Consider the following 65,869-nt stretch of genomic DNA (forward strand, 5'->3'; position numbering starts at 1 on the left):
ATGTGGAAAGAAACAGAAGCACTGTTGGTATCACAATATATTGGTCCAACCGCTTTGGAGATAAGAATTATAAATCAAGGGCTTTTTGACCCAGCAAGCCTATTTATGAGTATAAAGTCTAAGGTAGTCAACAAAAGCTCCTTAATACAATAGAATATTCACAATTGCATCTGGTGTTTGCAAGAACTATTCACCCACAAACTTACGGCAAAAATGGGCATGCATCAATTGGGAAATGGCTAAATGATTGCCTATGAACATAATGGAATATTATTGCACTGTAACAAATGATAAACCAGAAAAGTTCAAAATAACCTGGGAAGGCTTGTATGTAATGATAGAGTGAAAGAAAATTTATCTAATTACAAATATATGAGTAACACTAAAAAGCAGCTGAAGTCTTAATGAATGGTAATCTTAATACTGAAGAAATTTATGGTGAAACTTTTAAAATCATACATTTGGAATAGGTTTGTTTTTTTTTTTTTTTCAGATAAAGTTATGATGTGTGGGTTTTGCTTAAATGTTTTTCTTTGCCAGAATGTAGCACCTTTGTTATAGGACTAGTTCCAATTCCCACCCACACAAACAGATTAGGTCTTGGAAGGAATTCCTATGCAAATTAAGACAACTCTGAGAAACCACTACACACCTGTCAGATTGGCTAGAATGACAGGGAAAGATAATGCGAAATACTGGAAGGGATGTGGGAAAACAGGGACACTGGGAAAACAGGGATACATTGTTGGTGGAATTGTGAACACATCCAGCCATTCTGGAGAGCAATTTGGAACTATGCTCAAAAAGTTATCAAACTGTGCATACCCTTTGATCCAGCAGTGTTTCTACTGGGCTTATACCCCAAAGAGATACTAAAGAAAGGAAAGGGACCTGGATGTGCCAAAATGTTTGTGGCAGCCCTGTTTGTAGTGGCTAGAAGCTGGAAAATGAAAGGATGTCCATCAACTGGAGAATGGTTGAGTAAATTGTGGTATATGAATATTATGGAATATTATTGTTCTGTAAGGAATGACCAGCAGGATGAATACAGAGAGGACTAGCGAGACTTACATGAACTGATGCTGAGTGAAATGAGCAGAACCAGGAGATCATTATATACCTCAACAATGATACTGTTTGAGGATGTATTCTGATGGAAGTGGATCTCTTCGAATATAAAGAGAGCCTTAATTGATCAAAGATGGACAGAAGCAGCTACATCCAGAGAAAGAACACTGGGAAATGAATATAAACTGCTTGCATTTTTGTTTTTCTTCCCGGGTTATTTATACCTTCTGAATTCAATTCTCCCTGTGCAACAAGAACTGTTCGGTTCTGCACACATATATTGTATCTAGGATATACTGCAACCCATTCAACATGTAAAGGACTGCTTGCCATCTGGGGGAAGGGGTGGAGGGAGGGAGGGGAAAAATCGGAACAGAAGTGAATGCAAGGGATAATGCTGTAAAAAATTACCCTGGCATGCGTTCTATCAATAAAAAGTTATTTAAAAAAAAAAAAAAAAAAGGAATTCCTTCAGGGTGCTGGGAGGGGAGGCCCGTAGTTGTTTATCAAGCACCAGAGGGGCCTCCCCCCCATTAATTATCAGCCAGATTTTATTAGCTTTTAGAAACTAGAAACTATAACAAGGATAATTACTGCCTCAGGAAGTGGAAACTGATAGATGCCCATCAGTTGGAGAATGGATGAATAAGTATAAGAATGTAATGGAATATTATTGTTCTGTAAGAAACAATCAGCAGGATAAGGCCTAGAGAGACTTACAGAAACTGATGCTAAGTGAAATGAGCAGAACCAGAAGAAAACCTGTTCCCAGGCACAAGATTATATGACAATCAGCCGATGGACTTTGCTCTTTTCAATGAGATGATTCAGGCCAATTCCAATAACTTGTGATGGAGAGAGCCATCTACATTCAGAGAGGGGACTGTGAGGACTGAATTTGGATCAAAGCATAGTATTTTCACCTTTATTGTTGTTGCTTTCTCTTTTTTTCCCCTTTTTGATCTGATTTTTCGTGTGCAGCATGACAAATGTGGAAGGAAGTATGTTTAGAAGTACTGCATGTTTAACATATATTGGATTACTTGCTCTCTAGGGGAAAGAGTGAAAATTTTGGAAAACAAGGTTTACAAGGGTGAATGTTGAAAACTATCTTTGCATGTATTTTGGAAATAAAAAGCCATTATTAAATTTTTTTTTTAATTATTACTTCCATTTCTAATTCTGAGTAGTCTCAGACTATTCAGAGAAAAATGTGGCACACAGGGATAATTCACATTCCCTGGCTATTGTGAGTCTTTTCTTCTGTAGATATAAGGTTCCCCTTAAGTGTAGGGATCTTCTGGACTCCAAGGGCCAGTCCCTTTTTAAGTCCATAACCTGAATCCCTCAAACTCCAAACAAATCATGACCTTTAAAATTGTCCTTCCTCAGTGTGCCTAAGACTGTTCCTCAGTGTTTCTCAAAGAATTTCCTAGTCCACAGTGCCATTAGTCACTGCACTCCATGGATATTGCTACTGATGCCAATGAACTTTTTCAAGCTTTCAAAAGCTAGATTTTCATGTGATCAATAGGCTCCCCCTAAGAGCAATTCATTTCTCAAGAGTCCTGCCCCACTGGATTCAACTGTCACTCAAATGATTGGCTTTAAATTAGCATATCATTTTCATATGCAGCCCCACAAAACATGGAGGAGCACATTTTCTTCAACAAGGCACAAGGGTAGTTTCTATATGGCATCACCTATCATCCAAATGACTCAAAATCCTATGATCCTTTATAATTGGTTAAAGACTTAATTACATGTAATTTATTTTTGACAGGAATTTACTTTTGACAGATTGGCTCAATCAACATATCTGGACCTTTAGTGATTAACTGGAGTGGAGTTAGATTCTTCCTATGACATAAGTAAAGGTTCATGGTAAGGAGGAGATGCAATTTAATGAGAAATAACTAATGAAAAAACAAAAAAAATTTAAAGAAAAGAGGACCCTTTGTGAAATATTTCTTGAGAGACACAAATTCCTGGCTTTGCCAAATCTTCCAACAAGCCAGAATATAGTACACTGGTGACTCCTTGTTACACTCAATTAGCAAATTTGAAACTTATCTACAGAACTTTCAATATTACACATTCATCAATTAATTTTATTTGTGAAATTAAATTAAGCCTACATTAAAAGGTTGTATTTCATGAGGTACAATATTTGAGGTACAGTTATAACAATTCCCTCACATTTGACTTTCTTCACAGACTTAAGTTAAATCTTTTTCACAGTTAAATCAAATCTTTAATATCTCGGCTCTCAAAGTTGATTATGATTTGTTTACTAATTCAGAAAATAATGATAAAAGGTATGAATAGAGAAATATGTAGATTATGTAGATTAAATATAATTCTTATAACCACATACAAGCTATGAAAGAGAACCATACAAATGTAAAGTATATAGAACCAATTTCCCTGTAAAATAAATCTTTAAAGAATTGTTTCAATAAAAGAAATTGCTATTGGCCTATGATATGAGCTCCTACACCTTTCAAACAACCCTCATTTAAACCTAAAAGAATAGTTATTTGTGGATTAAAATCCAATCTAAATGACTGATTTCACAAACCATTTGTAAACGTTACTGGAAGTTGGTCAACTATGAAAGAATACCCAGTGGGGATGGGAAAAGGTATCATAAAATAGGTTAAATGTTAAAATAAAATAGATCTACTCATACTGACATTTGAAAGTCCCTATATCTATTTCAAAAAAGAATTAGCTGCAAATCATGTTTATATTTTAAACAAACTCATTTTTTATCTAATGGTAAAAGAGCTGTTAGAAAATAACAAGTCTTAAATCTAAGGGCTTAAATTAAAATGGCTAATTTGATATAGTTGGTTATCAATTCTTATCAGAATTTTCCTGAGTCTCATCTCTGCTTCCCTATCCTCCAAATGTTTCTTTTAGATCATCTAAAAGTAATAGCATACCAACACAATTATTAGGAAATGGCTCAATATATTGTTGCACATGAACAAAATGCATTACTACTGTACCACCAAAAAAAAGAGAAACGTAGGAAGACTTATGAGTGAAGGCAAATGAATCAGCAAAGTACACATTATGACAGCAATGTCAATTCAAGCTTAGCCCCAGAAAGGAGTTCAGAAAATGTACCTCCCTCCCTTCATAGAAGGGGTTGGAGATAATAGATGTGAAATGTTGCATCTATTGTCAGATTCAGTCAATGTGTTGGTTGCTGGACTGTTATTGTTTTTTAATCTTTTTTTTTTTTTTAAATAAGGGAATGTTATGAAAAGGAGAAAATTGGAGGGATAGCTGGAAATGAAGATAATTTTTATCATAATAAGTAAAAGGCCTTATACAAGTGCTAAATTTCATCAAATTTCAACAATTACCATTAATTGTGATGAACTCAGCAAAAGCAATATTACCAGGAAGAATAGTAAATTAGTTTATTTCCCATTGTGTATATAAACTAAGTATTACGGGAAAACTTATTAATAGGCATACCATAATTTACACAAATAAAATAAATACACACATTTTATGGTGCCCCTGTGATGGATTATACCCTTACAGATCTTGATCATTTGTTCTACCCAATGAATAAAATTCTTTGTTGGGTATCAGGTCAATAAAATGAGCAATACGATTAGACATAGAAAAGAAAGCAGAAATGGAAGCTATGTCCCAGGCATCTTCTCGATCAAAGCCCTGCAATTCCAGCTTTTTAAAATGTTCTTCTGTTATTTCATCAGCCCGACTAACAGCAAGAGCAAATTCTAGCATAGCTAACTCTCGAGGTGATAAATCGGCCTTTTTCCAATTAACGATGACCTGTAGGAAAATAAGCACAGAAAAAATTTGGTATACTGGCATTACTATATGCCTGTTATGCTTACTAAATGAACTTGACATAAGAATAAAATACTGAGGTTTTTTTTAAAAGTCAGAGGAAATAAACTAAAAGTATATACTTAGAAAGCTAAGCGATAAACTGCTCCAAATTTTGTATAGTGATACTTTCCTTACACATTATCTTTTTTTTTTTTTTTAACAAACACACTTCCACACTTAATAAAATAATCTATGATTTCCTTAGCTAATTTTTCTAAGAAAATTCAAAACAAAGAAATTTCAAAATGTATATGTATAAATGTAACATACACAGATAAAAATCTTTTCTTATTTTCATGAAAGGCAGTATGGTACAATGAATAGTGGGCTAGCCTTAGAACAAAGAAAACCTGAGGTTCAGTTCTAACCTCCTATATGCAGACATACTGGCCTATATAATGACCTTAAGCAAATTTCTTTGTGGTGGCAACAACTTTTGAAGACTATAAGTTGAAAAGAAATTGCTGACCTGTACTGGTTGAAGCTAGAAGTCAAAGTTCTAGTCCCATATCCTATAATTCTTAAAACTAACAATAATGATCACAAAAATTATTATTAAAATAATGTATGGGCTTGAGATAATTTGACAAAAAATTTCTCAATTCATCATTAATCGTACTGCCACAAATTCTTTAGAGAATTGCACTAATGGAGATATAATTTTTCTAGGATAGCTAGAGTAAAAAGAAAAAATCATGTTTCACCTGAAAATGATGGTATAAAAAGTAAGAAATTCTATCATTTTTGTTTAGTAAACCATAAAACGTTTTCTTCACCCATAACCAAAAATTTCCAACATATTTTTCAATGTACTATCATAAGAAAAGTCTATTAACTTTTCTTATTTAGATGGAACGAGATGAAACTAGTATTTGTCCATGGCAAACAAGTTCCTTAAATATCTTTTATTAGTGTAGTGCTATTCCTCATAATCACATTTTGGGTTTTCTTTCAGGAGTGTGGTTTGCCATTTCCTTCTCCCTCTCATTTCACAGATAAGGAACTTCAGTAAACAGGGTTAAAATGACCTAGTTGGGGTCACATAACTAGTGTCTGTTTTAAACTCAGGAAGTCTTCTTGCCTTCAGGAAAAGTAGTCTTCCTGCTTCTAAGCCCTGTTCTATCCATGGGAACATCTAGCTGCATTAAAGAATCTATCAAATATGCAAATTTCAAGAAAATGTGCTATAAAATAAAATTATTTCATCTTTATTATTAAACCAAGAAAAAATGATATTTTCTTCTTTAACATATTTCAAGAAAACAACATATTTCAAAACTAGGTATGCATATAAGGTATAGCTCACTTTTTTCTCCTGTATTTTGTCTCTCATTTAAAAGTTTAGTTAAATGGTCTCAAACTCAGAAAGAAGGGTCATTAAATTATAAATAAGGATCCTTGCTGACTACATATTGACTTAAAAACCACATATTATCTATATTCGAGTGTATTTTTATTTTATTAAATATTTGATTGTGATGCACAATGAACTTCGTGTGTTTAATCCCTTAGTTTAGTTGTTAATTTTAAAAATTAAATTAATCTTTAGGATATTTAGTATATTTGTTTTGGTGTTTTTGTCAAATTATCTCAAGCCCATACATTATTTTAATAATAATTTTTGTGATCATTATTGTTAGTTTTGAGAATTATAGGATATGGGACTAGAACTTTGACTTCTAGCTTCAACCAGTACAGGTCAGCAATTTCTTTTCAACTTATAGTCTTCAAAAGTTGTTGCTACCACAAAGAAATTTGCTTAAGGTCATTATATAGGCCAGTATGTCTGCATATAGGAGGTTAGAACTGAACCTCAAGTCTTCTTTGTTCTAAGACTACTTTTCCTGAAGGCAAGAAGACTTCCTGAGTTTAAAACAGACACTAGTTATGTAAACTAGGTCCCTCTTTACTGAAGTTCCTTATCTGTGAAATGAGAGGGAGAAGGAAATGGCAAACCACACTCCTGTATGTTTGCCAAGAAAACCCAAAATGTGATTATGAGGAATAGCACTACACTAATAAAAGATACTTAAGGAACTTGTTTGCCATGGACAAATACTAGTTTCATCTCGTTCCATCTAAATAAGAAAAGTTAATAGACTTTTCTTATGATAGTACATTGAAAAATATGTTTGAAATTTTTGGCTATGGGTGAAGAAAACGTTTTATAGTTTACTAAACAAAAATGACTGGAGTTAAGTGTCTTGTCCAGGGTCATACAGCTAGTAAATATGTGAGGCCAAATTTGAATTCAGGTCTTCCAGTCTCCAGGACTAGTGCTCTATCCACTGTACCACTTAGCTGACTTTTCTTAAGTATTTGAAAAATAAAGATAATCTTGTTACCAATTATTCTATAAGTGTTTGCCTTAAACTTTTTTTAATTTCTTGTACCGTAGCCTACTAAATGTGATATATGCTTATGATTTAATAATAATGTAGAAGTACCCTGTATTTTGCCCTTATAACCATATACTTTTATCCTTTCTCTTTAATGGATCACATTTCCATCAAGCTAATGGAAAGCTCTTCTCACAACTAAGAAAAAAGCAAAAATTTGGCTCCTCATACAAATGATTGTGAAGCACTCAAATGTATCCAAATTGCAGATGGGGCCACTTTATTAGTTGTAAGACCTGTTTCATCCTAATTTTGATTGTGTTCCTCTAATAGTGCAATAGATCCAATGTGGTTTTCCTACATTATAGCATTTTCATGAAAAATCTGAAATTTCTTTTTTGTGTGGATGTACAGAGACAAGTTCCTAATCTAAATTCCAACCAAGTATAGTATATAAATAAATACCTTTAACTATACTTGTGGCTTCATCTACTTAAAATAAAAGGTAGTTTTCCAATTTGTTTTCAGATGATTTTCCTACCATCATTTGTTTTCCTACATTATAACATTTTCATGAAAAATCTGAAATTTCTTTTTTGTGTGGATGTACAGAGAGAAGTTCCTAATCTAAATTCCAACCAAGTATAGTATATAAATAAATACCTTTAACTATACTTGTGGCTTCATCTACTTATAATAAAAGGTAGTTTTCCAATTTGTTTTCAGATGATTTTCCTACCATCATTTCAAATACATCAAAACAGGAAAAAGGTATCACATTTTTTTTTTTACATGAAGCAATTTTTTTTTGGCTGAGGCAATTGGGACTAAGTGACTTGCCCAGCGTCACACAACTAGGAAGTGTTAAGTGTCTGAAACCGGATTTGTACTCAGGTCCTCCTGACTTCAGAGCTAGTGCTCTATCCACTGCACCACCTAGCTGTCCTGGCACAGAGAAATTAAATGATTTGTCCAAAGCTACACAACTAGTGTCAAATCTAAAACCTGTGAAGGGCAATTCATGAATAAGGTAGATAAATGCTTGAAATTCTCCATCATGCAACCTTCTGTGATTAATTTTTCCTAACTCTAGTCATTCCAATTTTGCATGAAGCCGTTCTGTAAGTAATTTTGTAAGATGGAATTAATCCTTTTGATGTTGTAGCCATGTTTTTTTTTTTTTTTTTTAAGTTTGGTTTTGCTTATTAAAAGTATCTCCTTTTAGCTGGAAAATTTTGTCTCATCAATGTATTCTGTACTTTTAACAAATTGTTCAACTTAATAGGTCTCATCCTGTTGGTAGCTTAATCATGTGTACAAAAAAAATTTCAAGTCTTTCCTCATCATCAGTAATAGTTCTTTTTGAGTTCCAATGCTAGTATTTTCTAAAATTTAAGGCTTTTTACTTAATGTTCCTATATTTCTGATACTTAACTGGTATCTTCTGTCTGTGAAAATACTAGCTTTGGTATTACAGTTGGCTTCTTCCTCAAACTGATTATGTACTTATTCATCATGAATTGATATTTCACTTTTTAAAAATTAGAGATTTAAGACAGCAAAATTTACTTGCTGAACATTTCAGATGATTATAATTATATTATATATATTATATTATAGTTATAAAGTTATTTCAGTTTTCCTTTTTTTTTTTTAACAAAATGAAAGTCACTGAGAAATAGATATTATGAAACTTCCATACAAAAATTGTTTAATTTCAAGTTTGTACATATTACTATGTCCTAAAAAGTATGACAAAGCCATAACTAGAAATATTTTCACATTAGAACAAAAACTCTTGTGCAAAGAAGACAGGGTTGTTGTGGCCAACAGCTGCAAAAAGGGACACAGTCTGACTATTGCTGCAAGTTAAAGTAATGAGAAGCACAGTTATGTCACAGAGAAGCAAATGGCCATTATTTTAGCTCCAAGAAACCCCACCTTACAAAACAAAGCAAAAACTGTCAAGAGTACTACAACAAAACCCTTATCTTTAATTATGGCTCTAGCCAAGATTTTAAAATATTTGAAGATCAAAGATTGAAGAAGAAAATACAGAAGAAAGAAGCAAGTGTGAGCTATGTGAATGTAAACTTGATATATCAAAGATTACGTAAACATAAATTTAGGAATAGAATTATGCAAACAAAAAAATGGTTGCTAACCAAAAGACTATTTTAAACTATCTGCATAAATGAAATATTCACATCAAAGCATATGATCATCATTCTCTCATTTTACACATAAAATAGTAGGCTAAAGTAGGCTAAAAGATTGTCAGTCAACATAGCTACTACCAACTTTAGAAAATTAATAGTTAAAAGATGCCAAACTCAGAGTATAGCATGAACTGCCACGTGCAAAGAAAAAAATTAGCCATAAAATAAGAACTAAACCCCGAAGTACCAAACCTTACTGACACACAATCAAAAATCATTTATAAGTTCATAGCGTAACAGTTGTGATGCTTTTTTATCCCATTAATTCCTTTAAGCAAGGATCAAATGAGATCAAATGGAGCTTTTATCCATAAAACAGACTTAGTAGGAAGAGATTTTGGTTTTTTTTCGGTTTAAATACTAACCTGATCAGCCAGAATGGCATTTTTGGAATATATTCTGTGTAGAGCACTATGGGCAATTACACAGTAGGGACACCTATTACTAACGCTTGTAGCTACGATGATGAGTTCTTTATCAGCCTTGCTGAGATGTCCTATTTAAAAAAAAAACACAACAACAGGAAGATTTGTACACAAATCACTGACATGGAAAATTAGTGCATACAAATTACAGAAATAAGTGAATGGAACTAAGAGCCTTGCCTTAAATAAAGAATAAAGTTTAAATAGAGACTATCACTACCAAAGCTAAGTGTCAGAATTTCACAGTGAATTGACATGTGGAAAATTAAGCAATTTTGCAACACTGAATTTTATTGATGAAAACCACCTAAATGAATCATTTATAAGTCAACTAAGTTAAAAAAATCCTTTTCCCTTCTTTTAGGAAAGTCTTTTTTTAGGGTAAATAATTCTATAAACTGTGCTAGGTAGCTGATATTATATTCTGACCACTAAATTAGCATGAAGATCATTTTTCCTCACTTTCAATGGTACCTGGAATGGTGGGTCTTACTCTTTCTATATGTTTAGATAACATCAATCCTTAAGAGCCCTATCTCCTCTGGAATGCCTTCTTTCCCTCACCACTCCAACTGGAAATTTAAAGGGGGCTATTCTCAAAGAAAAAAAAAAAAAAAAAAGACCACTGAAGGTAAAAGAGGAAAGTGCAGAAAATGGAGTAGAAATAAACTAAATGTCAGAGAAGTCAGGCAATTAAAAAAAGAGAGGATGGTAGAAAGAAAGAAGGGTTGTTTTATTTTTTTCCAAGCAAAGACTTTTTTCCAAGATGGAGGAGACATTAAGATCTAGGAAAGAGTCAGCAAAAAGGGAGACATTCAAGATGTAGAAGAAAGTGAAAAGAGAGAAAAAAAACCAATTCTGGTTTCCTCTGGAAATCATTAGGCTAAGGGAATAATGTATCAGCCTTGGCTTAATAGCCTTAGACTATGCTTGGACATTAAGAACTAGAAAATACAACTTACATTTGGTTCCTTAATTGAATTTTTAGTTATGACCACTACATTCTTTTTTTTAAGCGATCCATGAAATAGGTTTTGCATGGCTTAATATGTATAATTGATATCATATTGCTTGCCTTTTGAAGGTTTGGGGGAAGGAGAGAATTTGGAATTTAATTTTTACTTTTAAAATATAATTTGTAAATATTTTAATAAAATAAAAATATATTTTAAAATAAAATTGTCCAATAATTGTGTTGACTTTTACTTTACCTGTTTCTTTGTTGATAATGGCATTATAGTAAGCAAAAAATGCTCTGAATTCCCCAGGTCGATGTGCTAACACCTTAAAGACATTCGGTAAAAATCCAGTCTGTTTTTAAAAAGAGAAATCAATAAAGATTAATAGTTACTTAGTAATCACTACATGGAATTAGAATCTATGTCAGAAATTGACACAAAAATTGTCAGTATTCTCTACTAATGTCTTGATCCTGTTAACTCCCATCTTCAGAAGTCTTGCCTACTAGCAACTCTGATTTTCTAATTTTTCTCTAATTTTCAATTTCACTATATACTAGAGTGCTACACACAAATCCAAAACAAAAAAAAGATCCTACCATCTCTCCTAGTAGTTGTCATGTGTCTTCTCCCCTACCCCTTCCTTTAAACTCATTGAAGAAATCATCCGCACTGGTCCCACTCACTATCTTCATTCACCTCTCACACTGGAAGCACTCTCCCAGCAGTCTTTGTCTGATTGGCTGGTTCCTCCTAAAACCTCCATTTTGAAGACTTCTAGGCTAAGTGGAAGGAGTTAGAGAATTAGAGAAAAGGAGACTTTAAGCCACCCTAATCCCACCCCCCACCCCCACACACACTCACACACACTCTCTCCCCCTGCCACCCCTAGTTTTATGTATTGCTCCGTTCCTTGAGGGTAGAGACTGTATTTCTTCTCATGTTTATTCTCACTCCTTAATACAGTGCCTGGCACATAGTAAAATTTAAATGCTTATTCATTTGACTTGATAATCTGATATCCAACCTTATCATTCAATTGAAACTTTGCTCTAAAGTTAACTTGCGACAAATAATGGCCTTTTCTCACACCTCCTCCTTTCTGACCTTTCTGCAGCATTTCAGACTTCTGATCACTTCTCTCCTTTTCATGATACTCAGCTCCCTTGGTTCTCCTACCTGGGTTCAATTACCATCTCCTTCTAGTCTCAAACTCCACGTTACCCTCACCTTATACAGAAGGCATATTATGATTAAGGCAAATGTTAAAGAGTGAAGTTTGTTAGCAGCAGTCTTACCCTAACAGCATCCCCTTCTCCCACTTGGAGTCCAGCCTTCTTTCCCCAAAAACCATGGCTCCTTTTCAAGATCCTCACTGAAGATAATTACTCAGTGTTTTACCTGAAATATGTCACTTTTTGAGTTGAGAACAAAAAAGAGAAAGGAAAGAATACCTCATGGTGGAATTTCAGGCCATGGCAGGCTGATGGGACATGGAACCTTCACAATGACCCTCAAATCACAGAAAGGCAACCAATAACTTTTCTGTACCAATGGTCCAGATTATTTTTAGAGGTCCTGTAGCAAGGGGAAATGAGATGGACAAGCCAGATGGACAATGGGAGCAAGGAGAGGCATTTGCTTTTGGATGATATTTCTTCCCAGGAAGATCTTGCTCTTCTTTCTGATCACTTTAATACTGATATCTTCCCTCAGTGCTATCTGCAGTCTGACCTGCTTGTGCACAGTAGTTTGCATGTTGTTGTCTCCCCCATTAGACTTGAGTCTCTTGAGGAAAGAGACTGAATTTTTGGCTTTCATTTCATCTCTAGTGCTCAGCACAGTGCTTTGTGCATCGAAAGCTCTTTTATAAAGTTTTTATAAAACTTCTTGACTTGATGTGGCTTCTTTCACTTTTTTTCTTTAGGCAAAATCCTTCCATTGAAATCTTCCTTCTTCCTCCAATGCCTGATTGCCTCTACCAAAGAGGCTTTTGAGTATAGTCCCGTTGATAAATTGTATCTATTGTCCAATGAACAGCCTAAATTCGGAAATTCATCGCTAAAATGTGATTGGCCAGTAGGTGATAAGATTTTTTTTTTTTACCACAACCAATGAAGATATTATTAAGGGTGCCATGGAAGAGTTAACATATTGTTTTTCTGAAGAAATGAAGCATGCATCTACTTATCCCAAATATTTTAATATTCACATAAATGATAATAAAGACAGAAAAATATAGCTCATAAGAGACTTAAAAGATAATTTTTTTTTGGAGTTTTGGAGTAACTGGGTTTTTAACACTGCAATCCTGAAAGCAATTTTCTTACAATAAGGACTGTCTTGAATTTCTTTTATCCTATTTTTATAGATTTTAAAGTTGTAATTGAACTCTTAAATAAATGAAAATGTAAAATTCCTATTTTGGGTGAGGGAGAAATTACCAAAGAGAAACCATTGGCTATTAAAACCCACTGACTATAATACTTTGTTTCACAGTCTTGCATTGTGTTTGAATTGGGAGTATACTTAACATGAGTAGTAGACTAATTAAACCAGATTTGGGGTATGCTTGCAGTTCATCTCCTTACAACTCTGCCAGAACTGGCCACAGCTGTAGTTGACAGAAACTGGATAGGTGCAGGGGTCCTCAAACTATGGCCTGCCAGCCAGATGTGGCAATTGAGGACGTTTATCCCCTTTACCCAGGGCTATGAAGTTTCTTTATTTAAAGGCCCACAAAACAAAGTTTTTGTTTTTACTATAGTCCGGCCCTCCAACAGTCTGAGGGACAGTGAACTGGTCCCCTACTTAAAAAGTTTGAGGACCCCTGTGTTAGAATATTTAAAAAACAAAAACACACCTCAATGAATTGACTGGGAGGATTAGAGCAGCCCTTACAAAGTTTTTACATGTTGCTTAAATAATAGCTCTATGCTTATTTATGTATTTGACTTATGTATCGTTATGTATGTATTTTACTGTCCCTTAAAACACAACCATGGATGGAACCATAACTGAAATCTAAATTGTAGATGAAAATAGCCAACACCACACCGGATTTGGACCTAGGCCCTAATTCTAGAGCCAGTGCTTGTTAGAACCATACTTATAAATTTTCTTAGTCTATATCTGCACCTTAAGGATCGCAGGAAGCAAATCTGGATGCATAACACAGAAAGACTAGCCCTTACCTGGTTAGAACATAAAAAATTAAAATAAGAATGGAAATGTTAAGCACTTTTGTCCAAGGCCAATATAAGAATTCATTTTGTTAAACTGCATATTGTCAAGATTTTTAGGTTTCTTTTTTTCCTTTTAAATGGGAGGGACAAAAGGGAGAAAAAATAAATACGTATTGGTTGAAAAATAGAAGAATAAAAAAAGGAAAGCTACTTTCAAATTTCTATATGATTGATTTAGGAAGGCAAATCTCAAAGGAAACAATAATTTGTATCAGTCAGCAAGTACATCAGGACCTGATAGCTTGGTGCCTCAAACATACATAGGCCCGCCCTATTACATGGGTCTCAATAAATACTTGATTTGATTTGCAAAAAGGAAGTATAAAAATCCATGTGATACTGGGAAATGAATATAAACTGCTTGCATTTTTGTTTTTCTTCCCGGGTTATTTCTACCTTCTGAATTCAATTCTCCCTGTGCAACAAGAAAACTTCGGTTCTGCACACATATATTGTATCTAGGGTATACTGTAACCTATTCAACATGTAAAGGACTGTTTGCCATCTGGGGGAGGGGGTGGAGGGAGGGAGGGGAAAAATCGGAACAGAAGTGAATGCAAGGGATAATGCTGTAAAAAATTACCCTGGCATGTGTTCTATCAATAAAAAGTTATTTAAAAAAAATCCATGTGATATAATAATATAAATATCACTAAAAAGAAAACCATTTCTGAGTAAGTGAAAAACCAATAATGAGCGTGGAGAACACAATGCAAAATACCTTTCCTATTCTTGGTACTAAAGATTAAAAGAACAGAATGTTGAGTACAGTTTACAATGGTTTTTCCATTGTCCTTTTTTTTTTGTTTGCAAAGAAGAGCTAGGGAAAGGAAGGAAGAAGAGAGATGTTAAGAAACTGCCCTATAAAAACAAAAGGCATTAACAAGACTTGTAAAGTGATAGACTGATATGCAGAAATACAGTTTTGTAAGTGGTCAGTATAGGAATTTTGTTTGACTATACTTGTGTGATAATAAAGGTTCTTTTTCAGTGAGTAGGATAGATGAGAAAGAAAACAATTTTTAAAAAATGTTTAATCTTTGGAAGACTTTTCAGAATAACTCCAAGTTGAAGGAAGAAGAAAACAAGCATTAAATGAGTGCCTATTATGTGCCAGAAAATGTACTCGTGCTTTACAAATATTATTTGTATAGAATACATAATGAGTTCCAGAAAGAAGCATCTAGGTATTTCGTCTATTGCTTGCTGATTTCACTACACAGGAATCATTTTTGTCTTTTCAAAAAATTGTTTTTGTTTAAGCAAAATTGTTTTAAGCCCACCTAAAATATAGCAATTTTCTAGTGTATTTTGCCTGTGGTTCACTGCTCTTCATTATGTAACACAGCTGGTAAAATTTTCCGTCAAGGAGATTTCTTGATTGAAGCATTCTTTGTGCTTATCACTGATAACAAAGTTTTCCAGTAAAAAGTCCAAATGTGAACCTAAAAAACAGCTTGAGAGATGTATTACATTCCATAACTTTGTAGGTTTTGAAATCAATTTTTTGATAATTTTCTGACTTATTTTCCAAAAGTTTTTGTCACTTTTAAAAATAATTTCCATTCAGCTAATCTCATTTACTTCTTTGTCCAAATGTTTCTTTCAAAAAGTTCAGCTTTGAAACTATTGTGTTGATTTTACTATAATTATTTTAATGTAAGTTTCAAATAATAAAGATTTGTGATTTCATGTCCAACCTTCTCTTTTTCTGCATATGCATATTTGATGGTGTTTATCAAATGAACAATGAAACAAAAATTTTCATCACTTCTTTTATGAGTCAAACTTTTTTCTTCCATTACTTTTGAAGTTAAAATAAAATCCCCTTTGGATTTTCCCTCACTGATTCCTGGAAATTTTCAAATTGTTTTGAATGTTTTGGTGTCCATCCTCTTTAACCTAAAAAGTTCACCTTGATTTGTTTGGTTATTTAAGTCTGAGTTGTTAAATGAAGACCTAACAATCTCAAAGTTACTTCTATTAGGGGCTCACCATTTTATCACTCTTCTACTTTGTCGTGTGAACCTCATCATTACAATTTGAATGATAAGATTCATCACCACCCAAATTCTAGGTTCCAGTGGTTCGGGCACAGGTAGGTCTTCACTGGCTTATAGCTGATGGAACATGTTGATATTCTAAATTATATCTCTGGAAAACATTCTTTTTCATTTTTTTTCACAAATGTAATTTTCTACTACTGAAATGATATATTTGTTTAACAAAAATATGAGGAATGCCCTTTTAGTTTTTCCAAATTACAGGAACAGCTTAGAATGCAAATGTCAATGAAGTGCCCAAGTCTTACCCTGATATCCTTTTTTAAAATCAAGACAGACTTCATGTTTTCTTTGCTAGAGTTCAAATTGTTCTTTTCACCTCAAAGATATAAAAAATTAAATTCTCCAAACCCCTAAAAACCATGTGAGTCACTAATACACGGGCAAACTGAGACCTTCAATAATGCATACTTAACAGAACAGAGAGAACAGCCTACTACCTGGGAAAAGTTTCATTACATGCCTTAATATGCATGAAAGTGTATCCTCAGCCAGCTCTGCTTCACAATGCTTAAGCTGAGGCTCACTGAAGTCATGAGCTCATAATCACCTTCCTTACTCTTACTCTCTTACTTTTGCCACATTTTATTATTGTTGTGTTAAGTGGTTTGCCATTTCCCTTTCCAGGTCATATTACAAATGAGGAAACTGAGGCAAACAGGGATAAGTGACATATCCAGGGTCACACAGCTAGGAACTATCTGAGACCAATTTCCTTCACAAAGATAAGTCTTCTAAACTCCAAGCCTACTGCTGCCCACGTAATGCATAACTTAGATCAAATTCACATGTAACTCAATCATTGGTCAACAGTTCAGTCTATCTGCAAATCCAAATTAATCATATATACAAATTAATACATGTATATCTGTGTAAAACAAGAAATTTCTATTATATATAATACATGACCTGAGTATATCACTCTTGTTGTAAAGGGCAAATGAGAGGATGTGCATAAAAGCATTTTATAAACATTAAAATACTACAAAAATGTGTTATTACTAATTATAATATTGTTATAATCAGTAATATATGCAATAATTAATAGTTTTTTCATTAAATGATAATTATCAACCATTACAATATATAATCATATATTGTCATATATATCATATATATCAATATATCACATAAAATGAATATAATCATAAACATTATTAACAATTAACAATAAGTGGGAACAAGTATTAAGACCAACCATTAACTATAGCAGTATTGTAAGCACTTAACAGATTTCCATTAGAGGAAAAGGAATCCAAAGGTCAGTTTTCAAGTAGTGCTATAAAAGAATTTTAGAAATCATGAGGTTATATTTATTTCTGAATTGTTTAAACTTACTTTTTTTTCTACCTCTTCCATGAGCTCCACTATATCAAAAGGTAGGTCCTTTTTGTAAGGAACAGGATAACGACTGATAGCCTTTGTGGCCTCTTCTGATGGCGTTTCATTCGGATGGCTTGTTACTTTAACTGTTGAAAGGGTCCCAAAGCCATTTGTTAATAACCGAGGAACACACTAAAATTAAAAGAGGAGGAAGATAATATATTTATAATATATAAATATATTAAGTAATATATTTATTATTTTTATAGTAATTTTATTATATATATACTTTTTATAATATTTTCATTGGTTTAAAATTTTTTGTTAAAATTTTTTATTAATATCAATTAATTCATCTATCAATATATTTCCAACATATTCACCTTGCCCTGGGACCTATCCTTCATAACAACAACAAAAATCTACTTAAGTTTGACAGCACAGGCAGCATATAGTCCACACCCAAAGTAGTCCCAGATCTCCAAAAAGCAAAGGTTAACATTGAAATTTAAAGAATTTTTTCCCTCAAAAACAATCTAGATATCAGGGCTTAAGAAGAATTTGGTATTTATCCATAATAAAATGTTTCTTGATTCCCTTTATTATGATTAAATTGCTATTGCATTTTGAGCTTTGCACAGTAACTTAGGCCTTCTTATTAACATCACTAAGAGGAAAGCAAATACCTATCACATATCCAGGGAACTGGGAAAAATTACAAAATATAGAAATAATGCTGTAGGAAGACAAACATTAAGATGCTACTGATTCGTTATAAATTATTTAGACATTCTGAAAAATAATTTGTAATTATAAGAATCACTATACTATTCATACCCTTTGTTTTAGGAATTACATTGCTAGACAGAGACCTTAATCCAAAGAAAAAAAGAAAAGTCCTACATATATAAAAATATTCACTGCAACATTTTTTAATGGTAACAAAACTCTGAAATCTAATTAGATGCCCAGTGATTTATTTTGTAGTCCATTAGTGTTAAGGATGTTACTGCACGTGAGGAATAGAGGAGGAAATAATAGCAATATTATAACAGTAGGGCACTTGAACTCTTAGATAAATTTAACCAAGAATAAAAAGATTTAAGGAGATAAAACAGAAGTTAGTATCATAGGTATCTAAAGAGCAATGAAATAAAAAAAGAAAGGAAAACATTTTTTTCTCAGTGGTACATTGTAACTTTAAAAACTGACGTATAATCAATTAGATCATAAAAATTTTGTATTTTAATAAAGAAAATCAGAAATACTGAATACATTTTTCATATCACAAGGCAATAAAAATTATATTCAGTAAGAGATCATGGAAACACGAATTAAAAACATTAGTTTGTAGAGATGAAACAATCTAATCTTAAAGAATTAGTGGGTTAAAGAAAAAGCCATAGAAACAATAGTTTCATTCAAGAGAATGACATTGAGATAACCTATCAAAACCTATGAGATGCAGCAAAAGCAGACAGTAAAATTTCTATCTCTAAATGCCTGTATCAATAAAATAGAAAGAGCAGACCAATGAATTAAGTGTATAAGGAGGACAAATTAAAAATCCAATTAAACACCAAGTTGAAAATCTTTAAATTTAAGGTGGGATAATAAAATTGAGTGTAAGAAACCAACTGACAATAAATCAAAGTAGGAGTTTGTTTTATGAAGGAAAAAACAATAAAATAGATAAACCACTGGTTAATATGATTTACACAGGGAAAAAACCCAACTCACTAATATTAAAAATGAAGAGTGAATATACTACTAATGAAGATGAAATCAAAGCAATAGTAAGCTTATAATCAATTTGTCAATAAATTTAACATCTTAAGTGAAATGGAAAAGTCACAAAACTATCAACTATTTAAATTAATAGAAAAAGAAGTAATATCTAAATTAACCTGAAAAAACTGAAACTGAACAGGCCTATAAATGAACTTCCTAAGTAAAAATCAGGACTGGATGAATTGTCAAGTAAATTCTACCAAATACCTAAAGAACAATTAATTCTAATATTTAAAAAATTATTTGGAAAAATAGACAAAAGAATCCTACCAAACTGCTTTTATGAAACAAATAAGATGTTCATACTTAAACCAGGAAGAGTAAAAACAGACAATTATAGATCAATTTTGTTAATCAATGCAAAAACACAAGCCAGGAGACTACAACAATATATTACAAATATTATCCATTTTGATCAAGAGTGATTTATACTGAGAATAAGGAAAACTATTAAGATAATTGATTATAACAGCAAAATCATGATTATCTGTATCAATAGATACAGAAAAGATTTTTAATAAACTGTATTAAAGCAGCTAGATGGCACTCAGACACTTAACATTTCCTAGCTATGTGATCCTGGACACACAATTGCCTCATCTAAATAAAATTTAAAACTTTTTAAATGTGATAATTATTCCTATTTAAAACACTTGAAAGAATGGATATAAAGGGATTTTTTCTCTTAAAATAAGAATCAGCTACCTAAAGCTATCAACAACCATTATTTGTACTGAGGAAAAACTAGAAGACTTCCCAATAAAATCAAGAGTGAAATAAGGATGTTGATTGTCACCACTATTATTCAATATTATATTATAAGCATTAGTAATAGCAATAAAAAAATTGAAGTTATCAGAATGGGCAATGAGATAATAAAATTATTTCCTTTTTGTAGATGATACGATCTACTTCAAAAATTTACTACTATAATCTCTATATATCATTAACAAATCCCTGCAAGATGAGATAGTGATACACCATTTAAAATAACTGTAGACAGTATAAAATACCAGGGAGTAACCTATTAAAACAACATAGGAATTACATAAACATAATTATAAAATGCTTTTTATACAAATAAAAGATTTAAATAACTGGAAAAATCTTAATTGTCATGGGTAGGCTGAGTCAATAGAATAAAAATGAAAATTTCACCTAAAATAAGCTATTATTCAATGCCATACCAATTAAGTTGACAAAAAATTATTCTAGTGAGCTAGAAAATAACAAAATTCATTTGAAAGAATAAAAGGTAAAGAATATCAAAAGAATTAATGGGGAAAAAGTAAAGGAAGTGAGGTTTAGCAGTACTAGGTCTTTTTTTTTTTTTTAATTATAACTTTTTATTTATAAGTTATATGCATGGGTAATTTTACAGCATTGACAATTGCCAAACCTTTTGTTCCAATTTTTCCCCTCCTTCCCCCCATTTCCTCCCCCAGATGGCAGTTTGACCAATACATATTAAATATGTTAAAGTATAAATTAAATACAATATAAGTATACATATCCAAACAGTTATTTTGCTGAGCAGTACTAGGTCTTAAACTAAATCAAAGAGGAGTAATTACCAAGATTATCTGGTACTGATTAAGAAATACAAAGGTAGATCAGGGGAGAAGAGTAGACATAATGCACAGTAGCAAATGATTATTATGCTTGGCAAATGTAAAGCTTTAGGCTTCGGAATTTATTATTTGGTAAAAATTGTTGGGAAAGTTGGAAAGTGGTCTGGCATAAATCTGGCATAGATTAATATCTTATCCCATTTACCAAAATAAGGCCAAAATGGATACATGACTTTGACAGGGAACTATCATGAGAAAATTAGAAAAACATGGAGCACCAATCAGACCTATGAATAATGAAAACAATTTTTAAATAAACAAGAAATAAGAGCTCTGTAAATGTATATTATAAAATGGATAATTATATTCAATTGAAAAGGTTTTGTACAAATAAAACATGTTCATAGCCAAGATTAAAAGGAAAATAAAACTGGAGAAAATTTTTATAGACAGTTTCTTAAAGATGTCATATCTAAAATATGTAAAGAACTTAATGTATAAGAATGACTCAAATCTTAATTGAAAAGTGGTCAAAGAATATGAACAGGCAGTTTTTTGATGAACAAATCAAAACTATATAGTCATATGAAAAATGCTATTGACTAGAAAAATGCAAATTAAACCATTTTGAAATCATCTTACACCCATCAAATTAACTAAAATGATAGAAGGGGGCAGCAACAAATGGGTTTTTTAAAAAAAAATTTAATAGTAGTTTATTTTTTTAAATACATGCAAAAATAATTTTCAACATTCACGTCTGCAAAATCTTATGTTCCAAATTTTTCTCCTTTTCTCCCTTCTACCCTCTACAAGACTACAAGCAATCGGGTATAAGTGCAATTCTTCTAAACACATTTCTACATTTGTCATTTGTGCAAGAAAAATCAGATCAAAAAAGGAACAAAAGATTAAGAGAAAAAAATAAACAAGCACACAACAACAAAAAGGTGAAAATAATATGCTATAATCCACATTTAGTCTCCACAGTTCTCTCTCTTTAGATGTGGCTGGCATTTTCCATCCCAAGTCTACTAGGAATTGCCTTCAATCACCTAATTATTGGAAAAGAGCCACGTCCATCACATTTGATCATCACATCATCTTGTGGGAGGCATCAAATGTTGGAGAGAATATAGAAAAACTGGGACATTAATTCACTGTTGGTAGAACTAATCCAGGGACAGATAGATGGCATAGTGGATAGAGCACCAGTCTTGGAGTTAGGAGGATCTGAATTCAAATTCTACCTCAGATATGTCACACTACCTGAATGTGTAATCCTGAGCAAGTCACTTAACCCCAAATTGTCTCACAAAAGAAAAAAAAAAAAAGATTTAAAAAACAACAACTAATCCAACCATTTGGAGAAACAATCAGAAATTATGTACAGAGAGTTATAAAACTGTATATATTCTTCTGTTTCCCAAGGTAATTAAGGAATGTTCTAAAATATTCATGTAGCAAGTCTCTTTGTGGTGGTAAAGAACTAGAAATAGAAGGGATGGTTATATACTGGAGAATGATTAAACAAGTTATGGTATATGATTCTGATGGAATACTATTGTGCTATATGAAAGGATGAGAAAGTTGATTTCCAGGAAAAATATGGCAAGATTTACATTAAATAATGAAGAGTAAAATGAGCAAAACCAAGATGTATACACTAACAGCAATACTGTTCTAAGAACAATTTTGAGAGACAAAGTCTTTGAGTCTTATATTCAAATCAACTGCAAAGGACCTAGGAAGGAAGATACTATCCACATCCAAAAAAAGAACTGCTAGCTGAGTAAAGAAAGCAGAACCAAGAAAACACTGGATATGGTAACAGCAACATTGTGCTATGATTTACAATGACAGACTCTTCTCAGCAATATAGTGACCCATGATAATTTCAAACCCACAGAAACAACTATGGAAAACTGACTGTAGATCAAAGCATATTATTTTCACTTGTTGTTGTTGTTTTTTTTTCCTTGTGTTTTTTTCTTTTTGTTCTGATTTTTCTTTATGGTTAATTTGTTTAACATGATTGTACATACATGATCTATACCAGATTGCTTGTTTTGAGGAGGGGGGAATTTGAGAGAGGGGATAAAAATTTAGAGCTCAAAATCTTACAAAAATTAATGTTAAAAACTATTTTTACATGTAATTGGGAAAAAACAAAATAGTATTTTTTTTTAAATGAAAGAAGTCATAAATACATATAATATGGTTTTACATTTACACACATACACATATTAGTGTATTGGGGAGGGAGGGAGAAAAAAATAAAATAAAAATAAAAAGTATACAGCAGAGAACAAAAGAAAATTTAAGGAAGCAGAGAAAAGCAGGGTAGTTTTGAAAACAATTGACTAGTATTTTTTTTTCCAAAAAAGTTAATATGAAATGGAAATTCATGATTTTATACTGCATATATGGAAATGTTCTGTCTTTTTCTATTTATATTGAAAATGATTATTAATTTTTAAAAAATAAAATGGGGGAGGTGGACTCCTTTGTATCTGGCCCTTACATTCACTAATATCCTTCAGCTCAATCTGGGTATGAATAATACTATTCCTTAAAGGGCCATGCCCGTATTTTGTATATATAAGTTATGTGCTCCTATTTGTATCTTTTATACATGCCTTTGTCAAATTCGAGTTGCCTATGAAGGCCCATGGATCTTTTTAGACCTTTCCCTCTGCTTGATCAATGAGACAGTCATTTTGTCCTTTAAAAAGTTAAAAGTATTCCTCCCTTCCCTCTTGAACTGACTTCTTAAAATTTCTACCTATACTTTTTCTGATCTCTTTGAAGGATATATCAGATTATGCTGAAGATTATCTCTAGCCCAATAATTCTCAAATCTACTTATTCAGTTTTGACCTCTATGCTGACCTCCAACTGCCTATTATATATCTCAGAACAGGATGCCTCATTTACATTGTGTATGTGTTTGTGTCTAAGGTTCATTTTATTTTATTTTTTCCCCCAATTACATCTAAAGAATTTTTAACATTAAGTTTTTTAAAATTAAGTTCCAAATTTTGTATTTCTCTCTCTCCTCCCTGCCACTAAGATGATAAGCAATTTGATATCGGTTATATATGTGCAATCATGTAAAACACATTTCCATATTAATCATGTTGTGAAAGAAGAAACAAAAAAGAAAAACAAAAACCATGAAGAAAATAAAACAAGTATGCTTCGATCTGCATTTAGACCTCAACAATCTTTTCTCTGAACATGGATACCATTTTTCATCACCTCATATACATCTTAAACTCAACAGTCTAAAAGATAACTCATTATCACTTTCCCAAAACTTTTCCCTCCTCCTAAATTTCCTGTTATTGGTCATGGTCCCCAATCGCCTCGATTAGAAATCATGCTTGACTCCAACCTCCATATGTCAAGGAGAGTTAGTTGCTTTGCGCCTTTCACCACGTCTATCAGGCACAGATCTCCCCACTCTTTCCCATCCCATGCAATCTCCACTCAGCTGGATCTTCGTACAGGCCATCTGACAATGTCAGTCTCCTAATTCAAACTATTTTGGCTCTTACCTCTAGGAACAAATACAAAACCCTCCATTTGCTGACCAAATCCCTTCATAACCTGCCTTTCTCTCCCTCACCCCCCTCAAATTAACCTCAGTTCTGTGACACTAGTCTCCATACTGTTTCTTGAACAAGACACTCCAAGTCCCGACTATGGGCATTTTTGATGGCTGTCCCCCATAGCTGGAATGCTCCTCCTGCACATCTCCACCTCCTGGCTTCCTTCAAATTGTGAGGTAAAATCTCACCTTCTACAAGAAGTCTTTCTGGGCCTTCCTTAATGTTTGTGCCACACACACACCCACACACACCCACACACACACACACCCACACACACACACCCCTCCAGATTATTTTTTATATAACTGGTAGGAACAAAATCGTTAGGATGTTGCAGTCACCTGGAGAGCAGGGACTGACTTTTTATATTCTCAGCATGCACACTACAGGCACTTAATACATGTTTACTGAATGACTGACTTTCCTCTTCCTATCACAAAAGCTAAAATGGAGCAATCTCTTCCACCCAAGGTTCCCAAGGTCTCAAGGTTCATTTTTAACTCAACAAACAATTCCTCCTTTCTGGTTAGAAGATGATCAAAAAAAAAAGAATAATCACTTTCATGGTTTCTCCCACTTTTTTTTGCTGAAATTACTATGTCAAGCCAAGCATTTACCAGGTGCTCTTTCTTCAGAGAGAGCTCCCGCAGAATATCTAGACAACACTTGATCATGCCTCTCAGCCAAGTCTGAGGTTTTCATGACTTTCCCGTTGGGTAATCAGAGTAACAAGGCAAAATTATTTCTCCTTCACCAATTCTCACCCAAATGGTTTCTATCTTGCCTCTTTCAGAGACAGCTGGTGTTACAGTGGATAGAGCATGGGACTTGGAATCATAAAGATCTGAATTCAAATCTGGCAGCAGATACTTAGCCGGGTGATACTGGCAAGTTACTGTGTTTGTTCAGTATTTTAAATATCAAATTAGATAATATTTATAAAGCATTACAGTGCCTGCCACACTGTAGGTGCTATTATATAAATGCTTATTCCCTCCCTTTCCCCTTTCTTAGGTGATGACATTTAAAGTTGGAAGAAACTTTAAGAGATAAGCTAATCTGGGCCCCTACATTACAAATTTAAGTGACTTGCTGATTGTTATCCAAGAAATAGTCTGAAGCTGAATGCAAAATTAGGTTATTTGATTCCAAATCCAGAATTTCTGATATATGCTATACCTTGGCAACAACCCACTTTAGTTCCTGGACTTCCTCATATAATGATTTTTATTTATTTATTTATTTTTTGTGCAGCATTATTAGGCTCATAATATATTTTAAATATCTTAATTAATTCTCAAAACAACCATAAGTAAATTTATTAGCCCATTTAGTAGATGAGGACAGAAAAGGTAAGAGGATTTGCCCAGGCCTAAAGACAGGATACAGATATTTAGGAATGTTCTGCTGCCAAATCCAATGTCCTTCCCACTACATCTTGCTGCTTTTTCTAAGAGTACACACATCTCATACAATGCTCCTCCGCCAGAATCTCAAGTTAAGAGATAAAAGAAAGGAGAAATATTTTGATGGGAGAAAGAAGGGAGAGTATAGGTCAGGGAACAATTCCAGATGCAGTCTACAGAGAAGACACAGGACAATGAAGTTCAAATTCTGATGTATATGACCTGATTATGTCTTTTTTTTTTTTTTTTTTTTTTTGCCATAGATTTCACTTTATTCTTCTGTGAAGTAAGAGAATTGAGATTAAGGACCAGCCCAGTGATTTTCCATCACTTCCCAGGTGAAAAAACTCCCTTTACAAATGCAGATAGGCATATTCTCTACAATAGATAGTCTTAGATAGTTGTGTAGAGCCCTAAGGGCTTAACTGCCCAGCTCAGTTATTAGGAGAAACTTGAACTTTCCTCATTTCAAGCAAAAAAAAAAAAAAAATGTGTATTACACATAAGCAGAGAGCCATGCCAATCTTGTTACTAAATTTCAATTTTAGTATTTGTGCTGATTGTGCTAATCTAATCATTTCCCTTTTCAGGCTTCACTTATGATATCATGTAAGTGCTTATCACATAAGTACATGCTAGGGGCAGCTAGGTGGTGCAGTGGATGGAGCATTGGTTCAAGTATCAGGATGATTCAAACTCAAATCCGACCTCAGATACTTGAAACTACATAGGTCACTTAACCCTGACTGCCTTCAAAAAAAAAAAGTATACATACATACATATAAACCCTGACTGCCTATCATACACACACATACATACATGTTATTTATATTTGTGTCTTATTCCTTTCTTTACCTAAACTTTGTATCTCCTCCCACTCCATTACAAAGGAGGCTTAAATCCTAATTACTTAACTAATTAAACTCCAATATACTTTTTCCCTCTAACATGTTATAGATTTAAAATTTACCTTTTAGATGTTAACAATTAGATAAACCTTAATAATTAGATCCTAATTCACTAGAATAAGGCAAGGAGGCAGCTAGATGACAGTGGATAGAGCAATGAGCCTTCACTCAGGAAGAACTGAGTCCAAATGAAACACTAGCTGCCTGGGCAGGCCACTTAACTTTTATTTGTCTTAATCCAATGGTGAAGGAAAAGGCAAACCACTCCACTATTTTTGCCAGGAAAATTCTATGGACTGTGTGACCTGCAGGATTAAAAGTCAGACAGGACCAAATGACTGAACCAAAACAGCAATACACCACCATCCTGCCCAGCCAAATGTAAAGAACAGTACTTAGTAACAAAATGTACTGAAGACCTTAATCAAACAAGAGCTGGTTGATCAGTTGTTCTGTTTATAGGACTAAAGTCCTTCTCATGTCCAATCGTGATGAGAAAATGCCCTTGTTTTCCCAAAGGCAATCCACTAGTGGCACTAAACCGGGACAGATCCTGCCAAGCTGGAAAGGTTTTAAAAAGCACAGCCTTGACTAGGCCAGACTTTCTGTCCGTGACCTGCGGCCCAGCCTACCTAAGTACAGAGAGGCTCTTCACTGTCAGATTGGTCATTTAGATGATGAAATATTTTTGGGCCCAGTTCGTTATGAAACATCTACTAAGGCCACAAGATATAGTAAATAACAAAACTGGAACATATTACAGTATGATACAGAAGATTTGAACCTTCACTATAATATGTGGGACACATAATTAATCTGATGTAGGTTACAAATGTACAATCATTGTAAACCTATTTCCATATTTACCATATTGTGAAAGAAAAAGAACAAAAGGGAAAAAAAATCACAAGAAAGAAAAAGTAAACAAAACCAAACCCCCCCAAAAGGAGAAAAGAATATGTTTTGATTCCCAATCAGTCTCCATAATTCTGTCTTTGGATGCGGATGGCATTTTACGTCCCAAGTCTACTGGAATTGGTTTGGATCACTATATTGCTGAAAAGAGCTACATTATCATAATTGATCAGTCAACTCAGCTATCTAGTCACCAGTTTATATTATTCTAGTTACTCAGGTTCCTAATATTGGTGTCATCTTTGACTTTTCTCTCTAAAGATCAAGTCTTAATTAACCAAATTTACCTCCCAGCCAAGAATCAGTCAGTAAACCTTCATTTAGCACTTATTTAAGGCATGTGTTAAGCTCCCAGGAGACAAAGGCAAAAGGCAATGCCAGCCCTCAGAAAGCTCACCATCTAATTGGAAAGATAACATAAAAGGATGCTAAAAAATTTTTGCACGAATGAAAACAAATGTAAAAGTTAACTGGGAAATAATCTTTGCAGCAAGTTTTTCTAACAAACATAAAAAGGAAAATATGAGCAAGCAATCAAAGGAAATAATAAAATTGTAATACAAATATGTAAAATAAAATAAAAATGTAAAAAATTATACATACAAAATCATAAAGGATCAAATGAGATAATATTTGTGAAAGCATATGTGGCATAATATGCTCCCTTTCACTAAACAAAGGTGAACTTTACATTTTAATATGAGATAGTTATGATCATCAAAGGGGATAAAGGGAGTTAAATAAAACAGAGTTGTTTTTTATTGTTGTTGTTGTTTCCATGATCTTAATAAAAGAACAGAAAAGAGAAGGGTGGGAAAAGTTGTCTCAATTTGTATAAGCAGAAGGCTGGACAAAGTAAGGGGAAAGGGAAGCGGACAACACATGAATCTCACTACCATCTGAATTGGTGAAAAGAAGATACAGAATGGAATGTAAAAGTCTTTTTTCTCAAAAGGGAAACAAGAGCAAAAAAAAAAAAAAAAAAAAAAAACCAATAAAAAGAAAGGATAGATTAAGGAAGAGAACAGTCCTAAACAAACCAAATTAAAAAGAAAGAAAAGATAGGCTCTGGGCAGGGAAAGAAATTAGAAATTAGAGACTAAGGAGCAGAGACAGCCAGATGTTAAGCAAGTCTCCCTCTCACTACCTTTTTTCTTTTATAAAGCAAGGACAGAAAACATCAACAATGAGTAATGGTAATTCCACAAGCAATAAGTTATCCACTTCCTGAGGTAGATAAGACTGGGGTAGAGACTTTTTCCATTTTTTTTTTCTTTTCTCTTTTTTGGCAAGGACCAATACTAAGAATTTGTTTTGCTTGACTGCATATAAGAATTCTGTTTTCTTTATTTTTCAATGCTTACGGACAAGGGGGATGAATTTTGGTGAAGTTTGTCAATTTTAAATTACATTTTAAAAATGAAATGATTATCATGACTCTTGAAGCCACTTGATATAACATGTTTCCCATCTCCTGCCAGAGATGACAGATTAATGGTGAAAAATGAGAATTTTCACATATGGCCAAAGAGATAAAATGATCAGAGGATGTGAATATGCAGTACTCAAAAGACACACAAGCTATTAACCAACACATGAAAAAAATTTCACTAAAAGAAGAAATGCAATTAAAATAACTCTAAAGCTCCATATGAGATAGAGCATGAGCTCCAAAAGCATGAGATCATGACCAAAAAAAAAAGGAAAATGATAAAAAAGAAAAAAAAAGAAAATGGAAATTTTAAAGATGAATTGCTGTCTTAAACTATGAACTATGAATTCCTCCAGCCATTCTAGAACACAATTTGGAATTATATTTAAAGAAAAATCACTAACATGGGCATAATCTCAGACCTGATAACATCACTACTTGACCTAGATCCCAAAATGATCAATGACAGAAAGGGAAGATTCACACATGTAAATACAAATTTTCTTTTGAAAGGTTCACATGAACAAAAACACCAGACGACTTGTATAAACTAATGCAGAGCAAAAAAGAAAACTAGATTTTTTTAGTAACTACAACACTGCTGAGAACAACTTTTAAAATCCTATGAATACTGCTAAATGTTCGCCTAGTCATGAAACATGCTTCCCTCTCCTTAAAAGAGATGATGATGGACTAAAGGTAAAGAATGAAACATACATTTCAGATATGGCCAATGTGTGGATTGACTTTCTGTGGTCATACTTATTTGTTATAAAGGAGAACTTTTTGGAGTGAATAATGATTTAAAAAAAAGGGATAAAGAAAAGGACATCAATGAAACATTTTTTTAAAAGAACAGAATGAAAGGAAATTTAGAAGGAAACAGATAAGCAAGGCAATACTGATAATATTATATTGATTTCCACATACATACAAATATGTATATGTACATATATATGTATATATCTTTTTAAAAATTTAATTAAGATTCATGGTTCATATATATATAATTTTTCTTCTTTGTATATGGAAATATTTACTTATTCATGTTTATAGAATTTATAATATTTTTAAAATGTAATCTGAAAAAGAGGGAAAAAGTCTTTAATAGATCCTTAATGCTTCTAAGGTGCAATATTGTTGATAGAGCACTAGGCCCAAGTCAGCAAGACATCCTCATAAATTCAAATCTGGCCTAAGATACTTCCTACTTAGTTATATGACTGAACAAATCATTTAATAAACCCTGTTTGCCTCAGTTTCCTTATCTATAAAATGAAATGGAGAAGGGACAAAATTAAAAGACTAGAGTATGCAAATTATAAGCCGGTAAATTTAACTTTGCTTTTTTTTGGGGGGGAAACTATAAAGATATGGTTGTTGGACATCTGTATTTGGCCTTGTGCTGTTAAACATTTTTATTGACGACTAAGATAAAGACAAAGACTTTCCTCCTCAAATTTGTTGATGAGACAAAGCTAGAATGAATAGCCAACACACAACAAAATGAGTCAGGACTCCAAAAGATCTTTAGGGGGAGAGCATTAGATTTACTCTAAGAAAATAACATCCAGGAGGAATAAATATAAAGTCTTACAGAGTACAAAAATTCGTGTTCATAAGTACAAAACGAGAAAGATATGCTTGGATGGCATATTGTCTGAAAGATCTGGAGGTACTAGTGGACTATAAGCTGACAGTGAGTCAGCCTTGGGAAGTGGCAGAGAAAAAAAAAGGACCGTAATCTAAGATTACTTTACGAAAGACTAAATTTTCAGGAATAGAGGTTACAGTCTACTATCACTGCTCCCCTTTTTAGATGTCCAACAACTATCTCTTTAATAATCCAGTCTAGAATTTCCTTAGGAATCAGTCAACTTAAATTGTGTTTGATACCTCTACTTAATTTCTACTAATTTATGTGATTTGATTAGTATCAGTGATTGCTATTAGTGAATTAAGCAGAATTGGATTGTTTGATTTAATTATGTTAGTCAGTGGCAGCTATATTGTGCAGTGGTATATGAAGTCAAGAAGACACCCAAGTTCAAATATGACCCTAGCTGTATGAACCTGGGCAAGTTATCTAATCTTGTTTGCCTCAGTTTCCTCATTTGCAAAATAAGCTGTGGAAGGAAATGGCAAACCACTTCAGAATCTTTGCTGAGAAAACCCAAATGGGGTTACAAAGAATCAGCACAACTGAAAAGAAAAACCATAATGCTCTAATTTTAACATTTTAAACTAGGACTAGGTTTTACAGTGAATGGGATTTAGTGGGGGGGGGCTGGATCTGGAATACTGATACTGATAATTGGTAAAGAGAAATGCCAGTGAGTAAACTCCCTCAGTCAATGCAGAAAGGCATTTGCAATTTGCATTATTTTCTGTTTTGTTTTGTTGCTTGAGGTAGTTGGGGTTAAATGACTTGCCCAGGATTACACAGCTAGGAAGTGTTAAGTGTCTGAGATAAAATTTGAACTCCAACTCAGGTTCTCCTGACTTCAGTGCCAGTGATCTATCCACTGAGCCACCTAGCTGTCCCTCTGCTCTTCGATTTGTACTTGTAGAAAGTTATTTGGTGCACTTAGAATAAATTACTTCCCCAAAGTCTCAAGATCACAATGTGTAGCGGTGGGGTTTGATCTAAAGTTTTCTAACTCTTTAATCAGCTCTTTACTCACTATCCCATGCTGTCTCTTTGAAAATATAGAAGAGGTGGTCCAACTTGCACTGGCAAAGGAAGTTCCTCACCAGGCACGTCTTAGCCTGAGGAAAACACAGATCTGAGTCCCCTTCTTCCAAAATTATGCATGTCAGATCACCTAGTTCAGATGAAATACATATTCAAGTCATGAAAAGAACTGATAAATGTAAAGTGATTGAATTTGGAAGCAGGTAAGTGGTGCTGGGTAGAATGCTGGGTCTAGAACTAGAATGGATGGGAGTTCAAATCTAACCTCAAACACTATAATTAGCTGTGTGATCTTGGAAAAATCATTTTTCCAACTGTTGTTACACCCATTTTACAGAAACTACAAAAGTAGTTACAAAAATAAAATGAGTGTAACAGTAACTATATCAAAAAGTTGTTGTGGAGATACCACTACACACCTGTCAAATTGGCTAGAATGAACAGGGAAAGATAATGCGGAATATTGGAGGGGATGTGGGAAACAGGGACACTAATACATTGTTGGTGAAATTGTGAACACATCCAGCCATTCTGGAGGGCAATCTGGAACTATGCTCAAAAAGTTATCAAACTGCATGCTCTTTGATCTAGCAGTGTTTCTACTGGGCTTATATCCCAAAGAGATACTAAAGAAAGGAAAGGGACCTGTATGTGCCAAAATGTTTGTGGCAGCCCTGTTTGTAGTGGCTAGAAACTGGAAACTGAGTAGATGACCATCAATTGGAGAATGGCTGAATAAACTGTGGTATATGAACATTATGGAATATTCCATAAGAAATGACCAACAGGATGATTTCAGAAAGGCCTGGAGATACTTACACGAACTGATGCTGAATGAAATGAGCAGGACCAGGAGATCATTATATACTTCAACAACAATATTATATGATGATCAATTCTGATGGACCTGGCCATCTTCAGCAATGAGATGAACCAAATCAGTTCCAAGGGAGCAGTAATGAACTGAACCAGCTACACCCGGGGAAAGAATTCTGGGAAATGACTAAGAACCATTACATTGAATTCCCAATCCCTATATTTTTACCTGCCAGCATTTTGGATTTCCTTCACAGGCTAATTGTATAATATTTCAGAGTCCGATTCTTTTTGTACAGCAAAATAATACTTATTGTGTATCTAATTTATACTCTAATATATTTAACATCTACTAGTCATCCTGCCATCTAGGGGAGGGGGTAGGGGGAAGGAGGGGAAAAATTGGAACAAGAGGTTTGGCAATTGTCAATGTTGCAAAATTACCCATGCATATAACTTGTAAATAAAAAGCTATGAAATAAAAAAAAAAGTTGTTGTGAGAATCAAATTAAAGATTTATAACTGGACCATAGTGGGCACTATATAAATGCTTTTGGCCTTTTTCTATGTGTTGTAAACAACTATCAGTTTTAATTGAACTTTTAATCCTTACAACCTGTGTGGACAAGTTACTTCTCTGAGACCCAGTTTCTTCTATAATATAATTCCCCACATATATAAAAAGCTTTAAGGTTTTTTTGGGGAAAAAAAACCCAAAACAAAAAACCAATCATTAATTTTACAGTGTCACCAGTTACAGCTGAAAAGGTTCTTAGAAGTTATGTCCCTTTCATATTTCAGAAGAAACTTGAATCCAGAGTGAGAAAAATAGACTTGCCCCGAGGTCACATAGTTAAGCACCAGCAGAAAAATTGGACCCAAGCATCGGCTGCCTCCCAAGCGCCGGAGAAACAAATCCCCTAGAAGCGCCGCCAAGTTAAGAAGTCAACACCTAGAAAGTTTCACTTAAGCAGTTTTCCTGTTAGTGACTGCGCTTTAAGAGAAAATTTTGCTGGAATTCAAGTGCGTGTGTGTTGGGGCACGGGGATGGACTGCACGATGAACACGGCGCTCCGCCTGCACCGAGGTTCCCGGGGCTATGGCATTGGTCTTGGCCTCGGCCACAGACATGATCGAGACCGTGACTGAAGCACGCGGGGCCGGGTCAGAGGGCACCCCCACCTCCCCACCCCCTCTCCCCCAGCCTCTTCCCACACGACGCACGCTGCGTGGGCCACCGCCTCCCACCCCCAGCGGCGCTCAGCTCAGCATCTCTCCGACCTCCCCCGGTTCCCGGGCCCAGCAACTTACCGAACTCAGCCCCGGGCGCAGAAGGCGAAACAGGAGTGCCATAGTGAAGTGTCCTAGACCGGCTCGGCTCCTGCCCACGGGTCGCTCACCTTTCACAAACAGACTTCTAGGGACTGGAAGAGTAAAACTGAGCTTGCGCCCGCAGGACTCGTAACTACCCCCCGCCCCCCCTTTCTCCCCTCCCCGGGAAGGGTCTGCCCCACCGAGGGAGGGACGGCGCAATTCCGCCCACTTCTTGCCCGCCCCTTCCTCTCTCCCCGCATTCTCTTTCCCCCTCCTACTTTGTATTTCTCTTCTACACTTTCTTTCCTTTCTCCCTTCCAGCACCTTCTGCTTCTTTTTCCTTCCTTTTTTCCCTCTCCTAGTTTATATCTTTTCTTCCCTCAACCTCCCCATTTTCCCGGCTCTTTCTCCTTTTTAAAAAAGTTTTTTCAGTAGTATTTTCTTTTCCAGATACATGTAAAGATAGCTTTCAAGTTGTCTGTAACACTTTGTGTTCCAATTTTTCTTCTTCATTCCTCTCCTAAATCTCCTGCTCTCTCTTTCTTTCCTTCCTTTTCTACTCCGTTGGCAGCTTGGTGTGAAGGAATTCCCAACCCAGGCTGAGGAAAAGTTTTTTTCAAAAACCGCTCCCCTGATTTCAATAAAGGATTTTGACCATGACAATGCAACTGCCAGGGACAGTATGGAAATGAATAACCTGCTTCTTAGCTGAGAAGTAACATTGAAACGATTGTATTTTGTATTCAATAGGAAATCATCCAGTAAGTAATTTGTCATCAGCCTGTAGGCTTGCAAGAAAAAATGTGTCTTGAAAACTTTATTACCTTTAGCTACTTGTTTATTCGGGAATGATTTTATCTTGTGGATAGATATTTGTCAATTCTCTAGAGATTTTGAAAATCATACTTATCAGATATTCCAGGCAAGAGAAGCAGTTAAATATTATAAATGGAAAATTGACCTTAAAGCCAGAAAAGGCTTAATCGTATATTGTACAGGAGTACAGGGAATGGGAAACTGGCCTCGGAGCCAGGGATAGTTCAATGTTAGCCTACAAATGCTACTATAGATATATTACATATATAAGTGCTTTAAAATTTTGTAAAGCACTCTTTAATGTAAAATAGTGTCCTCATTTTATGAAATTGGAGAAAGACTGCAGTGGTCACACAGCTAATGAGGGTCTGAATCATAATTGAAACTCAAAAGTCTTGCTGATTCTTCTATCCATTGGCTACCTAGTTAGCACCTATGATCCTATAAAGTTCTAAACTAGCACGCGTAATCATGGATAAGTCACCTAATTTCAGTGACCCCTGCAGCTCTTAAATTACATATGCTTTGCAGAGCAGGGATAGGTGAGAAGAGCTGAGTGGAAGGATGGGACAAAATGGGAAGGGGAGAAAATAATCCTCTATCTAACAGACCGAACGCACGTAAAAAGGAACAGGATCTTGGGAGGCGGGGGTCGAGATGCTCCTTCACTCACGTGGATTGACCCTCAATACAAGGGGCGGGGACTTGAGGTGTTTAGGGGCGGGGCCAGAGTGAGAGTGAGCCTAGTGGGAACGGTCTTCTAGTCACGTGGAATGGAACCACAGTAGAAGGGTGGGTCAGGGGGCGGTTCCAGAGCTGCTCCTCCTCCATTCACGTGAGATGGAGCTGCAGTGAAAAGGCGGTACCTTGAAGGAGAGTGCTGGGCTGCTCCTCCTACTCACGTGAGATAAAGCCTCAGCGGAAGGGGCGGGCCCAACGGGGGCGAGGCCGGGGGCGGGACTGCTTTTCCCCTCAGCCGTAGAAATTCTGGAAAAAAGGCGGTTTGAGGCGTCTTTTATCCCCTTTCTCCTCCCGCCTGTAGAGGTCGCTCTAGGAGGTATAGCAGAAGTAGTGTTTGGATGATGGCGGCCTCACAGACCTCCGTCTCGGTTCCGCGGGTGGCGCGGACCATGCTGGGGCAGGTGGTACTGCCGGGGGAAGAACTACTGCTGCCCGAGTCGGCGGGGCCGGGCACCGAGGGCTCCGCGGAGCAGACGTTGCGCTTGGGGTCCGTGGTGCGGCCCCGCGCCCGCGTGGTGTGCGGTCCGGGCCTGCGGCGGTGCGGGGACCGCCTGCTAGTCACCAAGTGCGGGCGGCTCCGCCACAAAGAGCCCGGCGGCAGCGGAGGCGGAGGTGGCGTGTATTGGGTGGACTCCCAGCAGAAACGAGTAAGTGAAAGTGGCCCGGCCCGGCTCGGCTCTCCAAGCTCAAACACGTGGAGACAACGCCCCGGCACTAGTCAGAACTCCCGGGTCCATGCTTCACTTCGGGCGTCTCTCAGTTTCCCCGCCTGTAAAATGGGAGAGCTGCACTTCATCATTGCCTGCAGGTTCTCCGAGGCCTGGCATATCCCGATTTGAATCTTTCCTCCCTACAACGTGCCTGCAGTTCCTTTTTTAGCTTATCCTGCCCCTTTTCTCATCGTCTTGCTTCCCCTCCTCTTCATCTGCAATTCCCCGAGTTTATCCTGCTCTAAAGACTAGGCAGAGATGAATACCATCCTCCCGAAGACTTCTCTGAATTAATAAACTTAAAAGAAAAAAGTTTTTTCGAGGGAGTCGGGGCTAAATGATTTGTCACACAGCTAGTAGTAAACCTATAGTGTCGTTAGAACTCAGTCCTCTTGACACCAGAGCTTGTGCTCTAGTCACTATGCCACCCCTCTGCCCCCTCAATAAAAACTTGCCTCTTCTGTGCCTGGCACTGTGGATACTGAAAGGGACAAAAGATAGTCCTCTTTCGATCTAATACAGGAGACTGCATACAAACATGGAAGTTATTGACCAGATAAACTGGATGTCATTAACAGAAGTACTGCTATACTTTGCAGAAGATGGGATTTTAGTTGCAACCCGCTAGAAGAAATAATTGGGACCCAGAGGGATGAATGAAAGCCAATCATCCAGATAATAAATAGCAGACCTTGGATTCAAATCCTCAGATTGACTCCAGATCTGCCCTATTCTGCTGTACCTTGTTTCTCTTTCTCACAGTTCCCAGTTACAGGGGTCCTCAAACTACGCCCCGCAGACCAGATGCAGCAGCTGAGGATGTTTATCCCCCTCACCCAGGGCTATGAAGTTTCTTTATTTAATGGCCCACAAAACAAAGTTTTTGTTTTTACTATAGTCCAGCCCTCCAACAGTCTGAGGGACAGTGAACTGGCCCCCTATTTTAAAAGTTTGAGGACCCCTGGGGGGAGGGTCTAGATTTTAGCATTTGGTAGAAATGCTTTGGTGAAAAACAAAAGAACATGAAGAATAAATATTGTCAAAGGGCAAGATTAGGAGCAAGATGACCTTACAATAGACCAGGAGAGAGGCACACTCATATTAGTTCATATTATAGTATTATATCATATTTGGATTAAGTGGATCTGGGCACACCCCATCTCTGATTTTTATTACTTGTGTGGCCTCGGGCAAATGATCTATATTACTCTAGTTTTGCTTTTTTCTCTTGTAATGTAAAATGACTAGATTGGATTAAATAGCCTCCAAGATCTCTTCAACCTCTTTATAATGTAATCATTTGACCCTGACAACAATCCAGTGAGTTAACTTGTCTCCTTTTGTCTCTACAAGATAATTCTTTTGAGAGTACCTGCCATAAAAAAAAATCAGCACCACTTGCATGAACTATTAAAATGGATCTTCCTGCTCCAAACAAACCCCTTTTTGTGCCGAATTGCTGCATGTCATGTGACTTCTTCATCCAAAATTCTTCCAAGGACTCTGGATTACTGAATAAAGTTCCAGTTTCCCAGGCCATCTATTAAAAGTTCCTCCTAAGATTCAACACCACCTTATCATTCAGATCCAATGAAGCTTTGCTACTTAATACAGTCCATATACATTTTCAATTTTCCTACCTTTACTAGGGCCTGAAATATGACATCTCTTAAAGTTGGGTTTTATTGCTACTTCCTGTATAAAATCTTTCTTGAACAGTTATATGTTTTTTGAAAGCAGGGATTGAAATTTTTTTTTCTTTACATCTCCAATGTCTAGCCCAGTTTGTCACAATACTTATTAATGGAATTTCTGCAGCACCTCTACCTCTCAATTCATTCCTCTCTCCATGACCTAACATTTTGCTTATAACTTGTGCAGGTACCACAATTCAATTCAAATTAAAGTGCCTCCTATATACAAGCCATTATGTTTAAAGAATACAAAGATAAAAATCACAAAGTTGCTATAAAGGTGGGAGAAGATAAATAATATGTTTATAGATGAAGCATAGTAATAGATTTCATAAAGATAGGATGCAGGGAGTAAAGGAGAAACTAAGGTAAACATTCAACGAAAATTTGAAGAGGAAGAGAACATTAATGATTGTTGATGGGAAAGACAGAGCAGAATGACCAATTAGGAGTTTTCACTAATCAAGGAGAGACTGCCATTTTAGTCATATTGTAGTTGCTTTTGGATATGTGGTACTCTGCTATTAAACTGTAAATTCCATGAGAACAGAGACGGGTTTTACCTGTCCTTTGTATCTCCCTACAGCAATGTCTGGTGAATTGAATGAATGCTTATTACATATTTATTATGTGCTTCCTATGCACTATATTAGTTGAATGGAATAGTATGACAGTTTCTTAGTTAAGTAGTCCAAGTTTCTATTCTGAAAATATTTTTCTAAAATTACAGAGAAATAAACATAACTGGATATTTATATATAGAAATATATAACAGTGGACAAAATATATCTTTTTTAATTATAGCTTTTTATTTACAAGATATATGCATGGGTAATTTTTCAGCATTGACAGTTGCAAATCCTTTTGTTCCAACTTTTTCCCTTCTTTCTCCCACCCCTTCCTTGAGATGGCAGGTTGACCAATACATGTTAAATATGTTAACGTGTAAGTTAAATACAATATATGTATACATATCCAAATAGTTAATTTGCTGTATAAAAAGAGTTGGACTTTGAAATAGTGTACAATTAGCCTGTGAAGGAAATAAAAAATACAGGCGGACAAAAATAGAGGGATTGGGAATTCTATGTAGTGGTTCATAATCATCTCCCAGAGTTCTTTACCTGGGTGTAACTGGTTCAGTTCATTACTGCCCTATTGGAACTGATTTTGGTTCATCTTCATTGTTGAAGAGGACCACGTCTATCAGAATTGATCGTCATATAGTATTATTGTTGAAGTATTGTAGTGGTCTTTTTAAAAATATAATGGTTCTCTCTGGGAGCAGGTTTCTTGGGGAGGTTTTCTGGAGGCAGCCTTAGTTTCAGTTAAAAGTAATAATCACCCAAATGCAGGCAGGTGTTAAAAGTTCAGATCTTTTATTGCTTCCTCCAAAAAGATGGAATGAATCTCTCTTGCCTCAGAGAGAGGGCTTTTGGGCTTCCTCCCATAATGTTCCTCTCCGACCCCTGGCAATGTTTCGGAAGTAACTCACTAACCCTAAGCTAAGAGCCTCTTTATATATGATCTCCCAAAAGTTGACTCCTTCTGGAGGCAGGGATTAAGGGAGGTGTGAATTGGGATATCTCATACTAAACCCTGAAATCTCCCAAACCTGTGAACTCCAATGAGTATTAGTGAGCTAGAGGATTTGCTAAGTACCATGCTAAATTAGCACTTTGTACCGATTCCAACAAAGTAGTATAATGATCTTCTGGTCCTGCTCATTTCACTCAACATTAGTTCATGTAAGTCTCTCCAGGCCTTTCTGAAATCATCCTGCTGGTCATTTCTTACAGAACAATAATATTCCATAATATTCATATACCACAATTTATTCAGCGATTCTCCAATTGATGGGCATCCACTCAGTTTCCAGTTTCTGGCCACTACAAAGAGGGCTGCCACAAACATTCTTACACATACAGGCCCCTTTCGCTTCTTTAAAATCTCTTTGGGATATAAACCTAGTAAGTAACACTTCTGGATAGCTTTTTGAGCATAGTTCCAAATTGCTCTCCAGAATGGCTGGATGTATTCACAATTCCACCAATGATGTATCAGTGTCCCAGTTTTCCCACATTCCCTCCAGCATTCTGCATTATCTTTTCCTGTCATTTTAGCCAATCTGACAGATGTGTAGTGGTATCTCAGAGTTAGACAAATATATCTACATAAAATGGATAAATATATTTGAGATAGTTTGAAGCTAAATTTGGTTACTAAAAAATTAATCATTGCAATTCTATATTGGTTTATACCTTTGGAATTAATAAAAACAAATATTGATTCATTTACTTTATGCAAGGCATTAGACAGAGTGCTGTGTATGCTCATCTAGATATGTATGATGTGTGATCTAATAGTTACTGATGTTCTCTCCAAAGACAACAATCTTTCCCTGCCTGATTATTCTGTGCAATTGTTGTCTCTCAAAAGTTTGCCTGTAGAATCAAAAGCAAAAAAAAAATTTAAAAAAAGTTGTATACCTTCAAACAGCTTAACTTTTTCAGCATATAGCTATATAAATTTATCCTCCTAAAGAGGTCTCATTTAGGGATATGGCCTGTGTTTAGACAAAATTTTTAGACCAAATAATATGGTTATATATTTCTTCAACATAACCATGGTGAAATATTATAGTCTTTTAAAAGCAGAAATGTAAAAATTTGAACTTTTTACTGGTGAAAATCTTTGCTTTCAGATGTCTATATTTTGTGACTTTTCTCTTGCAGTATGTCCCTGTTAAAGGAGACCATGTGATAGGCATTGTGACTGCTAAATCTGGTGACTTATTCAAAGTTGATGTTGGAGGAAGTGAACCAGCTTCTCTATCTTACTTGGCATTTGAAGGAGCCACCAAAAGAAACAGACCAAATGTGCAGGTAACATTGGGTCTTTTATTTTGCATTAAGTGATGTCATAATGATGTGTTTGAAGAAAGTTTTTTTTTTTTTTTTGGCAACAAATGATGTGTTGAGAGTATAGTTCCTAGTACTAAATGATGTGTTTGGGATTAAAACCCCATATGATGAGATTTTGGAGAGCAGTTGGCACCAAATGTTAGGGTTTAGTCATGTGAAGAATTTACGATGGCCATTCTCTTTGGCAAAAAATAGGTTTATTTAGGAGAAGATGTTACAGACAAAATGAAGAGGTACATACAACAGATACCAGGAATAATAAATATGAACTAGAGTCCAGGGAGAGCTTATAGTTAGCAAGGAAAGGGGACGAATTCTAGAGTGGAACTCACAAGTAACCAAGAGAAAAATATTCCATGAGGTATAAGTATGCCCTTAACTGATGGGCTAAATCCATAAAAGAGTTGAAAAGAAGGAAAAAGACACCATGAGGCAGAAAACCGTGGTAGACTGACCCAGAAGTGTTCAACAAAGATGGCATGAGCCACGGATAGATTCGTGAGGTTTGACATAACTTGGATTTCTGGCTGGACACAGCAAGGTGTGAGCTACCCACTACCTCCACAAAGGGGACTATTAAGGTTAAACTAATATTGATCAATGCCCTTCTCTGCTTGCCTCAGAGAGTAATTCCATCAGTATTTTGATCTTTCTTAGCCAACCCCATCTAATTATTCAGGACTTTATCAAAATAAGATCAAATTAAATATTAAGTGCTTAGTACATTGTCTGGTATATAGCAGGTGATATGCTTGTTCCTTTGTCTTCTCTTCCATATGTCTGAAATAACTGTTCTAAAGTCAGTGTCACCTCTATACCATGAATTTATCCAGATGTTCAGCTACTGTATTTAGAAGAACTATCTTAAGACTTAGGTAATTAGCTTCATTCTGCTGCTTTTCTTTTTCCTTATTTGTTTTAAGCACCTCTCCCAGCTGGGCAATGTTGTAGTAGTAGTTGTCAAAAATGTTTCCTTAAACGAACACATTAACTTCACATTCCCTAAAAATATGACTCTTCCAATAGCATAGGCCAAGTACTAAAAATATTCATTTTTTGTTTCATAAGAAATTTTCATTAGGTTGCTCACTTTGGGATTAGAGTACAGAATTGAAACCCTGCTGCAAAAATTATTTTACTGTGGGCAGATTTGCCACCTTGAAACTTATATACAGTAGGAAGTCTTCCTCAGCCTAAACTGCAAATCTGCCAAAACTTTGAGGATGAACTCTTGAGGGAAAAGTAAGGCAAGTGGCCTTGCCCTCCCTCCCATAATCCAATTCATTTGCATGAACTTGTATCATCTCCCTGCTGTCTTGATCCTGTTTGAGAACAAAGGACAAACAGGAGACTCTGAGCAGAGCTACCCCTGAGGACCCAACTGAAGTGGTCAGTTGGATAACACAGTTTTCTTTCTTCCTTTTTTTCAAGCCTCTCTAGATCATTTTTTTGACCCCTGATTAATTCAGACTGAATATAAATAGCAATTGTTTCTGTTTTGGCCAGAAACCCTGAGGGTCTTCCCCTCCCAGATTGATGTGATTGATTTTTTTTTTTTTTTTTTTGAGTCTGCTTTAATTCTTACTTAGCCTTAATTACTGAATGGGTGTTGCCTCAGTCAAACCGATCTATTAAAGACTTTAGTTTAAGAAGGCCAAGGCCTCTGCATCCAGGGCCATCTCTAGTCATCCTGATCTATATCTGGCCACTGGCTCTGGAGGGGAAAGTGAGGCTTTCCCAGTCCTCCCTCACTTAAATCCAATTTATTTGCAAGTCATAGCATGGTAATACTTAGGTATATAAGGATCTATATATATATATACCTAAACATTACCTAAGTTGTTGAATCTTCCTAAAGCACAGTATTGGTCATACAAGCTCCCCTATCCAAAAAGTTTCCATGGCTTCTTTGATACTATTGGATAAAATACTAACTCCAATTTAGTAGTAAAGGATCTCACAGTCTTGTGTGGGCCACAAAACTTCAGTCTGCAACAAAAATCACAGAGCATCAAGCATATTCAGTTTCTTAATCAGTTAGGTTGAAGAATTGCTTTTGTAACCATTAATGGATTACCAAAAATAGAATCAGAAGTTTTAATGCTATTGTTGATCCCATTTCCAGAAGTGAGGAAATTTTACGGTTGGCTAAGGGAAATGTCCTATCAATCATCAACACTTTTGTCAGTAGGCCTTCACAGGTCATTAGCGACAAGTCATCAACTGTACTGGGCTGGGGCTTGAGTTGATGCACTGAGGTCCCAAGCACATCCCCTTCCTTTTCCACTCCCCTGCCTCCACCCACCAAAATCGTCATTTCCTATACAACACATCAGGACTTGCACAAAGAGTGGGGGGAGGGGGGAGGGAGAGCTTATATATTACTAGAGTATGGTCCAATTACTATTTAGCCTCATGTGCTTGGGACCCCAGTGCATCAACTCAAGCCTCAGCCCATTACAATCAACTATTGTTTTGTCTTAATTTTCGTGCTTAATAAATAAATGCTTGTTCAATCTATCATTAGTTGTGATTGATAGGGAACAGCAACCAAATAGCAAACCAGAGGGATGGGATAGAACATTTACTGCCTTATATAACTTATTATTTTAGGTGGGAGATCTCATTTATGGCCAATTTGTTGTTGCCAATAAAGACATGGAACCAGAGATGGTCTGTATTGATAGCAGTGGAAGAGCAAATGGAATGGGTGTCATTGGACAGGATGGCCTATTGTTTAAGGTGACACTGGGTTTAATCAGAAAGTAAGTACTGTAACCTGGTCTTCTTGCGTTCAGTATAATTTACAGAGAAAATGACCTAAGTCTGAATTTTTGTTTTGTATTGGTATTCTGAAATTTTTCCTGCAAGATAAAAAAATGAATGGAAATCTCAGTACTTAAATTAAAGACAAAATTTCGGTATCTCCAAAATTCATGTGATTTGAGAGATTAGTATAGTGTTTAGTTTATTACTACATTTTCTAGAAATGGCTTCTTCCCTTAATAATAACATCTTAAATTCATGTACTGCTTCATAATTTTCTAAGCACATCATGTCACACTGTGGTGTTATGAAAAACATAAGTGGTATCATGTTTGAAATAATTAATTTTTCCTAAACACTGAACTTAGTCTAGAGGCAAAATTTTAAAAACCTAAAACTTGGAATTTAAAAAAGAGCCCTGTGTTTGGTTCTATTTCTGAGACTCCCCATAGAAATCTGAAAAATTCTCTCTGAGCTTTATTCTCTTGATTGACTAGCATAATCTTTGGACTGTCTTCCCCCAAGGATTATCTCAGAGAAAACACTATATAACTTTAAAAGTGCTATATCAGTTCTTGTTATTATAGCATCTGTGGGAATCACATCCATGATCAGCTATGACCAATTATTAGGAAGATGAGTACATTGTTGTGTTTGTAGGTTTTCAATAAATATTTGTTGCTTAAATTAAATTTATTTTAAAAAGTAAGTTTTTAAGGCTATTTTTGCTTTGAAAGCATTCTAGCAGTTAAAGAAGAGTCCTAGCTTTCGAGCTATGAGGAACTTCAGAGAACATTTAATCCGACCTCCTTTTTTGTTTTGTTTTTTGTTGTTGTTTGTTACACAGATTATGCCTTACTGTGGTTTTTGGTGCATAGTTGGTTGAAAAGTGGGGGTGATTTTCTTTCTTTCTTTCTTTATCTGAGGCAATTGGGGTTAAGTGACTTGCCTAGGATCACACAGCCAAGAAGTGTTAAGTGTCAGAGGCCATATTTGAACTCAGGTCCTCCTGACTTCAGAGCTGGTGCTCTATACATTCCACCACCTAGCTGCCCTAGGGTTGATTTTCTTTTAACCAAAAACCTGTCACATAGTTCAGAAGTAGAAATGGGGGAAGTGAAGATTAGTTAGAAAAAGGAAAACATAATACATGTAATTTTTTGATATTTATAACTGAAATCAGAGGGAGAAATTTGGGATGTTTCTTTGACTTCCACTTTTAACTTCATTTATTTCTTCAATCCCACCAGGCTTTTAGCTCCTGAATGTGAAATTATCCAGGAGATAGGAAAACTCTACCCACTGGAAATAGTATTTGGAATGAATGGAAGAATATGGGTAAAAGCAAGAACTATCCAACAGACTTTAATTCTGGCAAATGTTTTGGAAGCCTGTGAACACATGACAACAGAGCAAAGGAAGCAGATATTTTCCAGGTTGTCAGAAAGTTAACATCAATTTCTCTGCTTCATTCTTTATGTGGAATATGGTATGAACTCATGGTAATTAACAGTGACAGTTTTCTAAGAACTTTTTCATCTTCAGATGAAACCTTTCCTTCTCTCCAGTTCCTCAAAATGATGTACAATAAAAAATTTTTAGGAATGTTTTTGTTAGTACGAAAGTCATTATCTTAGGGGATGCCCTGAGTAGTTCCATTTTGGCTATCTTTGGCCAATCCAGGACCCAAGAATGAGCTAGAGGTTGGGAGGGATTGAGTGGAGAATCACTGGATAAGATAGCAACAGTCAGTACCTGCTACTTGACATTTCCCCTCCTCCTTTCTTGAGATTAAACATACACACAGCTTGTGAATGAATGTCAGCCATTAACAAGTGTTTTTTAGTATGTTCTTGGCTCTGCTGAATCTCATGACTCCCCTCCCCCCTCTTTTTCCTCTTCATTTTGGCAGGATATGATTTCTTGCAGAATAAAAGCTGTCATCATCAGGAAAGGTGGGGCATTCCCAGGGATGAGGTGCTGTTCCATTTCCCCTCTTAGCTTTCTTAGTTTTAATTTACAAACATTGGTTAAATTTTTGTTAAAACTCAAATATTGATTCCTTTGAAATTTCCTTGTTTCTCTTCTGACCTGCATATTTGATTCTGGGTTGCTGTGGTTCCAAAGAAGTCAGCAGAAAAGAACTCCTCAACAGATCCATCTATTCCCCCCCTTCCCACCCCCAAGAGACAAAGATTTCATTATACTGCTAATAGCAGGCAAAATCCATAAGAGGTTTTAGCCAGAAGAAGGTTTTAGCAGTTAACAAGGGGAAAAAAAGAAAAACCACAGGATTTAGGTTTGAGATATGAACTATAAACACTTCCAGGCTGGCTCCTCAGAAGTAGCAAGCAGGAAGGGAGATGGGGTGCTGGCTGTGGGTGATAAGTTAGTCTCTACTTGAACCACAGAGACTTTCATCTCTAGGACTGTATTCAGGATGATTGAGGTAATCTCACCAGCCAGGCCCAGCTGTGCTGCAGAGACCTCAGGCCCTGGATGAGAAAGAACCAGCACACTTGTGAGTGCAAAAAAACAGCGGGACAGGGACACTGCTGGCTGTGGACACTTGCAGGGGTAGGGAGCTCTTGGTTTGGGGTTCCAGGATAGAGGAGAGAACTGAAGTGAAGCTAGAGGCACCATACCACCATCACCCCCCAGATTACACTAATAAATTGTCACTAAAAAATAATAAGCAAAGGAAAAAAGAACCCACCATAGAAACTTAGTATGGGAATAGGGAAAAATAGGGATCCTCTGAAGAGGAGGACACTGAAATAAAAAAAAAAAAGGCTCTCCTACTCCTTAAAATAACATTAAATGACTCCCTGCCCAAAAGGAACTTATAGAAGAATTCAAAAAAGATTTTAAAAATCAAATGAGATTTGAGAAAAAACTTAAAATAAGAACCATCTAAGAAAAATAAGATTATCAAAAATCAACTAACTAGGAGATTCAGAATCTTAAAGAAAATTATTAAATAATATTAAAAATAATATTTTAAATAATTATTTGAAAATAAAAATTGGGTTAGAGAAAGGCAGTAAAGCTCTAAGAGACTAAAAAATAACAAATATATGTATATACGTAATTTGTATAATATAATTATACACACATACACATATAAAATGAAAAAATAGAAGAGAATGTGACACATCCCCCCCCAAAAAAAATCAAAAGAAATACAAATAATTGGGCTACTTGAAAACTATGACCCAAAAAAAAGAACCTTAACAAACTAACACAAGAAATAGTCAAAGAAAATATCCTAAAGTGATAGAACAAGAGGGAAAATATAAATAACCAATCACCACTTCAAAAAGACCCTGCAAGGAAAAGGGATCCTACATAGGAATATTATTGCTAAATTTTAAAACCCAAATCAAAGAGAAAAAAATTTTATATATATATTTTAAAATTTTATTATAGCTTTTTGTTTACAAAAATGGGTAATTTTTCAGCATTGACCCTTGCAAAATCTGTTCCAAGTTTTCCCTTCCTTAGATGGCAGATAGTCCAGAAATGTTAAATATGTTAAATCCAATATATGTATATATTTTTATACAGTTATCTTGCTACACAAGAAAAATTAGATTTAGTGTTATGGGCCAGAATTTGAAACAAGGTGCTAAGTCTGTGGAATTGATGGAGACAGTAGTTATCTAATTTAGCACAGTTCAGTATGATTGATTTAACCCTACAAGGAGATGTTATGAGCCAGAACTTGAAACAAGGTACTAAGTGGAATTGAGGATTTAATTCTACAATAAATAATGGTGTCCTAGTGATATAATTATTGGTGTATAGTCAGTGTGGGGCATATAAGCAAGAAGCTCTCAGGGCCAGAAGGACAAGCACACTAGAAGCTCTCAGAGCCTCCGCCAGGATTCAGCCAGAAGAACGAGGGAAGACCAGAGAAGTGGTGACAGGCTGTCCTGTGGAGAACACTGAAACCAAATCCGGAAGGCCTCTAAGAAAACTAGCCGAGCCTCAAGGGAAGAAGGCGAGACTTTGAAGGTGACAATAAAGGATTTGGACTTTAACTCCTGGCTGCATTTGGGGTGATTACTGAACTGAAAGGAAGGCTGCTCCCAGAAGCCCCCCAAAAAACTTGCTCTGAGAGAACATTACATTTTAGAGAAGAATATTATAATCTAGAAAGAAAAAAAAAAAACTGAGAAGGAAAACAAAAGTGCAAGCAAACAATAACAGAAAGAGTGAAAATGCTATGTTGTAGTTCACACTCAGTTCTCACAGTTCTCTCTCTGGGTGTAGATGGCTTTCTTCATTACTGAACAATTGGAACTGGTTTGAATCATCTCACTGTTGAAGAGAGCCACATCCATCAAAATCGATCATCACATAGTCTTGTTGCCATGTATAATGATCTGGTTCTGCTCAGTTCACTCAGCATCAGTCATGTAAATTTCTCCAGGTTCCTCTAAAATCATCCTGCTGATCATTTCTTACAGAACAATAATATTCCATAACATCAATATACCATAATTTATTCAGCCATTCTCCAACTGATGGGCATCCATTCAGTTTCCAGTTTCTTGTCACTACAAAAAGGGCTGCCACAAACATTTTTGCACATGTGGATCCCTTTCCCTCCTTTAAGATCTCTCTCAAAAAGAAAATTTTAAAAGAAACAAGTAAATAAGAAAATTCAAATATGCTGGATCTACAATTAGAATTGTATAGAATTTACCAGCAGCTACAATAAAGACTACAGGTCCTGGAATGTTATATATATCAACAATGAAAAGAAATGGGCCTGTGGCCAAAAATATATCTAACAAAATATTTTAAAAATGGACATTCAGTGAACTTGCAGATTTTCAGGATTTTTTTCAACTAAATCTGAACTAAAACTGAAATCAGTAGATAATTTAACATATAAGAGCTAACTTCAAAGACTAATTTAAAAGAATTAAAGGACAGTTATGTTTTTTTTAAGATCGACAGTAATTGGGTAGTCCAAAGGAAAGTCTGGAGCAGAGTTGAGTGTGATCTTATTCTAAAAGGCAAAATCTTCTAGGAAAAGGTAAAAATAGTAATTATGCTATAAAAATGAGGTAAAGAGAAAGAACTGATAGATATTAAATAGGGAAGAAGGACTGGTAGTTCTGAAAACATGTCAGGAATCAGTTAAATAGGGAATAATATATACATATGTGTGTGTGTATGTATGTATGTGTGTGTGTGTGTATATATATATATATATCATGAAGGCTATAACACCACAAAGGGTAAAGTATCCTCCAAAATCTATTATAAAGAAATAAGGGGGGAGAGAATAGGATAAGCTAGGGATATCGAAGGATATTAACCTTAACAGGGGTGGGATAAGGTGTGTAGATTAAAGGAAATGGAATAAAGAGGGAGGGAAAGGATGAGGGGACAAGACAAAAAAGGGATCCATGGGTAGGGGGAGATTAAGTAATTAGCAAGACTAGAATAGGAAATAAGAGCTATACACACAAACACAATAACAAGGATCAGGAATAGAATTTGTAAGAAAAAAAAAATAGGGCTAGTAATCATTGGTCTCAGACAAAGTCAAACTTAAAGATTCAATCAAGAGAGAAATCCACATATGTCAGCCATATTGATGTTTTAGATGCATATCTATGTATGTATGAAGGCACATGTATGTATATATGTAGTGTAGGCATATGTATGTGTGTATATAGATATATATCTATACTTAACTGTAACTTGCTTAGGGAAGGGGGAAGAATAAAGGGGAAAAGTACATAGCAGAGAACAAAAGAATAACCTACAAGAAAGCAAAGATGGACAGTCATGTGTATGTGTTCTATTATAAATGCTTTCTTAAAATGGAAATGTATTCTCTACTGGGCACATGACAATGTTTTATTTTTCCTTTTTCTATTTTTTTATTATTTTTTCCCTGGTTACATATTTACATTAATTTTTTTAAATAGACATTTCTTTATGACCATGTTAGGTCTGTCTTTTTTTTTCTCTTTTTGTTATTTTGTATTTAGTTTTAAATAAATACATTTTTAAAAAAGAAAAATGCCACCTACATCCAGAGAAAGAATTAATGGAATCTGAATGTAGGCTGAAGCATATTTTTTGTACTTTATTATTCTTGGGTGGGAGAGGGGGTGGCCTGAGTTTTCTTTTGCAACATGGCTAATATGGAAATATGTTCTATATGATTGCATATGTATAATCTATGTCAAATTGTTTGCCTTCTGAAGAAGGGGAGAAGAGAGGAAGGAAGAGATTTTGGAACTCAAAAAAAAAAGTTTAAAAAAAATTTGTTTATATGACTTCCTCAATTGTAAAATTGGGATAATAACAGCATCCGACTGACAGGGCTATGAGGATCAAATGACTTAATCCCTATAAAGCATTTACATAGTGCCAGGCGCTTAGTAGATGCAATAATTCCCCTTTCCCTCCCCTCTTCCCTTCATGGAACTGAAGCCCAGTTGTAAGGAGTCTGTTGCTAGCAAACATAAAAAAGCAAACTTAAGTCCCATGACTCAAGAAGATGAGCACCATGGACAAGCCAGGTTTCTGATTCTGTTCTTTATATATGGCATTTTATGCATCTTGACTCAAGAGCTTCATCTTGAGAAAGTCAGTATCTGTGAGCGATGCCCTAGCAAAGGCAATCAGGGCAGCTTTGGGCCAATTTGTGGAGTCCTTAAAGAGACAACAAAGTGCAGCAAAACAAATGATCACTTCACAAATAAACCCCAAGGCATCAGGTCAGGTGGGCTATAAATGCACTACACCACATTAGCTATCCCAGGAGGATGATGCTGAAGTAGTCCAAGTGCTATTGACAATTGAATACAAAACTGTATCTGCTTGAAAAAAAAGTTCTTGTTCAGTTCTGCATACATACATTGTATCTAGGATATACTATAACCTATTTAACATGTATAGGACTGCTTGCCATCTGGGGGAGAGGGTGGAAAGAGGGAGGGGGAAAATCGAAACAGAAGTGAATGCAAGGGATAATGTTGTAAAAAAATTATCCTGGCAGGGTTCTGTCAATAAAAAGTTATTTAAAAAAAAAAAAGTTCTCCTCCAAGGTTTTGTCCAAAAAAAAAGATTTCCCTTAGTCTTAGTCTCTTATTTCTTCAGCCAAGAAATAGATTGTTCAGGGGGGACAGCTAGGTGGCACAGTGGATAGAGAACCAGCCCTGAAGTCAGGAGGACCTGAGTCCAAATCTGGCCTCAGACACTTAGCACTTTCTAGCTGTGTGACGCTGGGGAAGTCACTTAACCCCAATTGCATCAGCCAAAAAAAAAAAAGATTGTTCCCATCCATTCCTGGATAAGCTGGCAGGAAGCCCCAAAACTGCCCACTTAGATCTAAGTCTCCTCAGCGAAGGGCAGTCTATCCTGCCACCAGGGACAGAGGGGTCTTGGTTATCATTCTCCTTATATAAGTGATCTGTTTTTATTCATTGTTGTTCAGGGCTTTCAGTCATACCCAACTCTTTGTGACCCCCTTTGGGCTTTTCTTGGGAAGTAGTTTGCTATTTCTCCAGCTCATCTTAAAAATTAGGAAACTGAGGCAAACAGGGTTAAGTGACTTACCAAGAGTCACACAGTTCGTCAGTGTCTGAGGCCAGATTTGAACAAACACCTAAAAGGTTATGCATATGGACAGGAATCTGAGAAATCCCAAGAATTCAATTAAAAAAAAAATCAACTAGATAGGCAAATGAAGTTCCCAAGAATAAGAGCTGTAAATAAACTTTGTCATAGGAAAACTGTAAAGGATGGAAATCTTGAGAACTCTTAAGGAATGGAGTCCAGAGACAAGAACAGGAAGAAGATTTTATGGGGCTCTTTAGACTGAATTGGCACAAAAAGTTTTTAATGTTTTAGTCTTTCAGGGATGCTTAAAGAATTAGTTTAACAGCTGTTATCTTTTGTGGTACAAACACCTATGGAAGCAAATTTTACAAATGAATATAAACTTTATGTAATAACAAATGTCAATAATAAGGAAACATTTTAATACCATTTAAATAAATATTTTAAGCAAAAATCCAATTTGATTTGACAAGTATTTTTAAATTCAAAAGGATCCCCCTTCCCCCCCCATTACATGTAAAGACGATTTTTAATATCCCTTTTTTTTTTCCCCTGAGGAGTGAAATTTAATGAAAGTAAATCATTTCTTTCTCAGGCTATGGACAGAATTTTCAATCATCAGTCTTTTGGAATTTGACAAGCATTTATTAATGCCCAAGAGGGCCTTGAAGACACAAATACAAAACAGAAAAGTCTGTTTCTATCTATCTATATTTGAAGTATTAAAAAAATACTTTTAAAAGTACAATAACAAAAAAAAAAAGTACCATGACTCAATTTTACCTGTATAAGTAAGAACTTCAGACCAGACTTTAATCATAAATCTGGTTAAGGATAACTCCTCCCCAGCCATTATTAAAAGAAGAAAAAAAAAATCTCTGACATCATCTCATAAAAGATATACCATCTTTCATTCCACTGTATTTGGAATAACATAACCTTTTCCAAGAGAAACTCCTGTTTTCAGTGCTTCAGGCCAATTTTGAGTCTCCACATATGTTGACAGGATATCAAACACTGTTAAAAACCAGAGAATAAACTTAACTGACAACAAAGAGAGGAGAGATGATTGATTTCAGAGAGAAAGCATAATTTTCTGGGATTTATTTTTTTTATTATTCCCTCAGTCTGAGCAATGTGTTACTTGAAGGGTCCCCCCCACAAGATACACCTATTGGGCTTTAATTTTTTGCATGCAGATAATAATCATAAAAGGAATGAATTGCTCTTGATTAACATCAAAAAGCAGAATGCATAGAGAAAACAAAATCAACACTCTCCAAACATAGTATAATGACATTTCACTTCCCTAGAAAACTGAATTAGGTAAAATACAGGCAGATATGAGGGCAAAAACAGAAGAGGCCCCAAACAGTCTAAAGAAATGGTTAAAAAGCCCACAGTCTGTGGTCAGCCTACTTAACTCAGAGAAGAGCCCCTTCATTATTCTTACTTTAGAGGAAATTTTAACAAGCTTACTCATCTCCTTTCTGAGATTATAACATATATGTGAATTAAAGGGTGAACTGTGAAACTAGCAGGTACATTTTAGGCAGAAAGGAGTGACAGGGAGGGGACATAAAAGCACAGTAATATGGAAAATCTATGTACATTCAAGCAACTCCATACAGCTCAGGAGTGTCACTACATTCTAGTCTGGTACAATAACTGATATTTATAATGATGATACTAAATCATCAAAAGAATTTATGTTCACTATTATTTACTTAAGAAGGCAAAGAATTATATGACATATTCTTCAAAGATTCCAATAGTCAGGGTTAAAATGAAAAAAAAGAATGAGAGTTAAATTATGGTTAAATGGAAAAATTCATTTTTGTGTAAGAACTCATTCTTTGATAAGGTCAGACACCTAGGGTGTTAAAGTTAAGCACTCTTACTATGCTCTGATAGAACTATTTTCAGACTAATTTCAGAATATATGACACTCCATTAATGCTATAGGGAATCTTTGTCTGAACTTAAAAATTATTATAAAAGTTTAAAAAAAGAGTAATCACCTTGATTGATTGCCAGTATCTCTGAATGGTAGTTCTTGGCATTGGCATTTTTAACCATATACTCCTGGATTGGCAAGCGGGCAGTTTGAATTAAGTTTTCTTGAGCCTTCTGATATGTCAGTTTCTATAAATCATGAATCATGTAATTTAAATGTGTCATATTAAGTCATAAGTAACTGATATCAGAAATGCTAAAGATTCTGGAAATAACAAAAAATACCATATTAACATTTGTCAAATGTAAGAAAGAGTTGAATTTATTTTTATTTCCATATCCAGTGGAAATACCTTGTTAATTTGGAGGCCAGTAATGTGATAACCTCAGCTACCTGGAACACTAATGGGAAATACAAAAAAGATAACAAGCTTCTCAGCTGCCAAAATACATGTTGAAAAATCCATGCACTAAAGCTCAAGCTCATAAGAAACCCTCCTGGCTTAATTCAGGACCAATTTATTCTTATATTGTGCACAATTTTAACTTGCATGTATACACACACATAATACAGTAAATCCCTACTTTGAAGGAATTTACAACCCAGTGTCAGTTCCCTGCTAATTTAAAATAAAAATAAGATTCCATATTGAAGAGTTCTTTTCTTCCCACACTATTATTGTTTAGAATCTGAAATGCCAAAATGAGGGATGTACAACCATGGAAGAAGTGTGTAGCACAGGGCAGGAAGCTTTATATAAATCTTTATTCCATGTGCTTGCTTATATATTGCTGAGGTGAGAAGCAAAGGCAACTTGTAAAAGCTACACATTTTAAAGTAATAAACAAGATTACAGACTGTGTTTGAATGTTGTATTCCTCAAATAAAACTAATATTAATGATGTGAGAAAATAGTAATTCCCTTTAGTGATCAAATATTCTGCAAGAAGCCTAATCATATTATCTAAAAATGCCACCAAAAGGAAAAACTATGTAGCATTCAAGCTTTAATGTCCCTGAATCCTCCTAAGTATGTCAATAAAATCCCATTAAAAAAGAATTTTAAAAGACTTCAAAATTTTGATTTCTATATGTGTGGAAGTTACATTTGGAAAGGGACCTGGCAATTGTTTCCAAAGATGGGAAAAAAAAAATAGGGAAATGTTTTGTTTTGATATTCTATTTCTTGATAAATTATAAGAATTTTTTAAAAGCCAGCTTTAGTAAAATGCAGTACTGTCCTTACACATGGAAGTACTTTTGAAAGTAAAAGCTGGTGGAAAAAAATGAGTCTGTTTTTGCTATTTTGACATACCACCCACCTGATTCAAGGTCTGAACAGGTAGACTTAGGATTTCTGACACTATCCCTGACAAGTGGATGACAGAATTGTCTAGAGAAGTGTTCAGTTATGGCAAGAAATACTTTTGTTTCTTACTCTAAAATCAGGTGGCACAGTTAGTACAGGGATAGGCCTGCAGTCAGAAAATTCATCTTCTGAGTTGAAATCTGGCTTCAGACACTAGCTATGTGACACTGGACAAGTCACTTAATCCTATTGCCTTGGTTTCTTCACCACTTAAGCTGAATTTTGTTTTCTTTCTCATTTTTTTCCCTTTTTGATCTGATTTGATCTGATCAAGATAACGTATAAATATGTATACATATATTGGATTATATATTTTTACCATATTTAACAACAGCAAAGAAAAAAGCTGAAGAAGAAAATGACAAACCACAGTAGTATCTTTGCTAAGGAAAAAAAAGAGGGGTTCCAAAGAGTTAGACATGACCAAAAAATGACTGAACTACACCACTAAACAACACTCTAAACTAATTCTTCAGACCTTTTGCGAGGCTGAAGACTTGCAAAGGTTAGTTTGAGAAATACCAGTTCATATCTTAGAATGTCCACTCACCTTTTGAATGCTTTCATCCACAAGTCCACCAATGATATAAACCTTATCCAAATCAATATCTTCAAGTGCTATCAATAAAATAAAGTAATTAATTTAGGTCAAATTCACAGAATAATTTTTTTCATTAGCATTTTATTTTTCCAAATACACAAAAAGATAGTTTTCAACATTAGTTTTTGAAAGACTATGTTCCAAATTTTTTCTCTTTCCCATTTCCCTAAGAAAGCAAGCAATCTTACAGGATAATTTTTAAACAGAACAATTCACAACATTTAGTAGCAGAAAAACCAATATGGATAAATTTTTCAAGATAGCTACCTGTTGCTAAGTAAGATATTGATTTAACCCAACTTTACATCACATGCACTTAGCTTGGAAGGGAATGTAAGAGTTCACTCAGTCCAACCTCTGACTCAATGCAGCAATGCCTTTTACAGCATCTGTGAGAATCTGCTTAAATATGACAACATTGCCCAATAGAGGAAACCATTCTACTGCTGGGCCACTCTATTGCTTTTAAAGTTCTTTATCTTGAAATTAAATTGGCTTTCCTGAAAATCCTGCCTTTGGTCCCCAGTGTGAAAACTGAGGTGCTTTTAAACTTTCTCCTAAGAGATTCAATTTACTGATGTTTCTGGGTGATTCATGAAACACTGAGAATCATCACTTTCTGACTGCTCCTTTTTGACATACTCGGCTGGCTTAGTTCAAGGCCGACAAGTTACGATTCAGAAAGTGTATACTGAAAACCATCATTCTGAAGTGTGTAGGAGATCAGTGCAGGAAAGCTGCAATTAATGGCTTGTTACTATCATGTCTACCACTTGCCTTCTCCATTCATCTCAATTTGTGAAAAAGAAATGTGGCAAGTCATTATAGCATAATCCATCACATGCACTGGTTGGGGAACCTTAACACAAATGAAGTACATACCATGCTCTGAATCAGGTGTTAAGTACACAAGGCTTTCCAAAGGAAATAAATCAAGATAGTCTTCTTCTGTTGTATCCATCTGAAAAAATGCAAGATTTTTAAATGTGTTATCAGTTCAAAGACAACAGTGAAGTCATACTTTTCTACCACAAGTCTAGGGTTATAAGTAAATAAAGAGGGAAATTTTTTTATAAGGTGATTTGGCAAAGGTGATAATTACTCATGTGGGATTCTTTATATTAGGTAATCTCAAGTTAAGTGTCTTGCCTAAGAGCTGGGAGAAGAATCCAGGATTTCTGACTCCTAGTCAAACCTGAAATGAATTAACCAAAGCAAACTATTTCTTATTAAAGCCTTTTCTTCTCTGTCTTCTCAATTCCCAAAGAGTTTTTCTCTTTACTCTAGATTCAAGCTTCTTAATTATATATTGCTACAAATAAGAGAAAAGCTATAAATTTAAGGACAAAATCTTAATGTTACTTCCTTCAGGTCCTAAATTAAACAAAATTTCAAAATACCTTCTTGAATCAAGCATTTTGTTAAGTTACCAAAAACAGTGGAAACAATGAACATATGTTAAGAAAATGTTGAGGGCTGATGAATATCAAATCTATCCTCCACTTGCAATAATTATGAGATAATAAGTTTCATATTTACCTAAAACCAAATCTGAAATAATTTTTAAAGATTGTTCCAAGTATTTAATTCACCAACATCCCAAAATCAATTTCTCAGAGTACTCTGGAAAACACTTTATATGAAAACAATTCATATATACATATATATACACATATATACATATACATATGTAAAATAAATTGAATGAATGAAAAAATATTTTTCAAATGTTTACTATTTTTAAATGTTTACTGGGTGACATGCTAGAAACATACAAAAAAAGCAAAGTCTCTGTCCTCAAGGAACCTCCATACTACTGGGAAGAAAGCCATATACAGGAGTGATGGTCAGGCCCTGGGATAGAAAGATGGTAGGTGGAGCCTTAGCAGAATAGCTTGACACAATAATGTAAGAAGAACAAAAATCAAGTCTGAATGCTATGTATGTTAATTATAAAGATCCAGAGCTTGGATCTGCTGAAAAGATGAGAAAATATACTTGTCTTCTTTGTGAAGGTGAAAGACAATGGATATGAAATATCCTATTTTCTATCAGACTAATATTTGGCTTTGCTGAAACACTTCCATTGTCTTTTTTATATGGTTTGCTGGGTTACGGAGGAGGAAAGGACATGTATGGAAATGAATATGATGTAAAAAACAGAAGCTATGAATACAATTGTTTCTGAAAAAGAAAATTTCCATGAAGAAACTTACAAGATAGTTAGAGAATCCATCATTCATTCTTAAACACTCTTCATATAAAGGGCTATCAGTTGCAAATCCAGTGAGGCAGATCCAGAATGGCTTCTTGGCTTTTTTATTTGAACCATACAACCTTCGGATCTGCGCAGCCAATCGGCTTAATTCCTTCAAAGAGATGATAATATTTCCCAGTGCATAAATGTTACTTTACTATGTTATTTATAAACCAACAAAATGCACAGAAACGCAAAAAGCATGGCATTAAAGAAACTCTGAAAAGGACACTTGTTTACAGCATGAGAGCTTGAAAGAAGGCCTTCCTTGTTTAGCCTCAGCCAATACTCATTGGCTACTCAAATTTTCTGCTGCTTCAAATTTTCTGCTGCTCTGCACATGTCTGCAAACGTCCATAAAGTGCCATGGTATTGGTTTTAGAGTTTCAGAGAAATTTTAGAGAGTAGAAGAATTTGCAAATATAGAATCTATAAATAATAAGAAATGACTACAGAATTAAGAGAAATTGGAAAAGACTTTCTATAGAAAGTAGTATATTAGAACTACAAATTTAACAAGAACAGAAGTTCCTGAAATTCTAATATTTGCTGTTGGTTCTAGGCTTAGATAAAGATTTAATGATTACATAATTTCAGTAATGTTATTTATAAATAAATAAATACATCTAGTTAGGGAAAAAAACTGCACTTTTAGGGCTCTTTTCATCCAAGGAATTCAGGTTTGAGTTCTTTAAAGATGTGTTACTGATCTTTTTGACATTTCTACGAAGTAGTTGAGTCATATTTCCAAGAAACATGAGCCGCATTTCAAAGAAACTAGGCCCAAAGAGGCATTGTTAGCACTTGGTTAGAGACACCACCTTACCAGGAAGGTTGAGAACTTGCCTGTTCCCTCCACCTGGAATGCCCTTCCGTGTAGTTCTCCAAGAATTCAATTCAGCAAGCACCTACCATGCAAGGCGCGATGCTTAGCTTTTATAAAGATGGCACAGTCTTTGCCCTCAAGGAACTGCCATTCATAGGGAGATCACCTGCTTATTTTATTACCTAGGGAAACTAATGCCCAAAGACTCTATGACTTGCCTCAAGTTATAGCATTGCTGAGCTACAAACCTGAATCTTCTGGCTCTAAATTTCTCACTCTTTATATTGTACCAAGCTTCCTCAATTCATTTCTACTGAACTACAGTTACCAGAAGAAAAGCAGAGTGAGATTTCTTTGAGCCTGTGGTTGTCATAGTATTTTCTGAAGTGACCTCACATGCATATTGGTGATTTTCCTTTCTAGTTTTCAGGATGTACCATATTGTTTGATTGATTAGTTCATACCTGAACAATACTCATTTAACCTATGTATTTTCTCCATAAGGCACATCACAGCTTTCATGCCCTCAGGAACACTACAGCACATCTGCACTACACTTGGGGGCCATTTAAAACCAACAAAATGCACAGAAACGCAAAAAGCATGGCATTAAAGAAACTCTGAAAAGGATACTTGTTTACAGCATGAGAGCTTGAAAGAAGGCCTTCCTTGTTTAGCCTCAGCCAATACTCATTGGCTACTCAAATTTTCTGCTGCTCTGCATATGTCTGCAAACATCCATAAAGTGCCATGGTATTGGTTTTAGAGTTTCAGAGAAATTTTAGAGAGTAGAAGAATTTGCAAATATAGAATCTATAAATAATAAGAAATGACTATAGAATTAAGAGAAATTGGAAAAGACTTTCTATAGAAAGTAGTATATTAGAACTACAAATTTAACAAGAACAGAAGTTCCTGAAATTCTAATATTTGCTGTTGGTTCTAGGCTTAGATAAAGATTTAATGATTACATAATTTCAGATCTTTGAATTTTGGACTAATTCTTATTCTCTAAAATTATCATGCTAACTTTTCTCATAGCATAAGTTTTGGTGGTTAAATTTTCCCATAATTTTTGTATGAGAACAAAGGGCATTTTTCTAGCCTTTTCCTTACTTTAAAAAGTGTATTAACACTCCACATATCACCTATCTTAATATTTTTGAATATATTTTGAATAAGTTAGAAAGACCTAGGGTTAAGCCCTAAGTTTGACACTTACTAGCTGCATGAACTTGAGCAATTTACTTAATCATTCTGGGGGAGTGCTGTGAAATGGGGATATACTTACCCCAAAGAATTACTGAAATATTTCTTTATTAATTTTGGTTGTGAATGTCAATTTTAAAAAGTTATGATAAGATGGCTACAATTATCAAGTAGTATTTTATATGTTAATTTTCAATCTTCCATTCTTTTGGTTTTTTCCTATATATTTATGGTTTCATCAATTGCATCCACTAATGCCTTATAAAGGTTCTTCCCTATTGTTCAACCTTAGAACTCATTCATTTATTCATGTAGGAATAGTATATCTGAATGCAATGTGAAAAGCACCATTTATCTTTCCTCCCCAAACCAGCTTGTACTTATTTGTTTTCAAATTTTTTCATTCAATTTTCAAACTAGCTATATTCAATCAAAACCTAAAGAAAAAAATTTCTCACTCCTCTTGTATTATCCACACCACAAGTAAAAATTACAAAGTTAATTTTAATATAGGGCCCACATTACCTTTTTAGTCATTCGATCTGTCATACTCAAATCTATGCAAATTTTGGGTCCTGAACTTTTGGCTGCCAAAAGTCTCTCTTTGGTCATGGCTTTCAAAACTCGTTTGCTCTGCTGAGGGCTCATACCTGAGACACAACCATAAAGAGAGGGCAAAATGTCCACATCATTGAAGACAATTTAACAAGGAAAATCTGGCTCCATTTCCCTTTCAACTAAGTACTTTCAATATGTATGAAACGAAACTTTAAGTTCAAGAAAAGATAATCAAGAGAAACATGGGTATGAGTCTTTGTTAGTTTTAGGGTATAAAAACAAAGATACTCACTGGACAAGACATTTTAATCTATAACTGATAAAGCTAAGTTGATGCTTTGCTCCTATTTCTTTTCTACTTATCACAAAAAGAGGAATAAAACAGGGAGAGTAGGCACAAATTCATGTGGACTATCTATATTTTTACTCATTTACAATGTTTATCATCTAACTAAACCTGGGAAGGTCACCAGCCCAGATACTTAATTAAAAGAAAACCTCAGTTTTATTTTGTTTTGTATTCCTTTTCTATTTTTTCTTATTTTTTTAAAAAATAAGATAAATTAAAAGAAAAAAAAAGAATACCTCAGCATATCTACAACAAGGTTTGTTGGTACCTGCATTTTCTGTTCGCTGTGCTTTTCTTCTCTCTCTTTCCTGTTTTCTTTTACTCTTCTTTGCTGCAACTATTTTTTCCCAGTGCCTCTGTTTCCGCAAGACATTTTTCTTATGTTATCCAGAAAAAAAATTTTGAAAACCTCATAAGCATAAAAAATTCAAAGTTATAACTATTAAAGTTTAGAGATAATAAAAGTTCCTTAACATTTCAATGTTAAACTTAAATATTTAAAAATCAAAATTTCAAATATTTAAAATTTCAACATTTCAAATTGAAATATGAAATGGGAGTAGCAAACAAATTATACTACTCCTAAGGAAACTGTATGTGGAAGAAGCGAGAGTTATAAACGAACATGGAACATGGATTGGTTTAAGATTGGAAAAAGAGGGGCAGCGAGGTGGTGCAATGGATAGTGGTCCTAGAGTCAAGAGGATCTGAGTTCAAACTCAGATTCATACTTACTAGCTGTATGACCCTAGCCAAGTCATTTACCTTTAATTGCCAAAAAAAAAAAAAAAAAAGTTTGCAAAACATACAATAAGGCTGTATGTTATCACCTTATTTATTTAGCTTATAAGCAAAGTACATCATGGGAAATGCCAGGCTGGATAAATCAAAAAGTAAAAAAATCAGAATTAAGATTTCAGAGAGAAATATCAACAACTCCAGATTTGCAGATGATCTCACTGATTTATCCTATTTATAGCTTGTGTCTAGTTATTTGCATGTTATCTCCCCCATTCAACTGTGAGCTCAAGAGTAATGAATGTCTTTTGCCTTTTTTAGTATGCCCAAAGCTCAGCGCACTGTCTTGCACATAGTAGGAGTTTTAATGTCTAATGATTATCAACTATCAGCTTCACAACTTATGAGAGGTAGATGAGGCAGATTCTGTCTCCAATATGAAAATGGTAAAGCTGAAATGCACTTTTTCCAGACTTTTTAGTCTAAGATTCCTTCTAGTATATCCCACTGTGTCTGTTCAGTTTTCCTCATCCAAAAGATTTCTTTTTTCCTTCATACAAATGGAACTATCTGGTAACATCAATCAAATGGACATTCCTCTGTTCATCTACAAGTATTCCCTCTCTCTTTGGAGAAGGGGTGTTTTTGCTTGACCTTTTTATTTCTAAAAAGTTCAGTACTAGGCACTGTACATACCGAACACCACATCTCTCCATCCATCTGCAAGGTTCTTGCACTCTCAACCTCAGTATCAATCTGCAAAAGCTGGAAGCTTTCAAAGGCCAGTTCTTCATCTCCATGCTCCAGGCTGAATTCTTGCCTGTTTAGCAAGCAGGATTCAGCTTGAGGGGAAGATCCTTCCAGTTTGTGCTCCATATCCTTAATCATGCTTCTTGCATTTTCTATAGAATACAGTTTTCAGAAAGAAAACAATTTTCAAGACATTGCATAAAATCATTGAAACTGGTATTTAATTTCTGTACCAACCAGCCTAGCTGAAGCAACAAGGCACTCTGAGGGAGGGAAAAACAGGAGACAGTACACGTCAAGCAAGTTAAATCCTTACGAGGACTCCGTATCCTGACAAATGCAGCCCAAACCACCAGATCTGTTTCCAGTCCAATCAGGAACTAGTGCTGCAGAAGTTATACTTATATGGCTAATATTTAAATAGCATTTACTATGTGCCAGGCACTACATTAAGTACTTTATATTTATTTTTTCATTGAATCCTCACAATTCTTGGAGGTAGATGGTGTCATTATCTCCATTTTACAGATGAGAAAACTAAGGCAAACAAGTTAAGTAACTTGCTCAGGATTACATGACTAATAAGTGTCCAAAACATGATCTGAACTCAGGTCTTCATAGTTCCAGGCCTGGCACTCTGTCTACTACACTACAGAGGACCACCACCTTGCCCTTCCCCCAAACCCTTTAGTTCTGTTTCCAGGTCAGCTGGAACTGGAGAGGAGGCCAGTCAAATCCATCAAATACCAACCACTTGCCAGCCCCAGGGCAAGCCAGCCAGCCCAGAAGCAGAAGGGCACCCTGAGAGACGGCAGACAGCATGTATCAATCCAATCATCACCACTGCCACCTTGACCACCATCTCCCCTCAGACGCTGATGGAGGAAGAACAGAACTTTGAACCCAAAACCCTTGGCAACAGCATTGTTCCCAACTTAATTACCCTCAGCCACGATCCTGGGGAATAAATAACCCCTGCCAAGATGGAGGCTTGCAACTGCTTCTGCGTGGGCAACATCCACTACTGAAGACCTAGGAAAGAAAGTTCTTACTGCTCATTTTTGACCCTGTCAAATGGTTTAACATGAGAAAATGATATGATTTTTATCAGTGGAAACAACATGAAAGAAGAGACTTTGCTGCTGTATGCTAAGTATCATGGCATGTTTCCATTTGCCATTTAGCTGAAACCTTCCCTAAGTGTGGTGTCTGTCCTCTATTAAAATGCGAGCTCCTTGAGAATAGGAAATAACTTTTTTCTTTGTATGTGCCCAGTGCTTAGCACATATGTAATTGCTTAATAAATTCTTCCATCCCTCATCCCTCCCTTCTTACTTTCCTCTTTCTCTCCTTCCCTCTTTCCTTCCTTTCTTCCTTTCTTCTTTCCTTCCTTCCTTCCTTCCTCCCTCCTTCCCTCCCTCTCTTCCTTCCTTCCTTCCTTCTTTTTTTTCATTCTTTCATATGTCCAGATTATTTTGTGAACACAGCCAACCAAAGAACATACTGTAGGTATACATTGTAAAAAATAAGCAGTAACAAACTTGTCAAAAACCTGACTACTGAACACTAAATGATGCATATATTCTTATTTTTGAAAGGGTCTCACTTCATTTCCTAATATATCCATCCTCTTCCCAAAGAGCAACCTCTTGTAACAAAAAACATTTTAAAGGGGGTGGGGAGGGAAATTCAACAGAACTAACCAATAGATTTACCAACAAGCCTGCAATATTCCACATAAATAATCCCCATCTCTAAAAGGAGGAACTTTAAATACTAATATCTATGTTCCTATCTAGCTATACACACACATATATAAATACATCTACATCTACAGACTACATGTATGTAAGTAAACTCTTTCTCTGCCACTTTAGGCACTTACCTCTGGCATACACCTGCCCCCTCATATTGCTGCCCCCCCTTCTTTTCTGTTTTTCTTTCTCCCTTGGGGTTAGCTGGTTATGATGAAAGTCCATTACACTAGGAAAGCCAGCCTCACTGCTCCTGCCTACCTTTTCCCTTCTTGAGACAGGTTTTAAGAAGACAAATAATTCAAAATAAATGGCAAAAACCAAAAAAAAAAAAAAAAATTAAAAGGAGCAAAATTATACAGAATAAATATATCCCTGAACAGATAGATCCCACTCCTTTGCAAAGGTGAGAGGTTCACGGTGGTGATATTTTGGAGATTTTTTTTTTTTTTTTGATGTGATGATCAGTTTTGCTCATTTTTTCTCTTCTTTTTTCTTTCTGAATAAATATTATTTGTTACATAAGAAGTCTCTCTGAGAAAAGATGGGGGAGAAACTACTGAGAAACTCGGATCATGAAGAAACACGTTTCAATAAAATTTAATTTTGAAACATATTTTTACATATATATGTGTGTATATATTCCCTCAATGTCTGTTTTAACACAGAAATGTTTATGTATACATACATGCATGTGTACATATACATCTACATGGTACACAAATACATACACATATATACGCATACATGTGCGTATATGTGCATTTGTGTGTGTGTATGAGGGGGAAAAGTCTCCAGCGGTGAATGGTCTAATTCAATCTAGCAGCCTTGAGCACAAGCTTCCAGGGAGCAAAGACCGGGCCATGTGACCTACCAAAATGAAAACTCCCCCCAACGTCCATGAAACGCAAACACCAGCAGGAGGCGCCAAACTCCGGGGAGACTCACCTTAGCCCCGCCCCCTATCCGCTCTTTAGCCCTGCCCACTTCCCTTAATTCCCACCTTTATCTTACCTAAGATAGCACCGGAAGGTAGCCTTGACATCCAGTCTTCTCGGGCTTCCGCAAGAAATACGAAACCTCCCTGTAAGCCCTGGGACACAAAAACCTCCACAATGTATGGTCCTTACTACAAAACCAAACATATGGTTTCAGCAGCAGTTAAATCATCATCATACCTCCCTCCACCCATTCTCCCTCTTACGTAGCTTCCGGCCCCTGAGCGCCTCCTGTGATGCGCATTCTGGGAGTTGTAGTTCAATACGTGTTTGTTATATTTTCTCTTACTGGGTAAAATAGCAAACAAACATAGCTCTAGAATTGGATGGTGATTGAGCGGTATTTTAAAATGGCTTTAGAGATTATTCTTCTCATTTACAAGGGACGAATTTTGTTCCTAGAGAAAATGTTTCTTTCCTAAAGTCTTTAACATACAATCATTTAAAACTATCATTAAACATTAAAAATGCATTTAACCATCAAAGACAAGGAAGCAGTACAGAGGTACGTAATGAGGAAGGGAGCAAATTCAAATCACACAGGCTTGTTGCTTTATTTAAAACCTGCGTAGTATTGGGTCCCTCCCCACATCGTAAGTAGTAGCAACAAGCATTCATTAAGCACCCACTGTGTGCCAGGCAATGTGCTCAACTCTGTAGATGGGGGGGAGGGGGGAAAGGTTTAAGACAGTCTGCCCTCAAGGAACTCAATCTAATGGGGAAGACAATATTCAAAAAAAAAAAAAAATGTTCACAAGCTAGATACAGAATAAATTGCAAACAAGTGACAGAGGCAATGCACTAGAATAAAGGGGGGGTGGAGAAGGGCTTCTTGGAGAAGGCAAGATTTGGACTGGGACTTGACCAGAAAGCCAGGAGGCAGAAATGAGGAGTAAGAGAATTCCAGACCTGAGGAATAACCAGTGACAACGTCCCTCTTCCGGAGATGAAGTGTGTCATTTGAGGAACAGTAAGGTCAGTGTCACTGAATCACAGAGTATGAAGGTGGGGTGTATGGTGGAAGAAGACTACAAAGGTAGGTGGTAACTAGATTAGGTAGAACTTTTATTATGCCACAGTTCTCCGTTTCCATAATTATCCTGACCAAATTCTGACTCAGTTTTTCTTCTTCAGGTTCTAATAATCAGCTCAAAGCTCAGTCCTGCAAAACCTCCCCTCCCTCTTTATCAGAATATTTGATAAGGATAAAAGATCTTGTTTTAGAATGTCAGATGCCTCTCCCTATCTCCGGGGTGCCTCCCCCTATGCCTCCCCTC

At 35.3% G+C, this 65,869-nt stretch overlaps 3 protein-coding genes across 5 annotated transcripts; 1 reads left to right on the top strand and 2 right to left on the bottom strand.

Moving 5' to 3' along the window:
• Positions 1-3,158: 3,158 nt before the first annotated feature.
• Positions 3,159-34,134, bottom strand: LOC127560941 (uncharacterized). The gene is made up of 5 exons (XM_051995936.1): positions 33,980-34,134; positions 17,536-17,712; positions 11,142-11,241; positions 9,871-10,001; positions 3,159-4,887 (listed from the first exon to the last, which is right to left on the bottom strand). The coding sequence occupies exons 1-5, from the start codon at positions 34,019-34,021 to the stop codon at positions 4,624-4,626; spliced, it is 714 nt and encodes a 237-aa protein (XP_051851896.1). The 5' UTR covers positions 34,022-34,134; the 3' UTR covers positions 3,159-4,623.
• Positions 34,135-35,730: 1,596 nt separating this feature from the next.
• EXOSC3 (exosome component 3) lies at positions 35,731-46,794 on the top strand. The gene is made up of 4 exons (XM_051995922.1): positions 35,731-36,186; positions 40,679-40,828; positions 43,481-43,632; positions 44,884-46,794. The coding sequence occupies exons 1-4, from the start codon at positions 35,878-35,880 to the stop codon at positions 45,083-45,085; spliced, it is 813 nt and encodes a 270-aa protein (XP_051851882.1). The 5' UTR covers positions 35,731-35,877; the 3' UTR covers positions 45,086-46,794.
• Positions 46,795-51,850: 5,056 nt separating this feature from the next.
• Positions 51,851-64,791, bottom strand: TRMT10B (tRNA methyltransferase 10B). Of its 3 annotated transcripts, XM_051995896.1 has the most exons (10): positions 64,609-64,791; positions 62,784-62,872; positions 61,787-61,992; positions 60,621-60,729; positions 59,971-60,095; positions 57,370-57,522; positions 56,036-56,114; positions 55,103-55,170; positions 53,248-53,371; positions 51,851-52,243 (listed from the first exon to the last, which is right to left on the bottom strand). In XM_051995896.1, the coding sequence occupies exons 1-10, from the start codon at positions 64,737-64,739 to the stop codon at positions 52,137-52,139; spliced, it is 1,191 nt and encodes a 396-aa protein (XP_051851856.1). In that variant the 5' UTR covers positions 64,740-64,791; the 3' UTR covers positions 51,851-52,136. The 3 variants fall into 3 exon arrangements, with proteins under 3 accessions (XP_051851856.1, XP_051851861.1, XP_051851868.1); XM_051995901.1 differs by lacking the exon at positions 62,784-62,872 and having other exon boundaries at positions 64,609-64,700; XM_051995908.1 differs by lacking the exons at positions 61,787-61,992; positions 62,784-62,872 and having other exon boundaries at positions 64,609-64,703.
• Positions 64,792-65,869: the final 1,078 nt, after the last annotated feature.

The sequence above is a fragment of the Antechinus flavipes genome, chromosome 1 (assembly GCF_016432865.1).
Source record: "Antechinus flavipes isolate AdamAnt ecotype Samford, QLD, Australia chromosome 1, AdamAnt_v2, whole genome shotgun sequence".
NCBI lineage: Eukaryota > Metazoa > Chordata > Mammalia > Dasyuromorphia > Dasyuridae > Antechinus > Antechinus flavipes.

Excerpts from the sequence above, each read along its gene's own strand:
- TRMT10B (XM_051995896.1), bottom strand. The coding sequence starts at position 64,739 with ATGTTTGGTTTTGTAGTAAGGACCATACATTGTGGAGGTTTTTGTGTC. Across the intron at positions 60,730-61,786 it reads ATGGAGAGATGTGGTGTTCG|AAAAATGTCTTGCGGAAACA; the intron begins GTATGTACAGTG and ends GGATAACATAAG. Across the intron at positions 53,372-55,102 it reads TGGATGAAAGCATTCAAAAG|AAACTGACATATCAGAAGGC; the intron begins GTGAGTGGACAT and ends CATGATTTATAG.
- LOC127560941 (XM_051995936.1), bottom strand. The coding sequence starts at position 34,021 with ATGGCACTCCTGTTTCGCCTTCTGCGCCCGGGGCTGAGTTCG. Across the intron at positions 11,242-17,535 it reads TGGAAGAGGTAGAAAAAAAA|ACTGGATTTTTACCGAATGT; the intron begins GTAAGTTTAAAC and ends TTTTAAAAACAG. Across the intron at positions 4,888-9,870 it reads ATGCCATTCTGGCTGATCAG|GTCATCGTTAATTGGAAAAA; the intron begins GTTAGTATTTAA and ends ATTTTCCTACAG.
- EXOSC3 (XM_051995922.1), top strand. The coding sequence starts at position 35,878 with ATGATGGCGGCCTCACAGACCTCCGTCTCGGTTCCGCGGGTGGCGCGG. Across the intron at positions 36,187-40,678 it reads TGGACTCCCAGCAGAAACGA|TATGTCCCTGTTAAAGGAGA; the intron begins GTAAGTGAAAGT and ends TTTCTCTTGCAG. Across the intron at positions 40,829-43,480 it reads GAAACAGACCAAATGTGCAG|GTGGGAGATCTCATTTATGG; the intron begins GTAACATTGGGT and ends TTATTATTTTAG.